The sequence below is a fragment of the Poecilia reticulata genome, unplaced genomic scaffold (genome assembly GCF_904066995.2).
Source record: "Poecilia reticulata unplaced genomic scaffold, P_reticulata-male-v2 Scaffold_43, whole genome shotgun sequence".
NCBI lineage: Eukaryota > Metazoa > Chordata > Actinopteri > Cyprinodontiformes > Poeciliidae > Poecilia > Poecilia reticulata.
In genome coordinates this window covers 52,900-124,723 of record NW_027675141.1, presented here as the reverse complement: position 1 = coordinate 124,723, position 71,824 = coordinate 52,900, and the positions used below count along the sequence as shown (strand labels likewise).

Genomic DNA, 71,824 nt, shown 5'->3' with positions numbered 1-71,824 from the left:
TTTCCCGCACTTATTAACATTAAGGAGGGCTAAATAGAGTACAGTCAAGTTTTCTATTTCTATCAAAGCACAGCAATGCTAGCATGTCATAAGCAGTTTTTCCGAGCAGCCTACTCGAGCGCTAAGAAGGTCCTGAGTTTTATGCAGGAATCCAATTATTTCAAAGTGGGAAGTGTTAAACTATGAATAAATTTAAAACAACCACAGCTGATACAAAGTGCTCTTCATTAAAATACAACATAACAATAATAATAAAAAATAAAGAAAACTCTTACAGTCGAAAAACAAACATAAAATTTAAGACTAGATCGTGCTGGAGTTAAAAGCCAAGTAAAATAGATGGGTTTTAAGACAAATTTTAAAATATTTATATTATAGCCTATTATAAATATTTAGATCTACAAATATTTGTGGAACACATAAATCAAGGGAATGTTTCAAATTGGCAGCACAATATATATTTCTAAACATTCTTTTATTGTCATCATTTATTCATATTGTGTCCAAATATCAACTGCAATCCTCCCTCTCCAATGTCCACCGGACTCTCGGTTGCTGTCAGCTGTTCTTTGTTTGGGATTCCTTTCCGTGTTAATGACTCCGTGATTCCTGATTGGCTGCCTGCAACAGACAGGAGTAGGCAACAGTGATATATTGCACGCGCGCGCCCACACACACACACACACACACACACACACACACACACACACACACACACACACACACACACACACACACACACACACACACACACACACACACACACACACACATATATATATATATATATATATATATATATATATATATATATATATATATATATATATAACCACCTCACCTGGGATTGAGCAAACTCTCGCGTACTATACCGGTTTCTATTTTTTTAGAGCAGGCGCCTCCTGTCTGTACGTCGCCAATAGAATGGTTATAAACATTACATGTATAAACAGATTTTCCATAATTTAGCTTATGTGTTTAATATACTGTGTTTCTATTGTCACTAACTGTGTGTGTAACTTGTTTCGTGTGCTGAGGATCGATCAAAAACCGCAGAGAACAGATTCGAAATGAGGCAGGCAGTTCTCGTGTGTCATCGCGAGGGGCGCTCATGATCCCAGACAATGTAACTCCGCAAAATCAGAGTAAGAGACGGTAAACAGAGAACTAGCCACACATTAGCTACGCTGATACATAGAGCGAGACGGACGTGGTTTTCAGTTGTACTTTAACGGTTTCTCCCATTGCTGTTAAGCACAGCACAGTCATATCTACATGTCTAAGTTTCATTGACATAACAGAATTATTCTGCGGCGACGGCGGGCTATAGATGGCATGTAAAAGAATAGCCTTAATGCCCTCCTGGATTGCACGCATGCGCGAAATGTTAATGGTTTTCTCGTTTTCAATGAAACCTTTCGCTTGTTTGGGTTGTCATGTTCCATTTGAGCAATAATCACAGGTTTGGTGATTTGAATTAGGGTAGGGGTTACAGTAGTAAAACCAGTGGAAGTAGAAAGGATACAGAAAAGTAGACAAGTTAAAGATAGTAAAACCAGTGGAAGTGGAAGAAATACAGAAAAGTAGACAAGCAGAATGATAGTAAAACCAGTAGAAGTGGAAGGCATACAGAAAAGCAGACAAGCTAAAAGATAAACAACAAGCTAGCCACACAGCTGCCTTAATATGTTATCAGTCTGCATCTCATTTTCCCCTTTGCTGTTAAGCACAGCACAAAAGCCTCACTGGCTATGAACCTCACCGCACGTCACCGACAAATTGCACACACACACTATATATATAATGTATTAGTGAAACTTAGTGAAGGTATACCAGAATTCAGCTTGTGTGTACAACCTGAATTATTTGAAAAAGTCAGAAAGTGAAACAGAGTTTAAGAAAGAGCATAAGTGAAACAAAAGGAAATTAGTGCAATCCCAGAATAGTTGAAACAATTGAATAGTGAAACAGTAATAAGTATAAAAAATTAGTGGAACCAGTAAACCAGAAATATTTGAAGGAGTAAAACAAAGCAAAACCTAAAGCAAACAGGGTCAGAAGAAGTAGAAATGTTTGATATATGAATTTATAAAATTGATTAAAGATTGTAGAAGATCTTCAAATATAGTAAAACCAGTCGAACCAGAAGGAAAACAGAAAAGTAGACAAGCAGAATGCATAGACACAGATAAACACAGAGCACAAGAAGAAAATACATTGAAAGAATAGGAGAAAGTGTGACAAGGTTGTACTCCAGAGGAGTTAAACAGAAAACAGTAAATCCTGTAACAATCATAGTAATAATTCCATAAAGTAGACACTAGTGGCTACATTTTAATGCATAAAATATTTCTATACAGTGAAATATGTATGAACAGCATAATTTTGTTCATAAAAGAGCAGAAAAAGTTCAAAAACGGCAGTTACTAGAGTGGCCAATCAAGTAACTGAAATCAGTTACAGAGTTCCACCATAGGAAATAATGGGGCAATAAATTTGCACAAAAGGGCAATTATTTCAAAAAGTGCAATAGTGAAGTATACCAAAAGTCATAGCTCCATTCTCCTGAAGGAGCTGAACGTTTTGATATATAAATTAGTACAATTAGTGAAAGATAGTGAGAGTAGTTAAACCACGAAAAACGTACGGAAGACAGAATAATAATAAAGATAAAGAAAAACAGAAACACTATAAGTGAGAATGCATTGAATGCATTCTCACTGATAACTAGAAAAATAGCTGTTCCTAGCGAAACAGCCGTGAGAATGCATATTTGCAGAATGTCTGCTGCAAAAATGCAAGAAAATATGGAGAAAAGCTTAAGAAGTAGAAGAAAGGAGAAGAAATTGAAATAGTTGAAACAGTTGAACAGTGAAACGTAGAAAACTGCAGAAATTAGCTGAAGCTGAAATTAGTACACAATCAGAAATATTTGAAGAACTGAAACTTAACATAAAGGGCCAAATAAGCATATTTGCAGAATGATTGAAGGAGAAATATAAGAAACTTGAGAACAAAGAGTAAGAAATTGGAAAAAAGCATAAGAAAGCTAGTCATACATTGTAGAAATCCTTTGCCAAGTAGTGAAACTTTGCAAAAGTGTTGTAGAATAAAGCTGAAGAAGCAGAAGTTTGTGTGCAACCTGAATTATTTGAAAAAGTCAAAAAGTGAAACAGAGCGTAAGAAAGAGCACAATTAGCACACGAGGAAATTAGTGCAAACCCAGAAATAGTTGAAACAATTGAACAGTGAAACATTAAAAAGCTTAAATTAGAGGAATCAGAAAAACCAGAAATATTTGAAGGAGTAAAACAGAGCAAAACCAAAAGCAATAAGGGTCAGAAGAAGCAGAAAAGTTTGATATATGAATTGATAAAATTGATAAAAGTTTGAGAAGACCTTTGCAGACAGTAAAACCAGTAGAACCAAAGGAATATCCAGAAAAGAAGACAAGCAAAATGCATAGAAACATAGAAATAGTTGAAACAATTGAAACAATTGAATAGTGAATATACTATATTAATAATATAATAGTGAATTAATAGTGAATTATACTGTATAAATTATATAATATATAAATTATAGAGGAATTCAGTAGAAGAAGCAGGAGTTTGTGTGCAACCTGAATTATTTGAAAAAGTCAAAAAGTGAAACAGAGTTTAAGAAAGAGCATAATTGAAACAACAGGAAATTAGTGCAATCCCAGAAATAGTTGAAACAATTGAATAGTGAAACAGTAATAAGTATAAAAAATTAGTGGAAACAGTAAACCAGAAATATTTGAAGGAGTAAAACAGAGCAAAACTTAAAGCAAACAGGGTCAGAAGAAGTAGAAATGTTTGATATATGAATTTATAAAATTGATTAAAGATTGTAGAAGATCTTCAAATATAGTAAAACCCGTAGAACCAGAAGGCAAACAGAAAAGTAGACAAGCAGAATGCATAGAAAAAGATAAAAACAGAGCACAAGAAAATACATTGAAAGAATAGGAGAAAGTGTGACAAGGTTGTACTCCAGAGGAGTTTAACAGAAAACAGTAAAATCTGTAGCAAAGATAGTAATAATTCCATAAAGTAGACACGTGTGGCTACATTTTAATGCATAAAATATTTCTCTACAGTGAAATATGTATGAACAGCATAATTTTGTTCATAAAAGAGCAGAAAAAGTTCAAAAACGGCAGTTACTAGAGTGTACACTCAAGTAACTGAAATCAGTTACAGAGTTCCACCATAGGAAATAATGGGGCAATAAATTTGCACAAAAGGGCAATTATTTCAAAAAGTGCAATAGTGAAGTTTACCAAAAGTCATAGCACCATTCTCCTGAAGGAGCTGAACGTTTTGATATATAAATTAGTACAATTAGTGAAAGATAGTGAGAGTAGTTAAACCAGGAAAAACGTACGGAAGCCAGAATAATAATAATAATAACTAGAAAAATAGCTGTTCCTAGCGAAACAGCCGTGAGAATGCATATTTGCAGAATGACTGCTGCAGAAATGCCAGAAAAAGTACAGAAAAGCTTAAGAAGTAGAAGAAAGCAGAAGAAATTGAAATAGTTGAAACAGTTGAACAGTGAAATGTAGCAAACTGCAGAAATTAGCTGAAGCTGAAATTAGTACACCACCAGAAATATTTGAAGAAGTGAAACTTAACATAAGGGGCCAAATAAGCATATTTGCAGAATGATTGATGGAGAAATATAAGAAACTTGAGAACAAAGAGTAAGAAAAGCATAAGAAAGCTAGTCATACTTTGTAGAAATCCTTTGCCAACTGGTGAAACTTAGCAAAAGTGTTGAAGAATTCAGCTGAAGAAGCAGAAGTTTGTGTGCAACATGAATTATTTGAAAAAGTCAAAAAGTGAAACAGAGCGTAAGAAAGAGCACAATTAGCACACGAGGAAATTAGTGCAAACCCAGAAATAGTTGAAACAATTGAACAGTGAAACATCAAAAAGCTTAAATTAGCGGAATCAGAAAAACCAGAAATATTTGAAGAAGTAAAACAGAGCAAAACCAAAAGCAATAAGGGTCAGAAGAAGCAGAAAAGTTTGATATATGAATTGATAAAATTGATAAAAGTTTGAGAAGACCTTTGCAGACAGTAAAACCAGTAGAACCAAAGGAATATCCAGAAAAGTAGACAAGCAAAATGCATAGAAACATAGAAATAGTTGAAACAATTGAATAGTGAATATACTATATTAATAAGATAATAGTGAATTAATAGTAAATTATACTGTATAAATTATATAAATTATATAATATTTAAATTATAGCAGAATTCAGCAGAAGAAGCAGGAGTTTGTGTGCAACCTGAATTATTTGAAAAAGTCAAAAAGTGAAACAGAGTTTAAGAAAGAGCATAATTGAAACAACAGGAAATAAGTGCAATCCCAGGAATAGTTGAAACAATTGAATAGTGAAACAGTAATAAGTATAAAAAATTAGTGGAAACAGTAAACCAGAAATATTTGAAGGAGTAAAACAGAGGAAAACCAAAAGCAAAAAGGATAAGAAGAAGCAGAAATGTTTGATATATGAATTTATAAAATTGATTAAAGATAGTAGAAGATCTTAAAAGATAGTAAAACGAGTAGAACCAGAAGGCAAACAGAAAAGTAGACATGCAGAATAAATAGACACAAAGAAAAACAGAGCACAAGAAGAAAATACATTGAAAGAATAGGAGAAAGTGTGACAAGGTTGTACTCCAGAGGAGTTTAACAGAAAACAGTAAATCCTGTAACAATGACAGTAATAATTCCATAAAGTAGACACTAGTGGCTACATTTTAAAGCATAAAATATTTCTCTACAGTGAAATATGTATGAACAGCATAATTTTGTTTATAAAAGAGCAGAAAAAGTTCAAAAACGGCAGTTACTAGAGTGGCCACTCAAGTAACTGAAATCAGTTACAGAGTTCCACCATAGGAAATAATGGGGCAAAAAATTTGCACAAAAGGGCAATTATTTCAAAAAGTGCAATAGTGAAGTTTACCAAAAGTCATAGCACCATTCTCCTGAAGGAGCTGAACGTTTTGATATATAAATTAGTACAATTAGTGAAAGATAGTGAGAGTAGTTAAACCACGAAAAACGTACGGAAGCCAGAATAATAATAACTAGAAAAATAGCTGTTCCTAGCGAAACAGCCGTGAGAATGCATATTTGCAGAATGACTGCTGCAGAAATGCCAGAAAAAGTACAGAAAAGCTTAAGAAGTAGAAGAAAGCAGAAGAAATTGAAATAGTTGAAACAGTTGAACAGTGAAATGTAGCAAACTGCAGAAATTAGCTGAAGCTGAAATTAGTACACCACCAGAAATATTTGAAGAAGTGAAACTTAACATAAGGGGCCAAATAAGCATATTTGCAGAATGATTGATGGAGAAATATAAGAAACTTGAGAACAAAGAGTAAGAAATTGGAAAAAAGCATAAGAAAGCTAGTCATACATTGTAGAAATCCTTTGCCAAGTAGTGAAACTTAGCAAAAGTGTTGCAGAATTCAGCTGAAGAAGCAGAAGTTTGTGTGCAACATGAATTATTTGAAAAAGTCAAAAAGTGAAACAGAGCGTAAGAAAGAGCACAATTAGCACACGAGGAAATTAGTGCAAACCCAGAAATAGTTGAAACAATTGAACAGTGAAACATCAAAAAGCTTAAATTAGCGGAAGCAGAAAAACCAGAAATATTTGAAGGAGTAAAACAGAGGAAAACCAAAAGCAAAAAGGGACAGAAAAAGCAGAAAAGTTTGATATATGAATTGATAAAATTGATCAAAGTTTGCAGAAGACCTTAGCCGACAGTAAAACCAGTAGAACCAAAGGAATATACAGAAAAGTAGACAAGGAAAATGCATAGAAACATAGAAATAGTTGAAACAATTGAATAGTGAATATACTATATTAATAATGTAATAGTCAATTAATAGTTAATTATACTGTATAAATTATATAATATATAAATAATAGCAGGATTCAGCAAAAGAAGCAGGAGTTTGAGTACAACCTGAATTATTTGAAAAAGTAAAAAAGTGAAACAGAGTTTAAGAAAAAGCATAATTGAAACAACAGGAAATTAGTGCAATCCCAGAAATAGTTGAAACAATTGAATAGTGAAACAGAAAAGTAGACAAGCAGAATGCATAGACACAGTAAAAACAGAGCACAAGAAAATACATTGAAAGAATAGGAGAAAGTGTGACAAGGTTGTACTCCAGAGGAGTTTAACAGAAAACAGTAAAACCTGTAGCAAAGATAGTAATAATCCATAAAGTAGACACGTGGCTACATTTTAATGCATAAAATATTTCTCTACAGTGAAATATGTATGAACAGCATAATTTTGTTTATAAAAGAGCAGAAAAAGTTCAAAAACGGCAGTTACTAGAGTGACTCAGTAACTGAAATCAGTTACAGAGTTCCACCATAGGAAATAATGGGGCAAAAATTTGCACAAAAGGGTATTTCAAAAAGTGCAATAGTGAAGGTTACCAAAAGTCATAGCACCATTCTCCTGAAGAAGCTGAACGTTTTGATATATAAATTAGTACAATTAGTGAAAGATAGTGAGAGTAGTTAAACCACAAAAAACGTACGGAAGTCAGAACAATAACTAGAAAAATAGCTGTTCCTAGCGAAACAGCCGTGAGAATGCATATTTGCAGAATGACTGCTGCAGAAATGCCAGAAAAAGTGCAGAAAAGCTTAAGAAGTATAAGATATCAGAAGAAATAGAAATAGTTGAAACAGTTGAACAGTGAAATGTAGCAAACTGCAGATAATTGCTGAAGCTGAAATTAGTACACCACCAGAAATATTGAAGAAGTGAAACTTAACATAAAGGGCCAAATAAGCATATTTGAAGAATGATTGATGGAGAAATATAAGAAACTTGAGAACAAAGAGTAAGAAAAGCATAAAAAGCTAGTCATACATTGTAGAAATCCTTTGCCAAGTAGTGAAACTTAGCAAAAGTGTTGCAGAATTCAGCTGAAGAAGCAGAAGTTTGTGTGCAACATGAATTATTTGAAAAAGTCAAAAAGTGAAACAGAGCGTAAGAAAGAGCACAATTAGCACACGAGGAAATTAGTGCAAACCCAGAAATAGTTGAAACAATTGAACAGTGAAACATCAAAAAGATTAAATTAGCGGAATCAGAAAAACCAGAAATATTTGAAGGAGTAAAACAGAGCAAAACCAAAAGCAATAAGGGTCAGAAGAAGCAGAAAAGTTTGATATATGAATTGATAAAATTGATAAAAGTTTGAGAAGACCTTTGCAGACAGTAAAACCAGTAGAACCAAAGGAATATCCAGAAAAGTAGACAAGCAAAATGCATAGAAACATAGAAATAGTTTAAACAATTGAATAGTGAATATACTATATTAATAATATAATAGTGAATTAATAGTGAATTATACTGTATAAATTATATAATATATAAATTATAGCAGAATTCAGCAGAAAAGCAGGAGTTTGTGTGCAACCTGAATTATCTGAAAAAGTCAAAAAGTGAAACAGAGTTTAAGAAAGAGCATAATTAAACAACAGGAAATTAGTGCAATCCCAGAAATAGTTGAAACAATTGAACAGTGAAACAGTAATAAGTATAAAAAATTAGTGGAAACAGTAAACCAGAAATATTTGAAGGAGTAAACGGAGCAAACCTAAAGCAAATAGGTCAGAAGAAGCAGAAATGTTTGATATATGAATTTATAAATTGATTAAAGATAGTAGAAGATCTTCAAAGATAGTAAAACCAGTGAACCAGAAGGAAACAGAAAAGTAGACAAGCAGAATGCATAGACACAGATAAAACAGAGCACAAGAAGAAAATACATTGAAAGAATAGGAGAAAGTGTCACAAGGTTGTACTCCAGAGGAGTTTAACAGAAAACAGTAAATCCTGTAACAATGATAGTAATAATTCCATAAAGTAGACACTAGTGGCTACATTTTAATGCATAAAATATTTCTCTACAGTGAAATATGTATGAACAGTAAATTTTGTTTGTAAAAGAGCAGAAAAATTTCAAAAACGGCAGTTACTAGAGTGTACACTCAAGTAACTGAAATCAGTTACAGAGTTCCACCATAGGAAATAATGGGGCAAAGATTTGCACAAAAGGGCAATTATTTCAAAAAGTGCAATAGTGAAGGTTACCAAAAGTCATAGCACCATTCTCCTGAAGGAGCTGAACGTTTTATATATAAATTAGTACAATTAGTGAAAGACAGTGAGAGTAGTTAAACCATGAAAAACGTACGGAAGCCAGAATAATAATAATAACTAGAAAAATAGCTGTTCCTAGCGAAACAGCCGTGAGAATGCATATTTGCAGAATGACTGCTGCAGAAATGTCAGAAAAAGTACAGAAAAGCTTAAGAAGTAGAAGAAAGCAGAAGAAATTGAAATAGTTGAAACAGTTGAACAGTGAAATGTAGCAAACTGCAGAAATTAGCTGAAGCTGAAATTAGTACACAACCAGATTATTTGAAGAAGTGAAACTTAACATAAAGGGCCATTTAAGCATATTTGCAGAATTATTGATGGAGAAATATAAGAAACTTGAGAACAAAGAGTAAGAAAAGCATAAGAAAGCTAGTTATACTTTGTAGAAATACTTTGCCAAGTAGTGAAACTTTGCAAAAGTGTTGCAGAATTCAGCTGAAGAAGCAGAAGTCTGTGTGCAACATGAATTATTTGAAAAAGTCAAAAAGTGAAAGAGCGTAAGAAAGAGCACAATTATCACACGAGGAAATTAGTGCAAACCCAGAAATAGTTGAAACAATTGACAGTGAAACAGCAAAAAGCTTAAATTAGCAGAATCAGAAAAATCAGAAATATTTGAAGGAATAAAACAGAGCAAAACCAAAGAAATAAGGGTCAGAAGAAGCAGAAAAGTTTGATATATGAATTGATAAAATTGATAAAAGTTTGAGAAGACCTTTGCAGACAGTAAAACCAGTAGAAAAAGGAATATCCAGAAAAGTAGACAAGCAAAATGCATAGAAACATAGAAATAGTTGAAACAATTGAATAGTGAATATACTGTATTAATAAGATAATAGTGAATTAATAGTGAATTATACTGTATAAATTATATAATTATTATATATAAATTATAGAGGAATTCAGCAGAAGAAGCAGGAGTTTGTGTGCAACCTGAATTATTTGAAAAGTCAAAAAGTGAAACAGAGTTTAAGAAAGAGCATAATTGAAACAACAGGAAATAGTGCAATCCCAGAAATAGTTGAAACAATTGAATAGTGAAACAGTAATAAGTATAAAAATTAGTGGAAACAGTAAACCAGAATATTGAAGAGTAAAAAGAGCAAAACTAAAGCAAAAAGTCAGAAAAGTAGAAATGTTTGATGTATGAATTTATAAAATTGATTAAAATTGTAGAAATCTTCAAAATATAAAACCAGTAGAACCAGAAGGAAACAGAAAAGTAGACAAGCAGAATGCATAGACACAGATAAAAACAGAGCACAAGAAGAAAATACATTGAAAGAATAGGAGAAAGTGTGACAAGGTTGTACTCCAGAGGAGTTTAACAGAAAACAGTAAACCTGTAGCAAAGATAGTAATAATCCATAAAGTAGACACGTGTGGCTACATTTTAATGCATAAATATTTCTCTACAGTGAAATATGTATGAACAGCATAATTTTGTTTATAAAAGAGCAGAAAAAGTTCAAAAACGGCAGTTACTAGAGTGGACACTCTAGTAACTGAAATCAGTTACAGAGTTCCACCATAGGAAATAATGGGGCAATAAATTTGCACAAAAGGGCAATTATTTCAAAAAGTGCAATAGTGAAGTTTACCAAAAGTCATAGCACCATTCTCCTGAAGGAGCTGAACGTTTTGATATATAAATTAGTACAATTAGTGAAAGATAGTGAGAGTAGTTAAACCATGAAAAACGTACGGAAGACAGAATAATAATAATAATAATAATAATAAAGATAAAGAAAAACAGAATCACTATAAGTGAGAATGCATTGAATGCATTCTCACTGACTAGAAAAATAGCTGTTCCTAGCGAAACAGCCGTGAGAATGCATATTTGCAGAATGACTGCTGCAGAAATGCCAGAAAAAGTACAGAAAGCTTAAGAAGTAGAAGAAAGCAGAAGAAATTGAAATAGTTGAAACAGTTGAACAGTGAAATGTAGCAAACTGCAGAAATTAGCTGAAGCTGAAATTAGTACACAACCAGATTATTTGAAGAAGTGAAACTTAACATAAAGGGCCATTTAAGCATATTTGCAGAATGATTGATGGAGAAATATAAGAAACTTGAGAACAAAGAGTAAGAAAAGCATAAGAAAGCTAGTTATACTTTGTAGAAATCCTTTGCCAAGTAGTGAAACTTTGCAAAAGTGTTGCAGAATTCAGCTGAAGAAGCAGAAGTTTGTGTGCAACATGAATTATTTGAAAAAGTCAAAAAGTGAAACAGAGCGTAAGAAAGAGCACAATTATCACACGAGGAAATTAGTGCAAACCCAGAAATAGTTGAAACAATTGGACAGTGAAACAGCAAAAAGCTTAAATTAGCGGAATCAGAAAAATCAGAAATATTTGAAGGAATAAAACAGAGCAAAACCAAAAGAAATAAGGGTCAGAAGAAGCAGAAAAGTTTGATATATGAATTGATAAAATTGATAAAAGTTTGAGAAGACCTTTGCAGACAGTAAAACCAGTAGAAAAAACGAATATCCAGAAAGTAGACAAGCAAAATGCATAGAACATAGAAATAGTTGAAACAATTGAATAGTGAATGTACTATATTAATAAGATAATAGTGAATTAATAGTGAATTATACTGTATAAATTATATAAATTATATAATATATAAATTATAGAGGAATTCAGCAGAAGAAGCAGGAGTTTGTGTGCAACCTGAATTATTTGAAAAAGTCAAAAAGTGAAACAGAGTTTAAGAAAGAGCATAATTGAAACAAAAGGAAATAAGTGCAATCCCAGAAATAGTTGAAACAATTGAATAGTGAAACAGTAATAAGTATAAAAATTAATGGAAACAGTAAACCAGAAATATCTGAAGAGTAAAACAGAGCAAAACTAAAGCAAAAAGTCAGAAAAGTAGAAATGTTTGATATATGAATTTATAAATTGATTAAAATTGTAGAAATCTTCAAATATAGTAAAACCAGTAAACCAGAAGGAAAACAGAAAAGTAGACAAGCAGAATGCATAGACACAGATAAAAACAGAGCACAAGAAGAAAATACATTGAAAGAATAGGAGAAAGTGTGACAAGGTTGTACTCCAGAGGAGTTTAACAGAAAACAGTAAAACCTGTAGCAAAGATAGTAATAAATCCATAAAGTAGACACGTGTGGCTACATTTTAATGCATAAAATATTTCTCTACAGTGAAATATGTATGAACAGCATAATTTTGTTTATAAAAGAGCAGAAAAAGTTCAAAATGGCAGTTACTAGAGTGGACACTCTAGTAACTGAAATCAGTTACAGAGTTCCACCATAGGAAATAATGGGGCAATAAATTTGCACAAAAGGGCAATTATTTCAAAAAGTGCAATAGTGAAGTATACCAAAAGTCATAGCACCATTCTCCTGAAGGAGCTGAACGTTTTGATATATAAATTAGTACAATTAGTGAAAGATAGTGAGAGTAGTTAAACCATGAAAAACGTACGGAAGACAGAATAATAATAATAATATAATAATAATAAAGATAAAAAAAAGATCACTATAAGTGAGAATGCATGGAATGCATTCTCACTGATAACTAGAAAAAATAGCTGTTCCTAGCGAAACAGCCGTGAGAATGCATATTTGCAGAATGACTGCTGCAGAAATGCAAGAAAATGTGGAGAAAAGCTTAAGAAGTTTAAGAAAGCAGAAGAAATTAAAATAGTTGAAACAGTTGAACAGTGAAACGTAGCAAACTGCAGATATTAGCTGAAGCTGAAATGAGTACACAACCAGAAATATTTGAAGAAGTGAAACTTAACATAAAGGGTCAATTAAGCATATTTGCAGAATGATTGATGGAGAAATATAAGAAACTTGAGAACAAAGAGTAAGAATTGGAAAAAGCATAAGAAAGCTAGTCATACATAGTAGAAATCCTTTGCCAAGTAGTGAAACTTAGCAAAAGTGTTAGAGAATTTAGCTGAAGAAGCAGAAGTTTGTGTGCAACATGAATTATTTGAAAAAGTCAAAAGTGAAACAGAGCGTAAGAAAGAGCACAATTAGCACACAAGGAAATTCGTGCAAAACCAGAAATAGTTGAAACAATTGAACAGTGAAACATCAAAAAGCTTAAATTAGCGGAAGCAGAAAAACCAGAAATATTTGAAGGAGTAAAACAGAGTAAAACCAACAGCAAAAAGGGACAGAAAAAGCAGAAAGGTTTGATATATGAATTGATAAAATTGATCAAAGTTTGCAGAAGACCTTAGCCGATAGTAAAACCAGAAGAACCAAAGGAATATACAGAAAAGTAGACAAGCAAAATGCATAGAAACATAGAAATAGGTGAAACAATTGAATAGTGAATATACTATTTTAATAATGTAATAGTCAATTAATAGTTAATTATACTGTATAAATTATATAATATATAAATTATAGCAGGATTCAGCAAAAGAAGCAGGAGTTTGAGTGCAACCTGAATTATTTGAAAAAGTAAAAAAGTGAAACAGAGTTTAAGAAAGAGCATAATTGAAACAAAAGGAAATTAGTGCAATCCCAGAAAGAGTTGAAACAATTGAATAGTGAAACAGAAAAGTAGACAAGCAGAATGGATAGACACAGATAAAACAGAGCACAAGAAGAAAATACATTGAAAGAATAGGAGAAAGTGTGACAAGGTTGTACTCCAGAGGAGTTTAACAGAAAACAGTAAAACCTGTAGCAAAGATAGTAATAATTCCATAAAGTAGACACGTGTGGCTACATTTTAATGCATAAAATATTTCTCTACAGTGAAATATGTATGAACAGCATAATTTTGTTCATAAAAGAGCAAAAAAAGTTCAAAAACGGCAGTTACTAGAGTGTACACTCTAGTAACTGAAATCAGTTAGAGAGTTCCACCATAGGAAATAATGGGGCAAAAAATTTGCACAAAAGGGCAATTATTTCAAAAAGTGCAATAGTGAAGTTTACCAAAAGTCATAGCTCCATTCTCCTGAAGGAGCTGAACGTTTTGATATATAAATTAGTACAATTAGTGAAAGATAGTGAGAGTAGTTAAACCACAAAAAACGTACGGAAGACAGAATAATAATAATAACTAGAAAAATAGCTGTTCCTAGCGAAACAGCCGTGAGAATGCATATTTGCAGAATGTCTGCTGCAAAAATGCAAGAAAAAGTAGAGAAAAGCACAAGAAGTGAAGGAAAGCAGAAGAAATGGAAATAATTGGAAAGTGGAACAAATCAAAAAGTATAAATATAGCAGTAGTGGAAAATACTTTAAAACCAGAAAAAGTTGAAACAGTTGGAACAGTGAAACATAGAAAGACAGGAAAAAGAATAAAATATCAGAACCAGTAATTATTACAAAGCCAGAAATATTTGAAGAAGTGAGACAGCAAACAAAAAAGCATAAACGAACAGCAGAAGCAGAACAGTTTGATACATGATTTACTGAACTGATTAAATCTTGCAGAAGACTTTAAAAATAGTTACGAAATTGAAGTAAAGTATATATATTATATATATAATATTATATTATATATATATATATATTATATATATATATATATATATATATATATCACAGGAAGCAGGTAACAGACATTTTCATTGAAAGTTAAGAATGAAACCATTTATAAAGATATGTTCACCCTGTGATTTGTATTATAAAGTATCTCTTTATCATTTAATTTGAACAAGCAAAGCCAGTGATGCAGCACCTGGGATTGCACAACTTCTCGCTAACTGCACTGGTTGTTATTCTATGAGAGCGATGCTCCGTCTGTCTGTACGTCGCAAATAACATGGTTAAAACATTTAATGTATGAACTGATTTTCCATAATTCATTCTATGTATTTAATGTACTGTGTTTTTATTGTCCCAACTGTGTGTGTAACGTGTTTGTTTGCTGAGGAGCGATCTTTAACGGCAAATTATTGAAGATAGCAAACAGCATGCAGATTCTTAATTGAGGAGGCAGTTCTCGTGCCTTATCGCTGGGGGCACTCATGAGCCCAGATATTGTAGCTCAACTGCAGAGTAAGAGACAGTACCAGGGAGCTAGCCACACATTAGCTGTGCTGATACAGAGAGCGAGAAAGACGTGGTTTTGAGTTGTACTTTAACGGTTTCTCCCTTTGCACGAATTTAATAATATCTACATGTCTAAGTTTGTTTGACGGAATTATAACAGAATTATTCTGCGGAGGCGGCGCTGCTATGGATGTCATAGCAGCGTAAAGCTCTCCAATTAATGCCCTCCAGCATTGTACGCATGCACATAATTTTCTTATGTAAACAATAACATGCAGCGGTATAGATTTGTAAATCCGATTATAATTAAGTTGGAGCCTCACCAGCTATAAATATCACAGCGCAAAATGTTTTTTGCAGATTTGCATGCAACAAACATTTTTTGTTGCATGCAACATGCAACATGATGTAATTTATTAATGTACATCATTAATATATGATGTACATTTATTAATGTTTGTGATGGAAAACCTTACATGGATTTAATTTTTGTAAAATAGCCAAATGAGTTTTGTAAACCAAAAGATTTTTAATTTGTAAATGGATTGGAAAATTTGGGACTTGAGGTCAAAAAACCACACTCACTTTAAATGCAAAATAAATAAATTGAATATAAACCTGGAAAACTGCACTAAGTGTAATAATGCTGCGCGTATCAAAAGGCAAACTAAGAATGTACTCAGTTCTATTTATTTTCTTTACATACTGTCAATACACAATGTCACACATTTTGTAAAATGTCATAGAACTTTTTCATTTCAGTCAAGTCATACAAACATTTCATTTGATTCAGACTATCAAGCAGTACAATATTCTGAATTATTCAAAGTAAACAGTTTCTAAAGAAACCCAGAAGATTGCATTGCCTTAATGATATTTACCATTTATTCCTCCTCAATGGGACATAAAAGTGAAACACATTTGCTGTGTATCATTGACTTTTTTGCAATCCCTTGTACCGAGCAACAGTGGAGAGGAAAAACTCCCTTCAACAGGAAGAAACCTCTGACAGATCCAGGCTCAATACAAGCAGCCATCTGCCACGACTGACTGGGCTTTTTAGAGGACATGATATGAGAAGTAGGTCTTCTCAAATCATGCACAATAAACAGCTTTCTGTGCAAAAAAAAGAACGGAATTATTTTTGATTATGAAAATGATCAAAAATGATTCATGCTTTATACTTCAGTAAAGAAAAAACTCACTAAAGCATAACACAGTAGTAGCAATACATTGTGAAACTGGAGGTGTACAAGTTACACAGATACAGAAAAAACCTATGAGGACATGGTCAATTATATTAGAAATGTATTGTATTTTCATTCTTAAGCTTAAAGAATGGAATGTCAAGATTACAAAGCCTCTACTGAAAAGAATGTGACAAACCCCCCCCAAGAAACAAATTCAGTTTAAAATTTTGTATCTGAGTGTAGTTTAATACTACTGCTAAATTATACTAGTTCAACACCCTCATTCTAATTTTGCTAATGATTAAAATTAATTGACAATGCTTTTCTCTTTTCTTTTCCCTGATGTCTATATTAGCTGCTCAAATAGCATAAGTGTGGCAATAATTTGCCATAACATTTTACCAGCTGATACCCCTCCCCCCCACATAAATACAGGATTCACAGTTGTGTAATATGTGACTTTAAAAATATTACAATAGCATAATTTACTTTTTTTTGGTTTCTCGTAAAGATTTAGTTTATTCTTTCCTTTTTATTGTCACCATCTTCATTAATATCAACAGGTGACAAAGCATTACTCATTGCATAAAGTCACAAGTTTACACACTAGGAGTCCCGTCTTATTCCCACTTTTAGTATGATGAAAATAATCCTGCTAAACTAAAACACTTGAGATTTGATATCTTACATATTTGAACTTTCACTAGTTGACACTTTAACCCAACATGTGGAAACCTGATAAAAAAAACACATTTGTACGTAAACATCTGAAATCTACAGAGATTTTAGCAGAATGAAATGAGCTTAATTACAAATTTGTCAAAACTGTGTATAGTTCACATTTACATGGTTGTTGTGAAGATGATTCTGGTGATGCAAGTTAAAATAATAATAAAAATCAGTCACTGTGAAGATATAAATGTTCACACTCGATGGGGCCTTTCTGATTGCCGCTGCAGCTTCCTTTAACCTGCTCAGTGTTTGCAACATCATTGGACAGATGGGTGCAGATCTTCAGGAAAAAAGTGAGACACTTTAACCCTCTGAGCAAACAGTTCAAGTTTCTTACTTCTTCCTACTTCTTTTCAAACATGTTAAGATAACTGTGGTCCAAAAATATCTGTCTTTTGGATTTCTTGTTCCTGTGCATGATTTTATACTGTAATATTCAAAATAAATCAATAAATGGAAACCTCAGTCCTCGTCACAGGTGTCCTGAAATGCTGACTGTTGTATCATGTCATCTGTCACAACGCGTTTTGCTGTCGTAACACGCTAACATTACGGCCACTAAAGATGAAAAAATAAATACGACAGTCAGCTGGACAAAGATTGTAGTTATTTCTCAGTTAGTTGAACAGAAGCAATATTGAGTTCTCACCAGAGTCGGCTGCACCTCATCTCTGCTGGTGAAAGGGATGCCTTGGGGATACCAGACATGCATGGGAAAGTCCTCCTGAGAAACCAAGAGAAAACATGTGTTGTAATGACCTATAAACGGTAAACGTCCTATGACACATGATAGGTAGTTACCTTCAACCTTGCTGCAGGAGACACAATGTCTTGTAAGTGAAGTTTCATGAACAGATGTTAACTTCATGTTTAGCTGTGAGAGTCTCAGCTTGATTGGAGTGGATGGCCGAGCTACAACTTAAGACACTTTAATCTGTAATGCAAAGAGATTTATCATGAGTAACAATAGCATTCTCAGAGAAAAGAAGTGAACATTTACACTTACAAATCAAATAGCTCCACTTCAGCCGCAGCAGAGGATATCCCTTGACTGATGCAGCAAGAGGACATGTCTCTGAGTGCTCAAGCTGGAGAACATGTTTCTGTGTAAGGAAGTTCTTTTTTTCCCTCAGTGGTCACCAGTGCTCAGTTGTGAGCTGAAAGGATGCATTTCACCCTGTGCCTTCAATAACGACTGTCGTTAGGATGCAGTAGGATCTTCTGTTTTGGTCGAGTGTGAACTGGAGGAGATGTTGAAGCTTGCAGTCGTTTTTCAGGTGGTGTTAACTGATGTTGAGACTAAAATGTTCCTAGTCAAAGCCCCCCACCCACCTACCCACCCACTATGCCTGAACCCTTCCTAAACTCCCATTTTTCATCCCAAGGGGGCATCAGCTGGCATATGTTATTGGTTCATGAGGAAGCCTGTGTTACACACAGACCTCCTGGTGAATTTTTTTGTGATCTACTGTAGCAGCTTGTTTAGAACTGCTGAAAGAGTTGTGGTTTGTGCACTTATCAATATAAATGCACAAGCCACAACTTTAAAGTTTTTATGAATTTGAATTTTACATTAATCATATCCTATACTACATACTAATATATATATATATATATATATAAAATTGATCTTTAATTTAAAGTCTCAAATCTAAATGAGCAGACTTATTTAGGTTTAATCAAATGGTTAGATTTTGTGACAAAAGCCTCATATATATAACTTTAATAGTTTCTACCACAAAGTTTATCACTGGAAAAATTGCAATATTCTTAAAACATAAACTGTTTGGATTCCTAATATTTAAAAAAATGGCATAACTCTTATTGGCTGAATAATGTAATGATTTGAAGAAATATAATTAGGAACGCTGTTGTGTAAGACATTTTAAGAGGAAATACAGTCATTTTAAAAAAAGTTTACCTTTGGCATGCTTTTACTCACAGACCTCTGATGATTCGGTTGTGGACAGGACACAGAACACAGGATCATGGTAACTGTAGTATGTTCTCATCACACCTGAATGTAAAGATTTCTGTGGCTGAGAAATGAAAATTAGATCAAGCAATGTGTTTTTCTCTGTGGTAGCAGAAGTGATCAACTGAACATATCCCCGAGACTGAAACAGCTCCAGAATTTGCCCTGGTGAACTGCGTACCTGATTCTCGTTGAAATCTCCACATACAATGACAGGGTGACAGTCCAACATCTCCAGTGCATCCAGAAGGCTTACCAGATTTTCCAGGAACGGTCTCAGGCTGTAGTCGGGAGGTCGGTACACAGCTGCAATCACTGCCCTGAATGGAGACTCAACCTTCAAAGCCACAAATTCAAGATCAGTCACATTTTGCAAATATTTTCTTTCATTAACCTTAATATGGTTTCTCACATAAACCGCCACACCACCTCCACTTTTGGAAGCCATTTGGGGAAAATTTGAGTATGACACATGTCTGTTTCGTTTGAACATATTGTAGCCATCCAGATGCAGATTGTCGTAAACAAAAGATCCTTTTAGGTGAGTTTCAGTCAGACACAGCACATCTGCCAGACACAGTTCGTGATGTTTTCTTATGTCACAGATGTGAGATGGGAGTCCCTCGGTGTTATGCGAAACAATTACCAGTGTTTCTGGCCTGTTTAAAGTTTCTTTCACCTGAAGAAGAGGCATCATGTCATCTACGCTGGCTTGTCTCATGGTCTGAAGAGCTGCAGTGACTTGAGGATTGGCAAATATTTTTTTTTCGTCGAAATCCAGTAGGTAGAGTCCACTGAGAGACGTTACCCTGCTGAGAGCTACGTATGCCATACCTGGTTCAAAGATTTTCTTCAAAGACACCACAGCTGCATTTGTTGTTAGGCCTTGGGTTTTGTGAATAGTACAAGCAAAAGCCAGTTTCACAGGAAACTGTCTACGTACCACTCCATTTAGCTTCAGATTCTCCTCCGCTCTCTCGATGTAAACAAGATTGGCAGTCTCTGAAGGTCCACTTTGGTTTCTGGTCCCACTTGTTTGATTATCCATTGTCAGGCCCAGCTTACTGATGCTGTGTTCATCAGTGTCAGAAGTTACAACAGCTGTTAGGACACCAAATGCACCATTAACTAGTCCATTTTGAACATCGATATTTCTGGTAAGCATGACATGAGCTCCAACGGCAACTTTCAAAGTGTCTGCTAAATCATTTCTACCTCCCTTGCATGGTCTTTCTTTGCGTGCCATTCTGCCTGTTCGTGGATCCTTTTGGAAGTCATCTGCGTCGATGGTGATGATGTTGGAATGTAACAAGTTCAGAGTTGCCAAATTGTGTTCATCCACCAACTTATTGGTTGCAAAAATGTGCAAAACGTCAGCAGGGCAAAGACTTGGTTCTGTGATGGCTTGTGATAACAAATCTCTGTCAGCCTGAGACAATTCATCAGTTTTTCCTTTCACCCGAATTCTGTTCAGCATCTCTGCAAACGCAATATCATCTTTTTGCCTCATAATCTCAGTTAGAGAGGTCATTTGAAAATGTTCCTGCCACAAGTCAATATCCGCTGGGTCGTGTACACAAAGAGGTGTAGATTGGCGAATTGGTTTCAGCTGAGCGTAATCGCCGAGCACCAATACAGATACATCTCCAAATGGTTTATGACTTCCTTTGATTTGTTTGAGCCGTGCATCCACATAAGCAAAGAGGGGCTTAGAAACCATTGAGATCTCATCAATGATCAAGATTTGAACGTTGAATAGTTCTGACCTGATTTCATCCAACTGATTGCCAAGACCTTGAATTGGAGGTTTTAACGACCTTGGAAGTTTAAACAAAGAGTGCAGTGTTGTTCCACCGATGTTGAAAGCTGCCGTTCCAGTGAAAGAAGTGAGCAGAACAGTTGGAGCAGAAATATCAGCATCCTCTGAGAAGCGTGGCAGCCTGCTGAGTATTTTGCGTGCCTCTGAGTAAATGCATCGAATCAGATGCGACTTTCCAGTACCTGCCCCACCATTTACATACAGAAAAAATGGCTCTGGTTTCAGACCGCACACAAGTTTAAGGCAGAAGTCTCTGATGGCATAGAAAATACAGGCCTGCTTCTGGTTCAGGTTCTGATACATTTGTCTCAGCAAATTCGGATCCATAGCGGGAGGTTCTCTGATGGCTCGCATTTCATTGACGGCAGAAGACTGAGGACAAAAGTCTGGTACATTTTCCTGTTCGTTTTCAGGCTCTGCCGGCTGAAGGTCGTCGTCACACTGCAACCTCACAACTTCAGATTCAGGAGCAAGATTACACCACTCATCAATCACATGGTCTCTGCTTTCCTCAAACTCTTCAAGGGCACTCTCAATCTCCTCACTGTTTTTCTCATATTTGTCTCTGTTTCTCTTGACAACACTTTTGACGGTTTCAAGGAGGTCTGAACCTGGTAGGCGGACACAGCCAGAGGAGTAAAAGGACTCGTAGGTAGGAAGACTGACGCTTCGAATTTCAAACTCTGACCGATGAGGAAGGTACAGTCTCAGTAATCTGGCATAAAACTGCTCCGGTTCCTTCTCTTTAGAACAATGATAGTAGCGGATGACGGAGGGCTTGTCATTTTTTCGCCTTGTTACAAATCCCAGCTGATTTAAAAGTGGTAAAACACCATTAGTGCTTGCCTTCTCTGAACTTACAAACCTGCAGGTAGCAGCGAAATCAGCCAAACACATTTCCTCATATTCGGGTATTTCAGGCCTTGCTTTGTACTTATCCGTCAAACTGGTCATCCATATATTGCAGGAATCCGATGGGATATCCTCCAAGAAAGACATTGGTCGACTCATCTTTACAGGATTATCGTCTGTGGGTATGAACACAACACTGCGGGAACAGTTTTTCATCTTTAATCCACAGGCTCGAGCAACACACTCCTGAGCACTAATTTCTCGCTTTTTAGAGTACGCTTGCATGATCGCTTTCATTTCATCACACTCATTGACTCGGTCCATGTTTGAATTGTCAATCACTGTTTTCAGGTACTCTGACAGTCCACTTTCTTTCTTTGTGATGTATTTTGTTAGATACTGTATACATGAGTAGGCATTTAGTATGAAAGACACATCAATGTTACTGTCCCAAGCTTTAAGCAGATGTGGATTGTAAGCATTTATCCAGCAATCTTTGGGATCACGCTTCAAGTAGATGGCAGTCTTTTTGTTCATGGTCTGAAGACAAGATTCATACTCTTCTAGCGTCAAGTGACACCGAGAAAGGATCTGCTCTAAACTCATGGAAGCGACTTCAGGTTCGTTCAGGAGTTGCATCAAAGGTCTGAGTTTGGCTTTGGCAGTTTCAGTGTCATTGTTCTCACCTGGTCTGGAGATCACTGTGTTTCTGCAGGGGGGCTTTGGAAAACCAAATCGACAACCAGAGTTCACACTCTTGAAACAAGATCTGGTGTGATTCTTACTGTGTCTCTGAACTTCAGAAACTTTCCGATACAGTTCTGGTTCTCTGTCTGGATCAGGAAGCTGTGCCGAGATGTATTTATCAACAAAATTACACACAGTTTGATCGTCTGACTCATCCAGCTGTGGAGCTCCTTCAACCCATAGCATCGCATGGATGTGTGGACTTCCTCTGTGCTGAAACTCAACTCTGTAAAAATAGTCAATCACTCTTCCCAAAGGCTGAGCATCTGACAGCAACAAATCTCTGAAAAGTGCCTCAACTCGCTTATCAAATAAACGCATGCAGGTGACAGGATTGGATCGCAGAATCTCAGACTTGGCGGTCCAGTCAAGAGCGTCGACATCAATTTCCTCACCTTGTTGCCTCTTTATGGCTTGAATGATTTCAGGCCATCTGAACTCTGCAGCTGAAAACGTGACAAAAAAACAGGGGGTGCCAATTTGACGAATTATACTGAACAAGTCTTTTGTTGCTCTGTTCCAGTATGCTGGAGTACCTCTTAGAGGTTGCATGAATCTCATGGCGTCTTTATTTCTCACCAGTTTCTCAACCTCTCGTTTGTCCTGCAACATACCTGAGGTTATTCTGCGACCATCTCTGGTTCTGGTCTTTCCTTTTCGTAGCTGAATCGTCATGCTGTTGTTAGCCAAGTGTATCTCTGTCACAAACTGTGCAAAAAACAAGTATGTTGGGTCTCTGGCAAAGCGATTATCAACATGAAATAGCCGTGACTTGAAATATCCACTTGGTGTCACTTTAATGAGTCTCCTTGTGTCCAAAGTGTTCTCTGATGTTGGAAATTGTACCGGGAAGCTCATGGATTCCAAATTTGGGGTCTTAAAAAAGCTGACGGGTGAATTTGATTGTGCCGGCGCCAAGCAGTATGTACTTTCAGAGAAACAAAGTATCTCTTCTGATATGTCAGGAGGCTGAAGGCATGATTCTATAGCAAATCCTCCATTTGGCAAATCACCTTCTTCTCCGTCATTCATCTGTGGCTGGAGTTGTTCACAATCATTGTCCTGATCATTTTCAGCCTCACATAAAGCATTTTTCTCATACTCGTCAATTTCCATCAGATCTGCTTCATCATAGTCATCCTCATCCATACTTACTTCGCTATCATCATCATCATCATTCATCATCATCAGGAAGTGTAGGGTCACAAAGCTCAGCTTCATGTCTAATATTTATGTCCCGATACTCTGGATGAATCTGCTTCAGTTTTAGTAATGCAGAGATTAGTTTAGACCAGGTTACTGTCTGAAAAAGTTGATGACCTCTATAGGACAAACGTCGCTTCAATTTTACTCTCATCACTTGGGACTCACTCCGAAGCCGGGGCAAGGCATTGACTGTCTCTTGGAGCTCTGATGGTACACACACAAAATTGCCCCTTATTAATCTTTGTCTGCCTTTTGGAAGAGGAATGATCTTTGCGAAAGGTATGCACTTAGCAATCAGGTGTCTTTCCAGAATATTCAAATCTGACAGTTCACTGGGAATTTCTGCCAAGTCAAGTTTGTTTGCTGCTGCTAGTGGTGGCATGTATCCTTTCTTTAGATGTCTGTGGCAGGTGTGACAAATCCACTCTTGACTTCTCTCATGAGGTACTGTACACTGTCTATCCGTGCAGCTTTCATCGCAAACATGGACATACTTGCCTGTTAGACACTGTTCAACCACATCTGGTTTCTTTACATAATTTGACCTTTTACAGAGTTCTACTTGGTTGGGAAACGAGGACTTGTGACACACAGTGCACACATAAGTAGGGCCAGCCTTTATATTTAATCTGAAAACTGAAATGGCTTCATTAATCAGTCTGTTCTCTGGCGTATTAGTTTGTGCAACACATGTTTCAAGATTCTCCGTTTCTCTCTGAGGAAATCTTTTCATCTGTCTGTATTTTCTTTTTACATTCAGTGCACATCTGTTCTTTTGCAGCATCCTGAATGAACTGTCTTTATTGTATTTGTCTCTCATTAGGGATTTCATCAGTTCTTTGTGTCTGAGCCTGAATTCTCTGTTTTTTGCATAAAGCTCAGTCATATAAGACCTCTGTCTCTGTCTAAATGTTGGATTATTTCTGTATAAATTTCTGATGTAGCTTTTCTGTCGTTCCTGAAATCTAGGATTATTTCTGTATAAATTTCTGATGTAGCTTTTCTGTCGTTCCTGAAATCTAGGATTATTTCTGTATAATTACTCACATAGTATTTTTGTCTCTGTTTAGATTTTTTCATTCTCTTTGTATGCTGTTCTGATGCGTGATCTCTGTTTCTCTTTAAACTCATAAGATTATTTCTGTATAAATTTCTGATGTAGCTTTTCTGTCGTTCCTGAAATCTAGGATTATTTCTGTATAAATTTCTGATGTAGCTTTTCTGTCGTTCCTGAAATCTAGGATTATTTCTGTATAAATTTCTGATGTAGCTTTTCTGTCGTTCCTGAAATCTAGGATTATTTCTGTATAAATTTCTGATGTAGCTTTTCTGTCGTTCCTGAAATCTAGGATTATTTCTGTATAAATTACTCACATAGTATTTTTGTCTCTGTTTAAATTTTTCATTCTCTTTGTATGCTGTTCTGATGCGTGATCTCTGTTTCTCTTTAAACTCATAACTCTGTCTATACAGATTTTTCATGTACAGGTTTTTCTTCTGCTTCCTTTCAGGGTTGTTTTGAAAATTCCTGTGAGAATAAGATATTTTCTTTGCTCTGAAGGACTCGCTTAATGCATAGTTTTCTCTTTCCTTCCTTTTTTGATTCTCTTTTCTTTGTTTCGGTATCTCTGCCTTAAGTAGTCTCATCTTCATCTTTTGTCTTTTCGCTTTAGGGTACTTTGACAGTTTCAAAGACATTTCCAAAAGTGCACTTGTTGCATTTTTTGTTTCACTGGAAATGGGGAGTACTATATTTTCTTGTGTGACAGACGACATAAAACTAACTGCATTAGATACACCTTCAATTACATCATCAGAAGGACCACTTGCAACAGGACACATGACTTCAACATTGATGTTTGACTCAAGAGCAGGAATGTTTTGTGTCAGGGAAGCAGACTCAACCTCTTGCTGAACAGCAGTTGGTGTCTCGGATTCATTTAACAGTGGAGAGGTGCCAACTGTGTCTGAAGCGTCTCTCTGGTAAATGAGAGGGGCTGGAGTTCAAATGCACAAGATGATGGAACATTAAGCATTGTGTACACTGATTTTAATCTGTGAATCATGTCACTAAGACGGGAAAATTTCAGCATCACTGCTGTGCCAAAGTTTAAAAGATTGCATGTCATTGGCATTCCATTTTTGTTCCTTGTGTGGGTCAAAGTATCCATACTCACCAAATCTGCTTCTAAAACCCAATGGCCAAGCCTGACATGATCAGCAGCCCATATTGTACATCTGATGACAATTGTCTCAATGCTTTTCCAGGCTTGGAAAACTCTGTCCACCTCCAAATGTTCCACATACGGGTACTGGAGTCATGGCGATCTGATATGTTGACCTGCGTGCCAGTACCTCATTTGGTAGTTCATCAGTTGCCAAATGGATGCTACGAGGAAATCTTTCTCTAGCCTGTCTGTACACGGCATCACCTTTATCCAGAATGAGGTCAAGATCTGGTCTGGTAATTGTTCATTCTCATGGAAAAAAGCCAGAAAAACCAAACTGTTTGCCATACACTGACGTTCCTGTATTTTCCATATTTTAACGAATCTTGACTCCGTGAGGCACACACATTTATCACTGATGGCTGAAGTTCTACATTAACTCGAGACTGCTGAGCTGAACCACGTCCCCTTTTCACCATGTCAGCATAAGACATTTGTGATGCACTTTTTGTATCTCTTGCATTATGCTGAAATACTGGTTTGGCAGTGTTTCCATTAGATAGTGTCACAGAGGATAAACTGTTTTCACTTATATTGTTTACCTGCTGTCGTTCAAAAGACTCTCCAACTGACTTGTTCTCCGAGTCAGTACCTGTCACTTTATCGCTCTGAGGCTGTTTCTCCTTCTGCCATCTGAGCTTCTGAGCCTGGGAACGCTGATTCTTTCTGGGCATTGTTGTTTAGACTTCTGGACAGGTCAGGCAGGAAACAGCAACTCCAATGGTCGTTGTTGATCTTTTTATCTCAAGATAAGCAGATACAACACAAAACTACACCAATGCACTTACAATCAATGTATTAGTGTTGAATAGCTAGTCAATACAAACCTGTGAACAAACCTGAAGTTCAGTCCAACGTCAGTAGCAGCAAGCAGGAACGCGAATTAGGCAGCTCAGATAAAAAATGAGCTTTACTTCAGTCCAATTGGAATTTTGTTCAATAAAGATTTAGCTCAGAAGATTAATTTTCAGTTTTTAAATGTATACAGATCAAGTATTTAGTTGATCTGTTTCAGAAATTATTTAAAATAGAAAATTATAATCCAATTTTGAAATAGAAGTGTTTTTAAACTTCAGGTCCAAATCAGATTACTCAAAAAGACGTCTTAGAAATATCAAAGTTTTACGTTTTTTCTTTTTACTGTTTTTGACTTTATGCCAATAGTGCTCTATAAATATATTTTGTCAGACAAGACCAGAGCTTTACTTAAGTCCAATTAGAATTGGAGCAATGTAGTTCAGCAGAAAGCAAACTTTGCTTTCAATTTCAAAATTTATACAGATCAAGTTTTTAGTTGACCTGTTTTGAGTAATTATTTTTGGCCAATTTTTAAATGGAAGCTTTTCAAACTTAAGAGATTACTCAAAAATGACGTCTTAGATGTGTGAAGCTTCCCAGTTATTTACTCTTACGGTGGAGAGAGGTAGACAGGAAAGACAGAGCAGTGAGAGGGGAGATTCTCTCAGATTCTCAATGATAGTCAGATGAGTTACTGATGAACTCGATAGAAGTAGGATTTCTCAAATATATAGCCACAAAATCAATGCCACAAAATTCATGTCACAAAATCAATAGAAGAACTGTTCAGAGGTCACAGGACGTAAGATGTGAGTGGAAAACAGATCTAGTTACTGGTAAACTAGATTAAGAGAGACAGGCAAACATCAATTTGGCAGTAAACTGATGGTTGAAGAAATAAAGGGAACTCTGGTTACTGGTAAACCAGGCTCCTGAATTCGGAAAAACCAGGCCACCTATTGGGATGCTGGTTTTTGAAGGAAATTCGTAGGAGAGTTTAGGGATGGGATAGTAAAATGCACAGTAAATGGTATTCCAGATATGTTGGAAGTAAGAGGAAAGGAAAAAACACAGTTGGAAAATTAAAATGCTTCCGACAGTGGTTAGAAAAGAGGGTCCGTGGAACACCTGCGAGACAAAGAACAGCCAATAGACATCAAAATGAAACATTCTCAACAGAGCAGCTTCTGGGTCAGATTTCATCTGAAAAGGTTCAAACTGTGAAGAGATTCATACCTACTACTATTGTGAACTAAGCTTTGTGGTGTGAATTGGGTTGTTGCTGTGTTTTCATGACCTTTATTGAAATAGTTCAATGAATGAGATTATGATATTCTTACTGAAATAAGATGCATCCCAGCATACCAACAGATAAAAGAGCCAGTTGCTTTAGCAGAATTTAATGTTGACTTGACCTTCTTCATCACAGAGATTAAAGTGAGTGACAGAAACCTCATCATGAGTCCAGAAAACAACTCAGAGGGTTGTTGCAGTACTGAGTCATGTTTCTTACAGGGTTTTGGACAACAGGGTCGTCATGTGAGCATAACCAACATATCCTGTTTGAATCTAATTTAAAGCAAATGTTTGTGGACATGATTTTATTCAAATTGTGTGTGAGTCAAGTTGGATCAGCTGTGACAGCTCGGCTGATCCACGTTGAAACATCCGCTCACCAGGGAGAAAGGTGTTTGGGTCCACTTCTCTCTGTGAGGGAGAGTAGAAACAGTTTGTTATTAGCTGACCAGAAAACCTTCAGGAGTCCAGAACACACATATCCGCTAAGGTTCTTTGTCCTCTGTACACAAGCTGCTTTGATCTAGACATTTCTGGACGTTTCAGCTAACTTTTTTAAATCAAATAAAGCCACATGCTGCTAGTACTCACCTCACTGAGCAGAATTTGGTGGAAATATCTAGGTTGTCTGAAAGGAGGGAAATAACAGTTAAATTTATTGAATTTATTTAACAAAGGCACATAGACAAAACAGACTAACGTAAAAAGCAGCAGTCCTATGTTTGCATCACTCTGCTTCTGCTGTGAGCATCTGTCCCTAATAGGGCCATTTTAATAGTGCATTTGAAATTCTATTGCAATGAAGAGTTGGGAGTGACACTATTACCTTATTTATGTTTCCAGACAAGGTTCTGTCTAAGAGGATTTTTTAAAAAGACATCGAGTCTGTTTTTTAGATACTAAGATTGTAATGTATATGGATTTTAGACAGCTCATAAGATCACCACCTTGTTACACATTTGTTTAGTGCACAAAGATGGTAGCACAGTCCAGAAAAAAATATTTCAACAAAATGAGGAAGTTTGCTAAAAAGCTTTAAATATTTTCAGTCCAATTTGTGAGATTTCTGTGTCATAAAATGTTGGTTCAGAATGAAACTGTCAAAAACATTCAGGTTTTCCACATTGTCACTGTCTAATCGTATATTTCCAAATTTATTGTTAAAAACATTTGCGCTCGACAGGCTGCTGAACTTTGCAATGTACTTACCAGGCAAAGAACGCTGGTGAGCAGTTTCTTCATCTGTGAAAAGACACTGTTGTGTTATCTCACAATTATTGACTTGATCAGAAAAATACACAACACGTTGTGTATATTTAGGTGAATTCCAACAGTTAACACGTTAGAATGGTTTTCAGTTAAGACATATAGTAGGCGTCAATGATAGCATATCATGCTAACGGTCGGCACCCATCATAAATAGGAGGGTTAGCGGTNTATAACTTCATTATGGTATGGCGATTCGTTAAGAAGCGATTATTAATATCTTTAAGAATGAAACCGTCTTTCATCTCTTACATTTTCTGATTATTGCAAGCCAGCTCTGCACGTCACAACCCAAGAACAAAGCAACGTTTATCGAACAGCCTCTTAACGGCTGACAGTCCGTTTCAGTTGAACTGAAAAGTCTAATCAACTCCGAGGTTACCGTAGCAATTTTATACATATTTAGCTGAATAGAAGCTGATCATGAAGACAAATACTAACATACATGGTTATAAATTAAGTCAATTGGAAATACCCGGAAAGCAACGTTTTTAACCGCAAAGTCCAATTAATTGCCGCGGTTGCATTTCTTTTTAACTACTTTGATGTCCATAAAGAAAAATGCTAAAAATAAATGTTTATAAATTAGATTATGGAAACTATACTGCATAAGGATAATTAAATTATTATACATTCTTCATTCTGAATAGAATGGTTTCAGTTAAGATATATAGTAGGCGTCAATGATAGCATATCATGCTAACGGTCGGCACCCATCAGAAATAGGAGGGTTAGCGGTTTATAACTTCATTATGGTATGGCGATTCGTTAAGAAGCGATTATTAATATCTTTAAGAATGAAACCGTCTTTCATCTCTTACATTTTCTGATTATTGCAAGCCAGCTCTGCACGTCACAACCCAAGAACAAAGCAACGTTTATCGAACAGCCTCTTAACGGCTGACAGTCCGTTTCAGTTGAACTGAAAAGTCTAATCAACTCCGAGGTTACGGTAGCAATTTTATACATATTTAGCTGAATAGAAGCTGATCATGAAGACAAATACTAACATACATGGTTATAAATTAAGTCAATTGGAAATACCCTCTGCAATCTGAATGGACAGGTTTTCATACGAGTGATACCGTCAATTTTAGCATATGCTAATGATTGTTTGCTATCAGAAAAAAACTCCGTATAGCGGCTTTCAGCTTTATTAAGTTACAGCCACACTTAAGAAGCAATTATGTAATAACTATTTGACAAGGAAACCGTTCTCATTGTTTATAATTTTATTATCACGACAGACCCAAATAACACACCGCTTACCTGTTGGGGACAAACGAAGAAGTGAGAAGTAACGGCAAAGAACGTCACGTCATGCGTCAGAGGCATTCAGGAGGACTCAGACATTTCCACTTCGATTACGACTGTGGCTTTTACATGCTTGTTAAATCAATTCAAGAAAGATTTGGCACCAATTTTAAGTCTCATGTACAATTCGGGTTTTGAAACAAACATTTTGAACTGCATTTATTTTTTATCGAATTAGAATTAATTATAACATTCAAAATTATATAGACTAATTATTAATTCCCTTCGTTACTTATGCCTTACTGTGACTTTTGTTGAAAGTTCAAAATGTATTGGCATAAATTGTTATTAAATAACACTGCTTCTTCATCACTGTCATAAAAAAATATTAAATAGAAAATATAAATGTAATTTACTGTGGGAGAGGCGCTCATCAAATGCTGGTGACGTTCATTGAACGCCACTTAAAGCCACTCAACTGCGCATGTCCATAAAGCCGTGGCAGGTTAACGTGTTCTTGTTTGTGCTCTTGTTCTCGCCACAGACATAACAACTAACACACTAAAGCAGGACTGTCGGCAAAAGCGGGCATTGGGAGAAATTATCCACCTCAGAGTCATGGTCACATCCATACTTATAGGTCTTTTTTTCTTCATCCCGCAGTTAATAAAATTAACGGCGGGCTAGGATTACACAAAACCACAGGTGCAAACCGGAGGTGCAAACCATTTAAGCAAAATTTAAATAATTAGATTCAAAATCAGATATACTCCTTATTTCCCTTCGTTACTCATGTTTTACTGTGGCTTTTATTCAAAGTTCAAAATGTATTAGATTTAAGTCTTATTAAATAGCATTGCTTTTTTATCACTTTCATGAACAGCGCTCTGTTGATGAGTGTTGATGAGTCTCAGCGTTATGTGTTTAACAGTCACGATGACGTATCAGCGCATTTAATCAATCATAACACGCGTTTTTGTTACTGGAAACCATATTCAAACATCTGTCAAAGCTTTATAAGCAATTGTATTTTTTAAGTATGTTTTTATTACATAGTTCAGCATATTTAAATATGATTAGTGGCTATAACAATAGAATAGGAATAGAATATTCTGATATTGATGTATGAAGAGCAAATTACAAAGCACAGCCGTTCATAAATTAATAAATTATTTAGTAATAATGTAACCTGGTTGTAATTCTCTTTTATTATAATTACATAAAATGTCTTCTTTTGGTTATTTGTCTTGGTCCTTATCTTACTGAAACACCTCTGTCATTGTTTTAACCGTGTTATTTTAAGATCTGAAGCCCCTCCGTTTTATTTCTTCTTCTGTGGTATTGTCTTTAAATTGTTTGCGCCCCTTAGCCCCTCCCCTTTTGACATGTCATGTTGTCCTGCGGGAAAGGTGTGTGCTTTTCATTTTTCCATCTAAATACATTCAGTTTATTTATAGATCTATTAAGTTAATTTTTGTTTTATACTTTTGTTTGGTGTAGGACTTGGAGCGGGCAGCCTATAACACGGTTGTTTTGTCTGTATTTTCGTCAGAAATAAACCGAGAATCATCCGCTTGAAAGAAACTGTGTCACGGTCCATTCACTCAAAAACCAGCACAACGCAGAAAAGGATCCGGTTACAATAGCAATACATATTTATGTAACTATACAAAGACAAGTAAATAATTATTAATAATGTCACAAATAAATAATGATTAATATATATATATATATATATATATATATATATATATATATATATATATATATATATATATATATATATATATATATATATATATATATATATATATATATATATATGCTTCAAGAGATAGTCTTGAAGAATGGCTATGAGAATTATAAGAATTGCAAATATGCACTCTTGAGAATACATATTTTCTGAATGACTGCTGCTGAAATGCAAAAAAAGTAGAAAGACTCTTAGGTAGGAAGATTGACGCTTCGATTCATATATTAACAATAATTATATTGTTTTGCCCTTGTATCTGCGTCTCTTCTCATCAACAGAAATGTTAATGGTTTTGTCATTTTCAATATGAACCTCTCGCTTGTTTGGGTTGTCATTATCCATTTGAGCAATACTCTCAGGTTTGGATTTCTCCGTAAAAAAAACCGCTACACGTGTTTTTTATTTTTATTTTTATGGTCCGCTAAAGGCTTTCATCCTTCAAAAACTATCCGGCATACAATTTTTGCCCAAAATGTTATGGTTTTCCGGCTAATTAAAATCAGCTGACGGATTTAAAGGGGCGTGTCCATTTACATGCCCTGTCATCAAATACGGTGTAGAAAGTAAATTTTCGGTCGGCTGACCGACAATGTTCGGTATGACTTGACACAGAGAAGACTCTTAACTTTGGATACTTTAAAAATATTGGCTTTGTAACCTCACGTCAGGGTCGAAATTCACCTGAAACCCCCTCCCATGCTCTCTGAATGAATTTTTAGCAGCTCTGAATGAGGTGCTAACAACGGCGCTCCTGCTTCAAAGATCACTCGAGCCAAGCTGATTACCCTCCCCGTTATCTTCCTGCTTCGTGCGTGGAAACTAAAAGCTAAATGGTGCGGAGGGGGATTTCTCCAACCTGACTGTGCAGAAAACCCACGTTTTGGGAACTGATAAAAGTGGTATTTTTTATTGTGATCTCTTACTTTATAGTAGAATTTATATAATTTTAATGCTTTGAGGGGGGAATCTTAAGTTTTGAGATGGTAGGAAAAATTTTGCTGCAATTTAGTCTCTGATTTGTGCGTGATTTCATCACAATGTGAGGAGTCATAGAAAGAGCTGTCAGTTCATTGTTATGTATATTACACAGTGCACAATGGTACATTTTGCATGTATATGGTGTAAATGAAGGTTTGAAACTTTGTATAATATATGGGCACAACTTCTGCCGCAAATAGGAACTGCAATTTGTTTACATGTTAGCAACTTGCTAACCGACTTTTTTCAGATCTTTTACAGTAGCTGCGCTGTTACAGACTTAAAGGAATACGTGGTTTTCAGTTGTACTTTAACGTTTTCTCTCTTTACTTTTAAGCACAACACAGCAGGTTCACAGCCTCACCATCAGAGTCTAATTACACAAACACCAAACACGCACGCACACGCACACACACACACACACACACACACACACACACACACACACACACACACACACACACACACACACACATACCTGAATAACCTGAAAAAAAGTCAAAAAGTGAAGTTTAATTCATTTTACCCCCTCTAGCGCCGGAAGAGTTGAGAATATTTAAAACAGGCAGAAAACGTTGTGAATTAATGCATGGAAAAGGGATATGATTGTATAAGTTAAATTTCATCATACTACTTTTCAGACTCACAATCACTGAATATGTGAAGGATTTCCACTTGTATATATATATGGTGTAAATGTCATGACCAAAGTTTATGTTATATGAAGAAAGTGTCATTCAATAGTAATCACCAATTTAATTTGAACAGATTAACTGATTATTTTATGAACTATAACAAAGCAAGCAAAAAAATTCTAAAAGACCTGAAATTTCAAGAGTGAAACACAACAAATACCTTTAAAAAGCATAAACAGAGATTAGTCAACAATTTTAATAGTGAAAAAAAGTTGAAAAACTGAACTGAAAACATTTATTTAAATTGCAATTATTTTTTGATTATTTTTTTATCTCATTTCCGTGAACCTCAATATCCACAACAAGGCTCCCGTCTTCCAGCATTTCATCAAATGGACTCCACAAATCTGCAGCAATCCGATAGACTTCATCACTGTCCAGGAGGACATGTTTTTCGTTTTGGTCTTCAGTGTCCATGACACCAATGACGACAGCCGCTTTTTTGTCTTCCATTTTTTCCTGTTAATACAGTACAAAAATATAGTATTTTATATTAGAAATATAATCAGGTATGTCAATTTTCATGTTATCATCTAAAAATGAGAACAAAAAAGGAAAACCAACACCAAGGTTAAATGTCAAATAACAGTAGCAACTTGTTTGATCTTTTGCTACATATGCTATTTCCTTCAGGTTTATGTTTTTTTAAGTCCAAGATCATTTGTTTTGTGCATTTCAGCAATCAGCAAGTTCAAAGTTATTCATATAATAAAATATCATACAGTCAGCAACTGTAAATGAAGCAACAACAACAAGCATGACATTTGGTCACACACCATCATCAAAAACATTAACATTGTGGATGTTGGTTCCAGATTTGTGGTGCATTTATGTTAATTGTTGTTTCTCCTTTATTTAAGTCTTCTTTTGGCAAAGCATAATAGACTTGAGTCAGAAAATATTGAATGGTTTCCAGGATATCAAAATATGTAATAAGCCATTCCATAATTGTGAAGTTGACAAAAAATTACAAGGTTAGCTCTGAGCAGTGGCACTTTTCACACTTTGTGTATATCTCCAAAGTTTAGCAAATAATTTTAATTAGAATGCCTCAATTTTAAAATATATGCACATTTTGCTTTAAATGTCTAAATCTACTTAAAATTAATTTACTTCTTCAGGAATTGACAACATACCTGAATTGTTGTAAAGGTTGTGCTTTGCAGCTGTAATCCATAGCCAGAATCCTGGCACCGAACATGTGTAATTTTGACCTGTTGGCCAATTGCCAGTTCCACCAGGGTTGCTTCCCTCCAAAGGGAGACGGGCATTGTGCAGCTGCCCTGTAATTAAAAGAATTATTGACAAAAAAATTAGAGATTTATCCAAGAGTTCTCAAAAAGTCAACAAACAAACAAAACCCACCAATCTACCTTTTCTGACCAGACGCTGCAAAATTAACATGCAAGCTGGTTCATGACACAAAAGCTGGTTTTATGTCATGAACTTGACACACACACGCACACACACACACACACACACGCACACACACACACACACACACACACACACACACACACACACACACACACACACACACACACACACACACACACACACACACACACACACACACCCCATTTCCTTAGGCACTTACCTTTTTTATCCAAATATTATTTGTTTTAAAAATAAATGACAACTGCAGCTTTGAACAAGTCTTAAAACAAGTTATTATACCTCTTTCAGCCGCACTGTCCGGATTGGCACCATCATTTTTCCCGACATCACAAGCCTGACCGCAGCAAACTGAGAAGTACAAAGAAAAGTACTTTTAGAGTTCGCATATTGTTCTGTAATGGGGCCTTTCATGTTATCTTCTACCCAGTTGAGATTTACAGTTAGCAAATTAAGTCCTCTCTTATGGAAAAAATTAAGAAATATAAGAAAAATCCTACCTCCACAATTTCCCCTTGCACCGTCATCAGTCCTTTTGACTCTGCTGCCTTCTCCAGATGGGCCATTGGTGCTGCTGGGTTTAAAATGGCCTCTGCTTTCTGTAAAAGCTCTGGAGTGATGTTCACCTTCGGCCCTTTATAAAATTGCGTGGCGGGAGTGACGTTAATGATAAGGGGCGGCTCCGAGCCCCTGAGAGCGTAGCTCCTCATCACATAAGATTGGCCCTCACAAAGGTTTTTTGAATTTTTTTCAAATATAATTATTTTTCCAATCGTTTGCCCATCTGTGACAGTTAGAATTTGATTTTTCTTTTTCTGTAATACCTTTGCTTTACCCTCCTTTACTGCCCAGCTAATTACTTTTTCTTCCTCTCTTATCTTTATAACTGCGATGTTTACTGGTGGTGGCCTGTAGATCGGCGATTGTGCGCGGTTTATTATGGTAGATAGAGCCATCCTAGGGGGAAGTGAAGGACAGAAACAAAATGTCAGTATTACAAACCCCATCAAGAGTCAACAGTGTCACCTCCTCAGCCCCACGCTTTAATGGGGCAAAGGACACATATTAAAGCGAAGAAGCTGTTTACCACCCAATAAACAGCAGTTTCAACTGAACAGGCAAATGGTTAAAGAGCTGTTCAACACTTTACAGCAGATAAACACCTGATAAACGGTTTAGCCGTTGAACCAAAATCCTGTATTCAGTATTCAACGGCTGAACCGTTTGTTCCAAAGAAGTCACAGTTAGGCTTCACCTAATAAACGGACATTCAGTTTTAACTGTTAGGTAGTTTAACCTCCGCCCAACGGCAGTTTTAACGGCAAGTTAAAACTGGTGGTGGCGCACCGGTTTTAACTATAGAAGTTAGTTATTAGATTTATTATTATTATTTATTATTTAATGCTTTTATCTAGGACCACCGACTTAAGAACGCTTTTAATCTCACCTAGGGGCCGATAGAACTAAACATTAAGGCTGGTTGCTACAACTCAACGGGCTGGCCCGCTTAACTATCCACCGTTGGACCGAGGTGGGCGGCTCCCGATTACACGTCATGAAACAATTGTCAATAAATAAAGTTGTAACATTTTACTTCCGATTCAATGTTATTACATTTACCTGTAGCTCGAAACATGAACATAGCAAATAACCCAGAAATTAAGAATTTAGACAAAACTTACTTTTGTCGTCTTCTGGAAATGCTGAAAATGACCAACGGCGATTTGGATGGAACGTATTTATAGCCTACATGCAGCGCTCACGAGCGTCTTCACATCCAATCAAATAAGGAATGCAGCCTTTACAGTCAGTAGCCAGATTCGACTTACAGTCGTGATTAATTATTTTTTTTACTTTCACAAGGAGGAAGTATAAATCGTTAATCGCTCCAGAAAATATTTGTGTGTGTGTGTGTGTATATATATATATATATATATATATATATATATATATATATATATATATATATATATATAGATATATATATATATATATATATATATATATATATTCTTTTATTGTCATCATTTATTCACCTTGTTTCCGTATATCAACTGCAACTGCAGTCATCCCTCTATAATGTCCACCGGACTCTCGGTTGCTGTCAGCTGTTCGTTGTTTGGGATTCCCTTAATTTTTTTATGACTCAGTGATTTCTGATTGGCTGCCTGCAACAGTCACACCCCGCACATCGAACCGGGCCCGTCAGCAATTGCGGGCATTTTATTAGAAATTCTGCGCCCAGAGTCATTCCACATCTCTGCTGAAAGGTCCTTTTTTCTTCTTCTTTTCTTCCCCGCACTTCCAATATCTATGCCTTAGGTACACTTCCTTTCAGTAGTCACAACTGTTTAATCCAATTTTTAGCAGGTCATAATCAGTTTTTCCGAGCCCCATTTAAACGCAACACGAACGCTAAAACGATCCTGTAATTCCAAGCAGGAAATTACAGGATCGTATTCATGCTTTACTGTGGCTTTTGTTCAAAGTTCAAAATGTATTAGATGTAAGTCTTACTAAATAGCACTGCTTCTTCAACACTGTCATGAACAGCGCTCTGTGACTGTGATGAGTGACTGCTCTCACTATTGTCGCTGACGAGATTTAGGGCGGCCATCTTGGAGCGGTCCACCCACTCAGCGTTATGTGTTTAGCAGTCACGATGACGTATCAACCTATTTATTCGATCATAACACGCTTTTTTTGTTACTGGAGACCATATTCAAGCATCTATCAAAGCTATATAAACAATTGTATTTTTTAAGTATGTTTTTAATACATGGTTCAGCATATTTAAACTGTCAGTTCATTATTATGAATCTAATTATGTCAAAGTGGGAAGTGTTAAACTATAAATACACTTTAAGTGGTGTTTTAGAAAAATAGTCATTCCACTAATTTTATACTAATTAACAGAAGCCAAAATTTGTACAAAACCTGAACTCTTTAAAAATGTTGAATAGTGAAATGTAACAAGAAGCATAAATTAGCAGGAGCTGAAATTATCACAGAAACTCAAATTAAAAATGTAGCCCTAGGCGGAAATTCAACCTGTAAGACTCTTCCGGCATCACTTATCACCACGGCTTCATCCCAACCAATCAGGACGCACCACCTCTCTACCTCCATCCAATCACCTGGCAAGAGATCCTTCAAAAGGCGAAGCAACCACAGATCCACCCGCTTCAGCCCTGCTTCAACCCACCTCATCCCGTTTCCACCACCAGCCACCCAGATGCCTCCAGGTCCCCTCAAGACTCCTCTCTCCAAGCTCCGCTCCACCACCAGTGACTGGGTCCGGGGAAGACCTCTGAGCTTCGTTCGAGCCGATCATTCAAGCTCGCTGCAATTCTCGGCTCGCAGGTCTTCCGCCGGTGTCCGAGCGCCAAATTCTCGGTCCAATAAAATTGTCTAACTGCTGTTTCTCTCTCTGTGTGAGTCTCTACAGATTGCATTCTACTTTCACAATGAGAAAGTAATTGATATTATCTGTAAATATTTTTGGAACACATAAATCAAGGGAATGTTTGAAATTGTTCAAATTGACGGCAATAAACAAATCGACATCAATAAGCTTATGACAAAAGTTTATATTCTTTTATTGTCATCATTTATTCACGTTGTTTCCACACATCAACTGCAGTCTTCCCTCTATATTGTCCACCGGACTCCTGCCAGATGTTCTTTGTTTGGGATTCTTTTCCGTGCTTATGACTCCCGTTTTCTTATTGGCTGCCTGCAACAGACAGGAATAGGCAACAATCATTTATTGAGAGGGATTTATTTGTGGTAAAATTATTGTTTGATACTTTCCATGATTTCTTTTACATTCATTCTTATATCTGCTCTGATGCTTCTCTTCTCCACATCAACATCCAGAGGCTGCCAGAGAGCAGGAGAAATGTTAATGGTTTTGATACATTCAAGAAGAATCTCTCGCTTGTTTGGTTTGTCAGTCTCCATTTCGACAGTAATCACATATTTTTTATCATATATATCCAAATAAATATAAATATATATAAATATATTATTAAATATATATATATATATATATATATATATATATATATATATATATATATATATATATATATATATATATATATATATATATATATATATATTAGTCACACTCAGAGAAGGTATACCATAATTCAGCTGAAGAAGCAAAAGTTTGTGTGCAACGATAATTATTTGAAAAAGTAAAAAAAGTGAAACAGAACTTGAGACAGAGCGTAATTGGCACAAAAGGAAATTAGTGCAAACCCAGAAATAGTTGAAACAATTGAGTAGTAAAACAGCAAATAGATTAAATTAGGGGAAGCACAAAACCCAGAAATATTTGCAGGAGTAAAACAGAGCAAAACAAAAAGATAAAGGGTCTAAAGAAGCAGAACATGTTGATATATGAATTGCTGAAATTGATTAAACATTGCAGAAGAGCTTAGAAGATAGTAATACATGTAGAGTAGAAGACATACAGAAAAGTAGACAAGCAAAATGCATAGAAACATAGAAATAGTTGAAACGATTGAATAGTGAATATACTATATTAATAATATAATAGTGAATTAATAGTGAATTATACTGTATAAATTATATAATATATAAATTATAGCAGAATTCAGCAGAAGAAGCAGGAGTTTGTGTGCAACCTGAATTATTTGGAAAAAGTCAAAAAGGGAAACAGAGTTTAAGAAAGAGCACAATTGAAACAACAGGAAATAAGTGCAAATCCCAGGAATAGTTGAAACAATTGAATAGTGAAACAGTAATAAGTATAAAAAATTAGTGGAAACAGTAAACCAGAAATATTTGAAGGAGTAAAACAGATTAAAAGCAAAACGGATAAGAAGAAGCAGAAATGTTTGATATATGAATTTATAAAATTGATTAAAGATAGTAGAAGATCTTAAAAGATAGTAAAACCAGTAAAACCAGAAGGCAAACAGAAAAGTAGACAAGCAGAATGCATAGACACAGATAAAAACAGAGCACAAGAAGAAAATACATTGAAAGAATAGGAGAAAGTGTGACAAGGTTGTACTCCAGAGGAGTTTAACAGAAAACAGTAAAACCTGTTGCAATGATGGTAATAATTCCATAAAGTAGACACTAGTGGCTACATTTTAATGCATAAAATATTTCTCTACAGTGAAAAATGTATGAACAGCATAATTTTGTTTATAAAAGAGCAGAAAAAGTTCAAAAACGGCAGTTACTAGAGTGGCCACTCAAGTAACTGAAATCAGTTACAGAGTTCCACCATAGGAAATAATGGGGCAAAAGATTTGCACAAAAGGGCAATTATTTCAAAAAGTGCAATAGTGAAGGTTACCAAAAGTCATAGCACCATTCTCCTGAAGGAGCTGAACGTTTTGATATATAAATTAGTACAATTAGTGAAAGATAGTGAGAGTAGTTAAACCATGAAAAACGTACGGAAGACAGAATAATAATAATAATAATAATAATAATAAAGATAAAGAAAAACAGAATCACTATAAGTGAGAATGCATTGAATGCATTCTCACTGATAATAACTAGAAAAATAGCTGTTCCTAGCGAAACAGCCGTGAGAATGCATATTTGCAGAATGACTGCTGCAGAAATGCAAGAAAAAGTAGAGAAAAGCACAAGAAGTGAAGGAAAGCAGAAGAAAGCAGAAGAAATAGAAATAGTTGAAACGATGAATAGTGAATACTATATTAATAATAATAGTGAATTAATAGTGAATTATACTGTATAAATTATATAATATATAAATTATAGCAGAAATCAGCAGAAGCAGGAGTTTGTGTGCAACTGAATTATTTGAAAAAGTCAAAAAGTGAAACAGAGTTAAGAAAGAGCATAATGCAACAACAGAAAATTAGTGCAATCCAGAAATAGTTGAAACAATTGAATAGTGAAACAGTAAAAGTATAAAAAAGGTAGTATTTGCAGAATTTCTGCTGCAAAAATGCAAGAAAAAGTAGAGAGAAGCACAAGAAGTGAAGGAAAGCAGAAGAAATGGAAATAATTGGAAAGTGGAACAAATCAAAAAGTATAAATATAGCAGTAGCGGAAAATACTTTAAAACCAGAAAAAGTTAAACAGTTGAACAGTGAAACATAGAAAGACAGGAAAAAAATAAAATAGAGAACCAGTAATTATTACAAAGTCAGAAATATTTGAAGAAGTGAGACAGCAAAACAAAAAAGCATAAACGAACAGCAGAAGCAGAACAGTTTGATACATGATTTACTGAACTTGATTAAATCTTGCAGAAGACTTTAAAAAATAGTTACAAAATTGAAGTAGAAGTCTATCTATCTATATATAATATATATTATATATATAGATATATAATGTATATATATATCACAGGAACAGGTAACAGACATTTTCATTGAAAGATAAGAATGAAACCATTTATAAAGATATGTTCACCCTGTGATTTGTATTATAAAGTATCTTTTATCATTTAATTTGAACAAGCAAAGCCAGTGATGCAGCACCTGGGATTGCACAACTTCTCGCTAACTGCACTGGTTGTTATTCTATGAGAGCATGCTCCGTCTGTCTGTACGTCGCAAATAACATGGTTAAAAACATTTAATGTATGAACTGATTTTCCATAATTCATTCTATGTATTTAATGTACTGTGTTTTTATTGTCATCAACTGTGTGTGTAACGTGCTTCGTTTGCTGAGGAGCGATCTTTAACGGCAAATTATTGAAGATAGCAAACAGCATGCATATTCTTAATTGAGGCAGGCAGTTCTCGTGCCTTATCGCTGGGGGCACTCATGAGCTCAGATATTGTAGCTGAACTGCAGAGTAAGAGACAGTACCAGGGAGCTAGCCACACATTAGCTGTGCTGATACAGAGAGCGAGAAATACGTGGTTTTGAGTTGTACTTTAACGGTTTCTCCCTTTGCACGAATTTAATAATATCTACATGTCTAAGTTTGTTTGACGGAATTATAACAGAATTATTCTGCGGAGGCGGCGCTGCTATGGATGTCATAGCAGCTTAATGCCCTCCAGCATTGTACGCATGCGCATAATTTCCTTATGTAAACAATAACATGCAGGGTCTAGATTTGTAAATCTGATTAAAGTAAGTTGGAGCCTCACCAGCTATAAATATCACTGCACAAAATGTTTTAGCAGATTTGCATGCAACAAAGATTTTTGTTGTATGCAACGATGCAATGATGTACATTTATTAATGTACATCATTAATATATGATGTACATTTATTAATGTTCGTGATGGAAAACCTTACATGGATTAATTTTTGTAAAATAGCCAAATGAGTTTTGTAAACCAAAAGATTTTTAATTTGTAAATGGATTGGAAAATTTGGGACTTGAGGTCAAAAAATGACCATAACCACACTCACTTTAAATGCAAAATAAATAAATTGAATATAAACCTGGAAAACTGCACTAAGTGTAATAATGCTGCGCGTATCAAAAGGCAAACTAAGAATGTACTCAGTTCTATTTATTTTCTTTACATACTGTCAATACACAATGTCACACATTTTGTAAAATGTCATAGAACTTTTTTTTCAGTCAAGTCATACAAACATTTCATTTGATTCAGACTATCAAGCAGTACAATATTCTGAATTATTCAAAGTAAACAGTTTCTAAAGAAACCCAGAAGATTGCATTGCCTTAATGATATTTACCATTTATTCCTCCTCAATGGGACATAAAAGTGAAACACATTTGCTGTGTATCATTGACTTTTTTGCAATCCCTTGTACCGAGCAACAGTGGAGAGGAAAAACTCCCTTCAACAGGAAGAAACCTCTGACAGATCCAGGCTCGATACAAGCAGCCATCTGCCACGACTGACTGGGCTTTTTAGAAGACATGATATGAGAAGTAGGTCTTCTCAAATCATGCACAATAAACAGCTTTCTGTGCAAAAAAAAGAACGGAATTATTTTTGATTATGAAAATGATCAAAAATGATTCATGCTTTATACTTCAGTAAAGAAAAAACTCACTAAAGCATAACACAGTAGTAGCAATACATTGTGAAACTGGAGGTGTACAAGTTACACAGATACAGAAAAAACCTATGAGGACATGGTCAATTATATTTAGAAATGTATTGTATTTTCATTCTTAAGCTTAAAGAATGGAATGTCAAGATTACAAAGCCTCTACTGAAAAGAATGTGACCAAACCCCCACCCCAAGAAACAAATTCAGTTTAAAATGTAGTATCTGAGTGTAGTTTATCCTATTGCTAAACTATACTAGTTCAACACCCTCATTCTAATTTTGCTAATGATTAAAATTAATTGACAATGCTTTTCTCTTTTCTTTTCCCTGATGTCTATATTAGCTGCTCAAATAGCATAAGTGTGGCAATCCTTTGCCATAACATTTTACCAGCTGATATCCCCCCCACATGAATACAGGATTCACAGTTGTGTAATATGTGACTTTAAAAATATTACAATAGCACAATTTACTATTTTTTGTTTCTCGTAAAGATTTAGTTTTTTCTTTCCTTTTTATTGTCACCATGTTCATTAATATCAACAGGTGACAAAGCATTACTCATTGCATAAAGTCACAAGTTTACACACTAGGAGTCCCGTCTTATTCCCACTTTTAGTATGATGAAAATAATCCTGCTAAACTAAAACACTTGAGATTTGATATCTTACATATTTAAACTTTCACTAGTTGACACTTTAACCCAACATGTGGAAACCTGATTAAAAAAACACATTTGTACGTAAACATGATGTAAATCTGCAAATCTACAGAGATTTTAGCAGAATGAAATGAGCTTAATTACAAATTTGTCAAAACTGTGTATAGTTCACATTTACATGGTTGTTGTGAAGATGATTCTGGTGATGCAAGTTAAAATAATAATAAAAATCAGTCACTGTGAAGATATAAATGTTCACACTCGATGGGGTCTTTCTGATTGCCGCTGCAGCTTCCTTTAACCTGCTCAGTGTTTGCAACATCATTGGACAGATGGGTGCAGATCTTCAGGAAAAAAGTGAGACACTTTAACCCTCTGAGCAAACAGTTCAAGTTTCTTACTTCTTCCTACTTCTTTTCAAACATGCTAAGATAACTGTGGTCCAAAAATATCTGTCTTTTGGATTTCTTGTTCCTGTGCATGATTTTATACTGTAATATTCAAAATAAATCAATAAATGGAAACCTCAGTCCTCGTCACAGGTGTCCTGGAATGCTGACTGTTGTATCATGTCATCTGTCACAACGCGTTTTGCTGTCGTATCACGCTAACATTACGGCCACTAAAGATGAAAAAATAAATACGACAGTCAGCTGGACAAAGATTGTAGTTATTTCTCAGTTAGTTGAACAGAAGCAATATTGAGTTCTCACCAGAGTCGGCTGCACCTCATCTCTGCTGGTGAAAGGGATGCCTTGGGGATACCAGACATGCATGGGAAAGTCCTCCTGAGAAACCAAGAGAAAACATGTGTTGTAATGACCTATAAACGGTAAACGTCCTATGACACATGATAGGTAGTTACCTTCAACCTTGCTGCAGGAGACACAATGTCTTGTAAGTGAAGTTTCATGAACAGATGTTAACTTCATGTTTAGCTGTGAGAGTCTCAGCTTGATTGGAGTGGATGGCCGAGCTACAACTTAAGACACTTTAATCTGTAATGCAAAGAGATTTATCATGAGTAACAATAGCATTCTCAGAGAAAAGAAGTGAACATTTACACTTACAAATCAAATAGCTCCACTTCAGCCGCAGCAGTAGGATATCCCTTGACTGATGCAGCAAGAGGACATGTCTCTGAGTGCTCAAGCTGGAGAACATGTTTCTGTGTAAGGAAGTTCTTTTTTTCCCTCAGTGGTCATCAGTGCTCAGTTGTGAGCTGAAAGGATGCATTTCACCCTGTGCCTTCAATAACGACTGTCGTGTTAGGATGCAGTAGGATCTTCTGTTTTGGTCGAGTGTGAACTGGAGGAGATGTTGAAGCTTGCAGTCGTTTTTCAGGTGGTGTTAACTGATGTTGAGACTAAAATGTTCCTAGTCAAAGCCCCCCACCCACCTACCCACCCACTATGCCTGAACCCTTCCTAAACTCCCATTTTTCATCCCAAGGGGGCATCAGCTGGCATATGTTATTGGTTCATGAGGAAGCCTGTGTTACACACAGACCTCCTGGTGAATTTTTTTTGTGATCTACTGTAGCAGCTTGTTTAGAACTGCTGAAAGAGTTGTGGTTTGTGCACTTATCAATATAAATGCACAAGCCACGACTTCTTTAAAGTTTTTATGAATTTGAATTTTACATTAATCATATCCTATATTACATACTATATATATATATTTATATTATATTAAATTAATCTTTAATTTAAAGTCTCAAATCTAAATGAGCAGACTTATTTAGGTTTAATCAAATGGTTAGATTTTGTGACAAAAGCCTCATATATATAACTTTAATAGTTTCTACCACAAAGTTTATCACTGGAAAAATTGCAATATTCTTAAAACATAAACTGTTTGGATTCCTAATATTTAAAAAAATGGCATAACTCTTATTGGCTGAATAATGTAATGATTTGAAGAAATATAATTAGGAACGCTGTTGTGTAAGACATTTTAAGAGGAAATACAGTCATTTTAAAAAAAGTTTACCTTTGGCATGCTTTTACTCACAGACCTCTGATGATTCGGTTGTGGACAGGACACAGAACACAGGATCATGGTAACTGTAGTATGTTCTCATCACACCTGAATGTAAAGATTTCTGTGGCTGAGAAATGAAAATTAGATCAAGCAATGTGTTTTTCTCTGTGGTAGCAGAAGTGATCAACTGAACATATCCCCGAGACTGAAACAGCTCCAGAATTTGCCCTGGTGAACTGCGTACCTGATTCTCGTTGAAATCTCCACATACAATGACAGGGTGACAGTCCAACATCTCCAGTGCATCCAGAAGGCTTACCAGATTTTCCAGGAACGGTCTCAGGCTGTAGTCGGGAGGTCGGTACACAGCTGCAATCACTGCCCTGAATGGAGACTCAACCTTCAAAGCCACAAATTCAAGATCAGTCACATTTTGCAAATATTTTCTTTCATTAACCTTAATATGGTTTCTCACATAAACCGCCACACCACCTCCACTTTTGGAAGCCATTTGGGGAAAATTTGAGTATGACACATGTCTGTTTCGTTTGAACATATTGTAGCCATCCAGATGCAGATTGTCGTAAACAAAAGATCCTTTTAGGTGAGTTTCAGTCAGACACAGCACATCTGCCAGACACAGTTCGTGATGTTTTCTTATGTCACAGATGTGAGATGGGAGTCCCTCGGTGTTATGCGAAACAATTACCAGTGTTTCTGGCCTGTTTAAAGTTTCTTTCACCTGAAGAAGAGGCATCATGTCATCTACGCTGGCTTGTCTCATGGTCTGAAGAGCTGCAGTGACTTGAGGATTGGCAAATATTTTTTTTCGTCGAAATCCAGTAGGTAGAGTCCACTGAGAGACGTTACCCTGCTGAGAGCTACGTATGCCATACCTGGTTCAAAGATTTTCTTCAAAGACACCACAGCTGCATTTGTTGTTAGGCCTTGGGTTTTGTGAATAGTACAAGCAAAAGCCAGTTTCACAGGAAACTGTCTACGTACCACTCCATTTAGCTTCAGATTCTCCTCCGCTCTCTCGATGTAAACAAGATTGGCAGTCTCTGAAGGTCCACTTTGGTTTCTGGTCCCACTTGTTTGATTATCCATTGTCAGGCCCAGCTTACTGATGCTGTGTTCATCAGTGTCAGAAGTTACAACAGCTGTTAGGACACCAAATGCACCATTAACTAGTCCATTTTGAACATCGATATTTCTGGTAAGCATGACCTGAGCTCCAACGGCAACTTTCAAAGTGTCTGCTAAATCATTTCTACCTCCCTTGCATGGTCTTTCTTTGCGTGCCATTCTGCCTGTTCGTGGATCCTTTTGGAAGTCATCTGCGTCGATGGTGATGATGTTGGAATGTAACAAGTTCAGAGTTGCCAAATTGTGTTCATCCACCAACTTATTGGTTGCAAAAATGTGCAAAACGTCAGCAGGGCAAAGACTTGGTTCTGTGATGGCTTGTGATAACAAATCTCTGTCAGCCTGAGACAATTCATCAGTTTTTCCTTTCACCCGAATTCTGTTCAGCATCTCTGCAAACGCAATATCATCTTTTTGCCTCATAATCTCAGTTAGAGAGGTCATTTGAAAATGTTCCTGCCACAAGTCAATATCCGCTGGGTCGTGTACACAAAGAGGTGTAGATTGGCGAATTGGTTTCAGCTGAGCGTAATCGCCGAGCACCAATACAGATACATCTCCAAATGGTTTATGACTTCCTTTGATTTGTTTGAGCCGTGCATCCACATAAGCAAAGAGGGGCTTAGAAACCATTGAGATCTCATCAATGATCAAGATTTGAACGTTGAATAGTTCTGACCTGATTTCATCCAACTGATTGCCAAGACCTTGAATTGGAGGTTTTAACGACCTTGGAAGTTTAAACAAAGAGTGCAGTGTTGTTCCACCGATGTTGAAAGCTGCCGTTCCAGTGAAAGAAGTGAGCAGAACAGTTGGAGCAGAAATATCAGCATCCTCTGAGAAGCGTGGCAGCCTGCTGAGTATTTTGCGTGCCTCTGAGTAAATGCATCGAATCAGATGCGACTTTCCAGTACCTGCCCCACCATTTACATACAGAAAAAATGGCTCTGGTTTCAGACCGCACACAAGTTTAAGGCAGAAGTCTCTGATGGCATAGAAAATACAGGCCTGCTTCTGGTTCAGGTTCTGATACATTTGTCTCAGCAAATTCGGATCCATAGCGGGAGGTTCTCTGATGGCTCGCATTTCATTGACGGCAGAAGACTGAGGACAAAAGTCTGGTACATTTTCCTGTTCGTTTTCAGGCTCTGCCGGCTGAAGGTCGTCGTCACACTGCAACCTCACAACTTCAGATTCAGGAGCAAGATTACACCACTCATCAATCACATGGTCTCTGCTTTCCTCAAACTCTTCAAGGGCACTCTCAATCTCCTCACTGTTTTTCTCATATTTGTCTCTGTTTCTCTTGACAACACTTTTGACGGTTTCAAGGAGGTCTGAACCTGGTAGGCGGACACAGCCAGAGGAGTAAAAGGACTCGTAGGTAGGAAGACTGACGCTTCGAATTTCAAACTCTGACCGATGAGGAAGGTACAGTCTCAGTAATCTGGCATAAAACTGCTCCGGTTCCTTCTCTTTAGAACAATGATAGTAGCGGATGACGGAGGGCTTGTCATTTTTTCGCCTTGTTACAAATCACAGCTGATTTAAAAGTGGTAAAACACCATTAGTGCTTGCCTTCTCTGAACTTACAAACCTGCAGGTAGCAGCGAAATCAGCCAAACACATTTCCTCATATTCGGGTATTTCAGGCCTTGCTTTGTACTTATCCGTCAAACTGGTCATCCATATATTGCAGGAATCCGATGGGATATCCTCCAAGAAAGACATTGGTCGACTCATCTTTACAGGATTATCGTCTGTGGGTATGAACACAACACTGCGGGAACAGTTTTTCATCTTTAATCCACAGGCTCGAGCAACACACTCCTGAGCACTAATTTCTCGCTTTTAGAGTACGCTTGCATGATCGCTTTCATTTCATCACACTCATTGACTCGGTCCATGTTTGAATTGTCAATCACTGTTTTCAGGTACTCTGACAGTCCACTTTCTTTCTTTGTGATGTATTTTGTTAGATACTGTATACATGAGTAGGCATTTAGTATGAAAGACACATCAATGTTACTGTCCCAAGCTTTAAGCAGATGTGGATTGTAAGCATTTATCCAGCAATCTTTGGGATCACGCTTCAAGTAGATGGCAGTCTTTTTGTTCATGGTCTGAAGACAAGATTCATACTCTTCTAGCGTCAAGTGACACCGAGAAAGGATCTGCTCTAAACTCATGGAAGCGACTTCAGGTTCGTTCAGGAGTTGCATCAAAGGTCTGAGTTTGGCTTTGGCAGTTTCAGTGTCATTGTTCTCACCTGGTCTGGAGATCACTGTGTTTCTGCAGGGGGGCTTTGGAAAACCAAATCGACAACCAGAGTTCACACTCTTGAAACAAGATCTGGTGTGATTCTTACTGTGTCTCTGAACTTCAGAAACTTTCCGATACAGTTCTGGTTCCTGTCTGGATCAGGAAGCTGTGCCGAGATGTATTTATCAACAAAATTACACACAGTTTGATCGTCTGACTCATCCAGCTGTGGAGCTCCTTCAACCCATAGCATCGCATGGATGTGTGGACTTCCTCTGTGCTGAAACTCAACTCTGTAAAAATAGTCAATCACTCTTCCCAAAGGCTGAGCATCTGACAGCAACAAATCTCTGAAAAGTGCCTCAACTCGCTTATCAAATAAACGCATGCAGGTGACAGGATTGGATCGCAGAATCTCAGACTTGGCGGTCCAGTCAAGAGCGTCGACATCAATTTCCTCACCTTGTTGCCTCTTTATGGCTTGAATGATTTCAGGCCATCTGAACTCTGCAGCTGAAAACGTGACAAAAAAACAGGGGGTGCCAATTTGACGAATTATACTGAACAAGTCTTTTGTTGCTCTGTTCCAGTATGCTGGAGTACCTCTTAGAGGTTGCATGAATCTCATGGCGTCTTTATTTCTCACCAGTTTCTCAACCTCTCGTTTGTCCTGCAACATACCTGAGGTTATTCTGCGACCATCTCTGGTTCTGGTCTTTCCTTTTCGTAGCTGAATCGTCATGCTGTTGTTAGCCAAGTGTATCTCTGTCACAAACTGTGCAAAAAACAAGTATGTTGGGTCTCTGGCAAAGCGATTATCAACATTAAATAGCCGTGACTTGAAATATCCACTTGGTGTCACTTTAATGAGTCTCCTTGTGTCCAAAGTGTTCTCTGATGTTGGAAATTGTACCGGGAAGCTCATGGATTCCAAATTTGGGGTCTTAAAAAAGCTGACGGGTGAATTTGATTGTGCCGGCGCCAAGCAGTATGTACTTTCAGAGAAACAAAGTATCTCTTCTGATATGTCAGGAGGCTGAAGGCATGATTCTATAGCAAATCCTCCATTTGGCAAATCACCTTCTTCTCCGTCATTTATCTGTTGCTGGAGTTGTTCACAATCATTGTCCTGATCATTTTCAGCCTCACATAAAGCATTTTTCTCATACTCGTCAATTTCCATCAGATCTGCTTCATCATAGTCATCCTCATCCATACTTACTTCGCTATCATCATCATCATCATCATCATCATCAGGAAGTGTAGGGTCACAAAGCTCAGCTTCATGTCTAATATTTATGTCCCGATACTCTGGATGAATCTGCTTCAGTTTTAGTAATGCAGAGATTAGTTTAGACCAGGTTACTGTCTGAAAAAGTTGATGACCTCTATAGGACAAACGTCGCTTCAATTTTACTCTCATCACTTGGGACTCACTCCGAAGCCGGGGCAAGGCATTGACTGTCTCTTGGAGCTCTGATGGTACACACACAAAATTGCCCCTTATTAATCTTTGTCTGCCTTTTGGAAGAGGAATGATCTTTGCGAAAGGTATGCACTTAGCAATCAGGTGTCTTTCCAGAATATTCAAATCTGACAGTTCACTGGGAATTTCTGCCAAGTCAAGTTTGTTTGCTGCTGCTAGTGGTGGCATGTATCCTTTCTTTAGATGTCTGTGGCAGGTGTGACAAATCCACTCTTGACTTCTCTCATGAGGTACTGTACACTGTCTATCCGTGCAGCTTTCATCGCAAACATGGACATACTTGCCTGTTAGACACTGTTCAACCACATCTGGTTTCTTTACATAATTTGACCTTTTACAGAGTTCTACTTGGTTGGGAAACGAGGACTTGTGACACACAGTGCACACATAAGTAGGGCCAGCCTTTATATTTAATCTGAAAACTGAAATGGCTTCATTAATCAGTCTGTTCTCTGGCGTATTAGTTTGTGCAACACATGTTTCAAGATTCTCCGTTTCTCTCTGAGGAAATCTTTCATCTGTCTGTATTTCTTTTTACATTCAGTGCACATCTGTTCTTTTGCAGCATCCTGAATGAACTGTCTTTATTGTATTTGTCTCTCATTAGGGATTTCATCAGTTCTTTGTGTCTGAGCCTGAATTCTCTGTTTTTTGCATAAAGCTCAGTCTTATAAGACCTCTGTCTCTGTCTAAATGTTGGATTATTTCTGTATAAATTTCTCATGTAGCTTTTCTGTCGTTCCTGAAATCTAGGATTATTTCTGTATAAATTTCTGATGTAGCTTTTCTGTCGTTCCTGAAATCTAGGATTATTTCTGTATAAATTACTCACATAGTATTTTTGTCTCTGTTTAAATTTTCATTCTCTTTGTATGCTGTTCTGATGCGTGATCTCTGTTTCTCTTTAAACTCATAACTCTGTCTATACAGATTTTTCATGTACAGGTTTTTCTTCTGCTTCCTTTCAGGGTTGTTTTGAAAATTCCTGTGAGAATAAGATATTTTCTTTGCTCTGAAGGACTCGCTTAATGCATAGTTTTCTCTTTCCTTCCTTTTTGATTCTCTTTTCTTTGTTTCGGTATCTCTGCCTTAAGTAGTCTCATCTTCATCTTTTGTCTTTTCGCTTTAGGGCACTTTGACAGTTTCAAAGACATTTCCAAAAGAACACTTGTTGCATTTTTTGTTTCACTGGAAATGGGGAGTACTATATTTTCTTGTGTGACAGACGACATAAAACTAACTGCATTAGATACACCTTCAATTACATCATCAGAAGGACCACTTGCAACAGGACACATGACTTCAACATTGATGTTTGACTCAAGAGCAGGAATGTTTTGTGTCAGGGAAGCAGACTCAACCTCTTGCTGAACAGCAGTTGGTGTCTCGGATTCATTTAACAGTGGAGAGGTGCCAACTGTGTCTGAAGCGTCTCTCTGGTAAAATGAGAGGGGCTGGAGTTCAAATGCACAAGATGATGGAACATTAAGCATTGTGTACACTGATTTTAATCTGTGAATCATGTCACTAAGACGGGAAAATTTCAGCATCACTGCTGTGCCAAAGTTTAAAAGATTGCATGTCATTGGCATTCCATTTTTGTTCCTTGTGTGTGGGTCAAAGTATCCATACTCACCAAATCTGCTTCTAAAAACCCCAAAGGCCAAGTCTGACATGATCAGCAGCCCATATTGTACATCTGATGACAATTGTCTCAATGCTTTTTCCAGGCTTGGAAAACTCTGTCCACCTCCAAATGTTCCACATACGGGTACTGGAGTCATGGCGATCTGATATGTTGACCTGCGTGCCAGTACCTCATTTGGTAGTTCATCAGTTGCCAAATGGATGCTACGAGGAAATCTTTCTCTAGCCTGTCTGTACACGGCATCACCTTTATCCAGAATGAGGTCAAGATCTGGTCTGGTAATTGTTTCATTCTCATGGAAAAAAGCCAGAAAAACCAAACTGTTTGCCATACACTGACTGTTCCTGTATTTTCCATATTTTAACGAATCTTGACTCCGTGAGGCACACACATTTATCACTGATGGCTGAAGTTCTACATTAACTCGAGACTGCTGAGCTGAACCACGTCCCCTTTTCACCATGTCAGCATAAGACATTTGTGATGCACTTTTGTATCTCTTGCATTATGCTGAAATACTGGTTTGGCAGTGTTTCCATTAGATAGTGTCACAGAAGATAAACTGTTTTCACTTATATTGTTTACCTGCTGTCGTTCAAAAGACTCTCCAACTGACTTGTTCTCCGAGTCAGTACCTGTCACTTTATCGCTCTGAGGCTGTTTCTCCTTCTGCCATCTGAGCTTCTGAGCCTGGGAACGCTGATTCTTTCTGGGCATTGTTGTTTAGACTTCTGGACAGGTCAGGCAGGAAACAGCAACTCCAATGGTCGTTGTTGATCTTTTTATCTCAAGATAAGCAGATACAACACAAAACTACACCAATGCACTTACAATCAATGTATTAGTGTTGAATAGCTAGTCAGTACAAACCTGTGAACAAACCTGAAGTTCAGTCCAACGTCAGTAGCAGCAAGCAGGAACACGAATTAGGCAGCTCAGATAAAAACTGAGCTTTACTTCAGTCCAATTGGAATTTTGTTCAATAAAGATTTAGCTCAGAAGATTAATTTTCAGTTTTTAAATGTATACAGATCAAGTATTTAGTTGATCTGTTTCAGAAATTATTTAAAATAGAAAATTATAATCCAATTTTGAAATAGAAGTGTTTTTAAACTTCAGGTCCAAATCAGATTACTCAAAAAGACATCTTAGAAATATCAAACTTTAAAGCTTTAAAAAAAATTTTTTTTTTACTGTTTTTGACTTTATGGCAATAGTGGTATATAAATATATTTTGTCAGATGAGAGCTTTACTTAAGTCCAATTAAAATTGGAGCAATGCTCTTCAGCAGAAAGTAAACTTTGTTTTCAATTTAAAAATTTATACAGATCAAGTTTTTAGTTGACCTGTTTGAGTAATTAGTTATTTTCAGCCAATTTTGAAATAGAAGCTTTTCAAACTTATTAGATTACTCAACAATGACGTCTTACAAGTGTCAAGCTTCCCAGTTATTTACTCTTACGGTGGAGAGAGGTAGACAGGAAAGACAGAGCAGTGAGAGGGGAGATTCTCTCAGATTCTCAATGATAGTCAGATGAGTTACTGATGAACTCGATAGAAGTAGGATTTCTCAAATATATAGCCACAAAATCAATGCCACAAAATTCATGTCACAAAATCAATAGAAGAACTGTTCAGAGGTCACAGGACGTAAGATGTGAGTGGAAAACAGATCTAGTTACTGGTAAACTAGATTAAGAGAGACAGGCAAACATCAATTTGGCAGTAAACTGATGGTTGAAGAAATAAAGGGAACTCTGGTTACTGGTAAACCAGGCTCCTGAATTCGGAAAAACCAGGCCACCTATTGGGATGCTGGTTTTTGAAGAAATTCGTAGGAGAGTTTAGGGATGGGATAGTAAAATGCACAGTAAATGGTTTTCCAGATATGTTGGAAGGAAGAGGAAAGGAAAAAACACAGTTGGAAAATTAAAATGCTTACGACAGTGGGTAGAAAAGAGGGTCCGTGGAACACCTGCGAGACAAAGAACAGCCAATAGACATCAAAATAAAACATTCTCAACAGAGCAGCTTCTGGGTCAGATTTCATCTGAAAAGGTTCAAACTGTGAAGAGATTCATACCTACTACTATTGTGAACTAAGCTTTGTGGTGTGAATTGGGTTGTTGCTGTGTTTTCATGACCTTTATTGAAATAGTTCAATGAATGTAGATTATGATATTCTTACTGAAATAAGATGCATCCCAGCATACCAACAGATAAAAGAGCCAGTTGCTTTAGCAGAATTTAATGTTGACTTGACCTTCTTCATCACAGAGATTAAAGTGAGTGACAGAAAACCTCATCACGAGTCCAGAAAACAACTCAGAGGGTTGTTGCAGTACTGAGTCATGTTTCTTACAGGGTTTTGGACAACAGGGTCGTCATGTGAGCATAACCAACATATCCTGTTTGGATCTAATTTAAAGCAAATGTTTGTGGATATGATTTTATTCAAATTGTGTGTGAGTCAGGTTGGATCAGCTGTGACAGCTCGGCTGATCCACGTTGAAACATCCGCTCACCAGGGAGGAAGGTGTTTGGGTCCACTTCTCTCTGTGAGGGAGAGTAGAAACAGTTTGTTAGTAGCTGACCAGAAAACCTTCAGGAGTCCAGAACACACATATCCGCTAAGGTTCTTTGTCCTCTGTACACAAGCTGCTTTGATCTAGACATTTCTGGACGTTTCAGCTAACTTTTTAAATCAGATAAAGCCACATGCTGCTAGTACTCACCTCACTGAGCAGAATTTGGTGGAAATATCTAGGTTGTCTGAAAGGAGGAAAATAACAGTTAAATTTATTGAATTTATTTAACAAAGGCACATAGACAAAACAGACTAACGTAAAAAGCAGCAGTCCTATGTTTGCATCACTCTGCTTCTGCTGTGAGCATCTGTCCCTAATAGGGCCATTTTAATAGTGCATTTGAAATTCTATTGCAATGAAGAGTGGGGAGTGACACTATTACCTTATTTATGTTTTCAGACAAGGTTCTGTCTAAGAGGATTTTTTAAAAAGACATCGAGTCTGTTTTTTAGATACTAAGATTGTAATGTATATGGATTTTAGACAGCTCATAAGATCACCACCTTGTTACACATTTGTTTAGTGCACAAAGATGGTAGCACAGTCCAGAAAAAAATATTTCAACAAAATGAGGAAGTTTGCTAAAAAGCTTTAAATATTTTCAGTCCAATTTGTGAGATTTCTGTGTTCATAAAATGTTGGTTCAGAATGAAACTGTCAAAAACATTCAGGTTTTCCACATTGTCACTGTCTAATCGTATATTTCCAAATTTATTGTTAAAAACATTTGCGCTCGACAGGCTGCTGAACTTTGCAATGTACTTACCAGGCAAAGAACGCTGGTGAGCAGTTTTCTTTCATCTGTGAAAAGACACTGTGTGTTATCTCACAATTATTGACTTGATCAGAAAAATACACAACACGTTGTGTATATTTAGGTGAATTCCAACAGTTAACACGTTAGAATGGTTTTCAGTTAAGACATATAGTAGGCGTCAATGATAGCATATCATGCTAACGGTCGGCACCCATCAGAAATAGGAGGGTTAGCGGTTTATAACTTCATTATGGTATGGCGATTCGTTAAGAAGCGATTATTAATATCTTTAAGAATGAAACCGTCTTTCATCTCTTACATTTTCTGATTATTGCAAGCCAGCTCTGCACGTCACAACCCAAGAACAAAGCAACGTTTATCGAACAGCCTCTTAACGGCTGACAGTCCGTTTCAGTTGAACTGAAAAGTCTAATCAACTCCGAGGTTACCGTAGCAATTTTATACATATTTAGCTGAATAGAAGCTGATCATGAAGACAAATACTAACATACATGGTTATAAATTAAGTCAATTGGAAATACCCTCTGCAATCTGAATGGACAGGTTTTCATACGAGATACCGTCAATTTTAGCATATGCTAATGATTGTTTGCTATCAGAAAAAAACTCCGTATAGCGGCTTTCAGCTTTATTAAGTTACAGCCACACTTAAGAAGCAATTATGTAATAACTATTTGACAAGGAAACCGTCTCTCATTGTTTATAATTTTATTATCACGACAGACCCAAATAACACACCGCTTACCTGTTGGGGACAAACGAAGAAGTGAGAACGTAACGGCAAAGAACGTCACGTCATGTGTCAGAGGCATTCAGGAGGACTCGGATATTTCCACTTCGATTACGACTGTGGCTTTTACATGCTTGTTAAATCAATTCAAGAAAGATTTGGCACCAATTTTAAGTCTCATGTACAATTCGGGTTTTGAAACAAACATTTTGAACTGCATTTATTTTTTATCGAATTAGAATTAATTATAACATTCAAAATTATATAGACTAATTATTAATTCCCTTCGTTACTTATGCCTTACTGTGACTTTTGTTGAAAGTTCAAAATGTATTGGCATAAATTGTTATTAAATAACACTGCTTCTTCATCACTGTCATAAAAAAATATTAAATAGAAAATATAAATGTAATTTACTGTGGGAGAGGCGCTCATCAAATGCTGGTGACGTTCATTGAACGCCACTTAAAGCCACTCAACTGCGCATGTCCATAAAGCCGTGGCAGGTTAACGTGTTCTTGTTTGTGCTCTTGTTCTCGCCACAGACATAACAACTAACACACTAAAGCAGGACTGTCGGCAAAAGCGGGCATTGGGAGAAATTATCCACCTCAGAGTCATGGTCACATCCATACTTATAGGTCTTTTTTTCTTCATCCCGCAGTTAATAAAATTAACGGCGGGCCAGATTAGGATTACACAAAACCACAGGTGCAAACCGGAGGTGCAAACCATTTAAGCAAAATTTAAATAATTAGATTCAAAATCAGATAGACTCCTTATTTCCCTTTGTTACTCATGTTTTACTGTGGCTTTTATTCAAAGTTCAAAATGTATTAGATTTAAGTCTTATTAAATAGCATTGCTTTTTCATCACTATCATGAACAGCGTTCTGTTGATGAATGACCGCTCTCACTACTTGTAGCTGACCAGATTTAGGGCGGCCATCTTGGAGCGGTCCACCCACTCAGCGTTATGTGTTTAACAGTCACGATGACGTATCAGCCCATTTAATCAATCATAACACGCGTTTTTGTTACTGGAAACCATGTTCAAACATCTGTATGGAGGACCAAAACTGACATAATAATAAATAAAAGAATAAATATATATACTATATATTTTCTTTTTTATTTCTCCATACACATGACTTTCCATCAAGAAAAATAGACATTTTTATTTATTATTTCCTAACCGTATTTATTTCTTGATGTATTTATTTATTATTTCCTCGCTGTATTATTATTCACTCCTTCGTATTATTATTCACTCCTTCGTATTATTATTCACTCCTTCGTATTATTATTCACTCCTTCGTATTATTATTCACTCCTTCGTATTATTATTCACTCCTTCGTATTATTATTCACTCCTTCGTATTATTATTCACTCCTCCGTATTATTATTCACTCCTCCGTATTATTATTCCCTCGTCCGTTTTATTATTCCCTCGTCCGTTTTATTATTCACGAGGGAATGTAAATATGTAAATGAGGAGGCCTGCTTTCTATGTCCTGCTCTTCTATTGGGTCAATCAACCGGAAACAGAACGATCAGTCTGCAGATCCATTGTTCATGCCTTTCTACTTTGCGCTTTCGGCCTCAGTTGAGCAGTACCTAAGGTATGGCGGAGTCACATGGCGGACGCTCAGTTTCTGACTTGTTAAGGGAGGCTGCGAATAGGTTGGAGGAGTTGGAACGCGGTAAGTGTTTGGCTAACTATACTTTTGGAAATTTGTGGAAGATGTTAATCATACTCTCGTTTCATTAGCAACCACCGGTTCTACTCCTCCGACACAAAGTCCCAGGGCCAGGCCAACGCGCAATTTTAGTAAGTGTTCTCTTGTTCCCGTCCTTGTGTTTTTTTTTATTTTTTTTTACTATTTTTAATGTAATTCGTCAGCTTATGTTATGTTACTTCGTTATTGTACTTAAGTACATTTATTGAGTACTTTCTCCACCACTGATGGGCGGGGCGGAGCAGCAGGAAGACGCAGGTGGAACCGTATCAGATGGGGAATCGTGGATTGACATACTCCCGTTTCCTCCCACAGTCCATAAACACGACTGTCAGGTTTATTGGTCTGTCTAAATCAGGGATGTCCAAAATGTTTTTAGTGAGCGCCAAAATGCAGAAAAATAAATGAAGGTATTTAGAGTCTAAATTATCCGTAGTTGTGAGTGTGTGTTCATGTTGCTTACAATGCCAGACTTTCTCACATATTTTGACACATTTCTCATCATTTTCACAGCATCAACAACACCTGGAAATGTTGATTTTGCAGGACGGCATCCGGTTGATGGTGAGCTATTTCATAGTTTTTAAAAAAGGTTTTAAAAAGGTTTTTAAAAAATTGTCTTTCTTAAGTATGTAACTTTGGTGCTTTGAACACTTGATTATTTTCACCCTCAGCTGAGGTTTCTAGACTGTTTTCCAGCCGGACAAATCTAAGGCATCAGAGACGGACAAATCCCGTCTGTCAGACGACGTATACACACAGTTTCTGTTGTCTTGCACGGAAAGACTCCTCGGTTGTCCCAAGACGACAGGACAAAGAGCGTCTCCAAAGAGCTGGGCTGGGAGAAAAACGCATATGTTTCCGAGGTGGGTTAGTTATGTTACTGTTGCTTTACTATTTTGCTTGTCTAACAATGTATGTAAAATGTTTTAGTTCCATAAATTAAAGTGTGTTTGTAAGGACAAACCAATTATGTGTCTTTAAAAGGCCACACTGGTTTGCAATACATCAAACAATTTTATTTTGACAAGTTTGATACATTTCTTCAAAATTTCTTGCTTAATTTTTAAAATGTAATGATTTATGTTTCTTATTTGTTTGTAGAGTGCAGCAATGTACTACTAATGGAATGTCTTTCTTTTGTTAAACTACTTATTTTTATTGAAAACAGACAGACATTACATTTGTTATTACATTTAGTGGACGTCAAAGACTCCAATGATAAGGTTTCGATAGACAAGTTCCTTCATTTTTATCTTTTGTTTATGTTATTTTTCAGGTAACTTCAAAAGTTCTGAAGATTTTTCTCACTGGCTGTATGACAATTATCCAAAGTTGAGGAATAGTGGCGGATACGAGCTCCTTAGATCATCTGGTAACACGAGATCTCGCCAGCTTACACTTATACACTGTCCTAACGAAGGATACAGTGTAGAATACCTGAAGGCACCGAGCACCATGATTTTTCACTCCACTATATACATCCGGCCTGTTCAATCCAATATCAGCATGGAGCAGGTAACTACATATTTTTACTCTGAAATATGATCACTGAACTTGCACTTTAAATCTTGGCTCACAACTGTACAACTGTAATAATCGCTACATTGTTTTATTGATATTTTTGTACTAATAAAATGCACAGGCATTGTGAATTTAGAAATTATCAGTGATAGATGTTTATATCTATCTATCTATATAGACCAGTGGCTATATAGGATCATATTGAATTATTATTGGATCATATTGAATTATGATCATATGATCATAATGATTCAATCCGACTAGGTCATAGTCGGACATGGGGTTCGGGGCCATCGACCGGTGTTCTATCAGATAGCCATACGCTGTCAGGATAGCATACATGCAGTTAGTACGCATGCCCGCGCATGCGCATTAAGAAGTCCAACCGTCAGTGGAGTTGTCAGTTCAGCATACACAACACGTTATGACGAAAATAAGTCATTAAATTGTCTATAATATCACATGATAACTAGATAAATATACATGCGTTGTCGTGGTTTCAACGTGTATTTAAAGCAGGTCTTGTTGCTGCTACAGTAAATTACAACACACGCCGTGTAAAACTCATTAACCTACTTAACCGCTAAGTCAGGATGCCATACAGTTGTTCATAACAAAGTGTATGATGATCTACGTCATGATTATATGTTGCTGATTAAATAAAATCATATGGTAATGACTGCGTATACATGTCTGAGCTAAGCGTATGACTATCTGACAATGTATGCTGATCTGACAGAACACCGGCCCCTATCATGTTTCAAGCTCCACCACTGAGAGATACTTATTTTAATCTTTATATGTATTTGCTTTCTATGTAGGAAGAAATCGATTGTCATTCCGGCCAATTTTCTGGACCACTGACACCATGTCTTTTTTGTGGAGAGGACTTTCCTTTTTCACAGATGAGGACACACAATCAGTCATGTTCAAGGTACTGACCTAAATCTAAAGTACTCAGCTATACACAATGTTGGACTTAAAAATGTAAAATGCTTTCCCAGACATTTATATTACCTGGATTTACAAATGAGTCACATATACCTATGTAAGAATTGCCTTCATATACCATTTTACAGATTCTTAGGTTTATTCTTTGCTATGAAGTGGTAATGGCTTAATCGAAATTTACTCTTAGTTTATTGTCAGTTTAATTTACATAATTTTAAAAATTAACTTTTAATAAAATTTAATATTTAAATTAACATAACATGGATATTTTTCATTTAGAATACATATATATTTTTTGGGTAATAATAAATAACATGAATGATGTACATCCTTATTTGTAATTGTTTCAGAATATCACAGGTTGACAGGGAAAGACAGACAGAAAATGACACTGGAGAGGAATCTATCCCTTCCACCAGGGGAACAAGTCGCACCTCTTCACTGCAACATGCTATAGATATAGGGGAAAATACAGGTTCAGATCAGGGTTTGTACAGTGATATCTGCAACCAACTGCAGCAATATTTTGTGTATTTTTAATGTCAGTCCATTGAGTTTGCAAATTAATAGAAGCCGACTTGTATTAAATGTGTCTTATAACTTGTGCTATGACTGTTTTTTATCTTTAGCTGGTCCTTCTACTTCTACAAGTGTACAACTGGCTAATCCTCCAGAAATTGAAAATGATCAGGGACATGGTAATTGGCATTATTGTATCATACTTCAGACTTCAATCTATTACTCAGTAGATGTTAAGATTTTCCGTTTATGTCAATGGTCACTTGGGCACCTATTGAAAACAGTGGCTTTCCATTTTTTTTTTCAAATTGATCGTGCTTGTTTGTCATTGTGACGCAAACCTGCTGCTCATGTCATGACATTTGTTATAAAATGTTTTTTTCAATATTCAATGACACACACTCATGTAATAATTATAAAAGGAGACCAGCGCATCACATTAACAAAGTTTGTTTCATTTTGAAAACTGTGCCTTCTTTTATTAATGAGGCCCCAGTTGTTCAGTTGCTACATGGAGTATGGAATGTACATGATTAGAAAAAATGTAAGGATAGAATAGATGTTTTGGTAAAAGTCTGGTTTTGTAGTCATGTCTTTACTTAAAAATTAATACAGCACTGATTTTTGTCCTGTTCATGTCTCTGTTAAGCTTGGATTACAGAACCTCTCCCAGCAAAAGCTTCTGAACTGTACATTGACTCAGTACGTAAAGCGAACAAGGATAAAGACAGTCTGACATTTACTCTGAGTTTAAAGGAAAGCCTGAAGGAAAGGAACCGTGCCATTATTGGATTCTACAAAAGACCACGAGTGCAGTGGACCAACCCACTGCACTGCCAACTCATAGGTAAAAATGACATGAAATAATTTTTATCATTATAATCACGTTGGGAACACGTTTGGCTTATGCTCAACAATAAATTATTTCATAACAGTCAAATATGAACTTGCTTATATGCACAAATTTGGTATGACTGACTGTTGGATCGTAATTGTTTGATTTGTCATATGGCATATGTTCTTTAACTAAGGTAAAATGCCTTTTAAATGTAATTGGTCCTCCATAGCTTGTTGATATTGCAATAACACATTATTTAAGATGGTTACAATTTATATTTAAACTTGAAAGCACTTTTAAATGCCTTGCTGGTGAAATAGGATATATAAATGCAATATGATTCAATAAATGATTTATGTAATGGATATGCTAAAAATGTATTAAATATTGTTAGATTAGATATTACGTCTTTGGATGGAGATTAACAAAATTAAAATTAAATTAATTTTTTCTAAACAAAATATAAATTTATTTATTCATTTAATTAGCCAGTAACTGCATGGACACAAACTCTTGCAAGAGTTGCTTTGATCTTTTTCACACAACTTATCTTCTTTCTACCTCTTTCTTAGGTGATACCGCAATTGGGGATGGTGTCAATCGACATATACTTTCCATAGTAATGTATCATCTCCAAAATGGATTCCTGCTAGCTGAAGAAAATGGTACGGTTGTTTTGTTCATTGTCTTGTCCTGGCAGCTATGCTATGGAGGTAGTTCAGTAAAAATATGTTTATTTAAATATCTACATAATATCTTAACAGATGTGACAACATTGTTGTTCGAGGGTGAGCAGGACCATTTAACTCCCTCCACATCAAGGTTGCTTACAGAAAGCGACTTTTTTGTGGTGGCAGGTAGAATGATTGGCCACAGCTTCCTGAATGGTGGACCTCGTCTGGTTGGTCTCAGCCCTGCCATTATGCACGTGCTGATTGGAGGGGACCCAGAAACCGCCACTTTAACAGAGTCAGATTGTGCTGACCAAGACGTACGGGAAGTTGTATCAATGGTTAGATTAATGTATTTATTTTCTTTTTGCGCAATTTTGGATGCCCTTCATATATACTTAGAGATTTATATGTTGCTGTGCATATCTATCAATTGATGTCAAACTGTTTCATTTCTTCAAAATTACATATGTAGTTACAAGGAACAAAGGAATTGAGTGAAGAGGAGAAGTCTAAGGTCCTCGCTTTGACGCTGCCATGGGATCTTCCCGGCGTTACATCCAAAAATAGATTTTGGCTCAAGGAGAAAATCCTTCTACATGCTGTAAGTTAAAATGCATGCAGAAAAAATGTCTTATGAAAGGCCATACATTGAGGTAAAAGTGTCCCAATGTTGTTGTACAGTCACTGCAGTCATTATAGTCTTACCTTGCACAATGTATAAGTGTTGAAAGTAAAGACAATTTCTATAAAGACAGAAGGTATGTAATATTAAAGACAAATATGTCTCTTTGTATTACAGATTGTGATAAACATTTTCTTTTAATTTTTTTAATTTTGAATACTCTAATCATAAATTTAAAAAATAACCTAAAAAAGTGTCATGATGATAAATCCTTTAAAAGCAATAAAGAGCATGTCATTAATTCCATACAAAATTTTTAAATTATATTTCTAAGCTTCCAGGACAACCTCTTAAGTACAACACAGAGCATAACAATGTACCTTCTTCTCTTTAACATTGCAATGACCATTGAACTAACTGTCGTCTGTTTTTTTTGTTTTGTTTTTTTATTTTCAAATGTCTTACAGTGTATCACAATGTTTTTCTTATGTTTTGTAGGTTTTGGAAAGAACAGAAAAACAAGTCAAACAAATTCGAAGAGGACTCAAAGACACAGGCGTTTTAGAATTTTTCAGTTCAAGGCCTGATGCTTTGCCTTTACTTTTTCCAAGGGCCAGAGAGGCTGAAATAACTCCACAGGTAAGTTCACATTGCACAGCTTACAATTACACAATGCATGCAAAGTTGTTGTTTTTTTCATATTAAACTAAAAACCATTAAGAATATATTTTGGGGATGGGGCCTACATACAGTGCTTGTACACGTGAAGTTATATGCACTTGAGACATGTTACTGCACAGTACATACAAATGCATGACACTGTTTACACTTGTATTTCATATGTCTCTTCTGCACATTAAAACACTAAACAAAAGACTTTACACATTCTTAGGCCTACCTTTATACGCATCTTTTTCAAATCTTCAATAACCTATATGTAGATGAATGTTTTTGCATTTCATTTCTTTGTGCAGATGTTACTTGATAACATCAACTGGCCTAATGACGAAGAGATCGATGAGGACATAGTCTCTTTGGAAGATCACTGTCTGATTATGAGTTTCCTTCGCAGATTCATCGAAAGTGGTAAGAAATTATTTAAAAATACATTGGGTTTTTTCAAAACTTAATTGGGAAGAGTTTTTTCACAGATGTATTAATTAAATTTTAATCTTAACATAATTTTTGTATTTGTGTGCCGTAAAGGGACGTCGGACATCCTAAGGAATCTACTAACCTTTTGGACTGGCTGGGGTCTGGTCAGCTCCAATCTGGAGATTCAAGTTGTTGACTGCAGTCTCCCGCAGTCATCTACTTGCTTTCTGATGTTGAAATTGTCAAAAAATGACAAAACCTATGCAGACTTCCACCAAAACCTTATGGCCAGCATTTCATCAAGCTATTCAGGTTTCGGACTAATTTGAACCAGGCTATTGCAACGCGTTACAAGTTTACGCACTTAGACATGCCCCATGACATTTCTTGTCAAAGTTACAACTTTCTAATTTTCTGTAATGGTTCTGAAGTAATGTGTAGTGCACTTGTTAATTACTCGAGTTTGACAGAACTTTGCATTATTGTTTAAAATATAACTGCTTCAAGTTATTGTACAACTTATTGAAGAGCTTGTTCTTGATGCTATCAATTGTTTACTAAGTTTACCTAGTCATTTGTAGTATCACACAAAAACTTTCAAAATATAAAACCATAGTAATACTTTATTTCTTAGCTTGAAATTAATTAAACCTACAAGCTAAAATCTGATATATATTGATTTATAATGAAAAGTCATATTAAAGGTGTTTTTATTACAGAAACATGTAAGTAGCACATTTAAACACTGAATATTGTTAATTTCCAAATAGTTCACATCAAGTTTATTGTCTTTTCAATTACAAAATGTAACTGGACCACTGTGTAAGATTATGTGATGGTTATAAATAAATAGCAAGTTGTTTCTGTTATAATGGAGTTAATTTTATTAACTTTTCGTCTGAAAAGGAGCAACATACATTATGATAATAAATTACACACTCAAAGAAAATATTTTTATCTAATAAGGAAACAAAGTTGCATCAAATTTTCAAGGACGTTTCTTTTGTAGCCTCTATTTACATATTTCCAAATATTTCAGTGAGAATATCAACTGTCTGTTGATAAACATTTATCACATTAGAAAACAAGGTCGTTGGATCTGGTAGTCTTTCAATTTCCACCTGAGTCAAAGGCCTTGGAAGCTCTACCTCTGGCACAGTCACGCCATCGTGATGGTGACCATATTGCCTCTCCCCATCAATACCATACTGGTTGTCAACCTGTCAAAGATTTAAGAAATCGTGATATAAATAAATCCAAATTAGACACACTGTAGTTTTTTTTTAAAACACACAAGTTAATTTATAATTAAACTTTGTGAAATGGAACACATTACACAAACCTGTGTGGGGTCGCCATCTTCACGTTGGTTTTGAGACCACAACAGTAGTGGTGACTGGTTCCGTTCTGTACGTAGTCTGTGGTTGTTCCAGCCGTCCATGAAAAATCTCAGATGTCTGTTGATTTGAGGTAGAAAGGTCCAGTGTAATGCGTATAAGTGCACCTCGTTGTCTGTTTGCAACAGGCCCTCGGTCTCCAGGTAGCAGAAAGTTGTATAAAACAGATCCAACACTGCCCCAAATACATCTCTCCACAACCTCTCAATCCTGGATTGAAAGACATTTTAATGAGAAAAACAAGGATCTCATAATACACTTATTTAAAGACCAACAACTTTAAATTCTATTTACATTATGTCACTCAATGTTATTCATGTCCTGTAAATGTATTTAGTCTTTAGAAAACAAATTGAATGGTTATTTAAAAATCTTTAATAACAGTCTGAGCGTCAATAATTTTCAGCAAATTCAGTCATGTGTACTACAAAAATGTGAAGACACAGACAACTGTACAAAGCCTTGGACTGCTACACAAGTTAGATGAGTTAGAGCAGTTTAGTCTTCCAGCAGCCCATGACCATGGAGACAAAGGAGAAGACGTGAGAGAAAACAAAAGCTAGGGTGTCATGGACTTGCACATCAGCTAAAAGCTACCCTTTCCAAATGATAGCTTGAAAGCAATGTATCATTGCTTTCATGTAGTCCATTAAGCTTCATGGATTACATGAATCTTAATGTAACCACCAAAAGGGAAACAAGAAACTGCTGCTTTCTCTTTTTCTGCAAGACATGGATAAACTATTTTTTTCCTGATAATGCCATAAGGCTTGGAGGGGCTAACAACTTTTATTGCATGACAGGAGTCATGCTCTTACAGGTAAATCCAGTATAGGTTGTGTTTGGATTTACATTAACAGCTGGCTTCACAACGCCACCCTGGTATCCAGTTATTGCTCTGTAGACATTGAGTTCATGATTTTGAGTTCCATATCTTTATACTAACCTCGGTAATTTGGTTATTTTTAATGCTATTTTTAAAAAGGTAGCAATTTCCATGTAAGTAGTCAATATGAAAAAAAAGGATAATGGATAATAAATATAGAATTTAATTTTAATACCTCTGGTTATGTGTGCTTCTTCCTGTTATGTGAGAATTTCTGTTATGTCCTCTGGTTGAAACCATGAAGTGTGCCACTAGTACGTTCTCTCCTCCTTTGTCTGAACGAACACGAGATGGCACTCCATATGTGTTCACAGCTTCAAGAAAGCTGTCAAGAACTGTTGTGGCACGGTTGTTTGTAGCAGCAGTCAGGTAAACAATGAGGCGGCTAAAGCCGTCAATGCCCCGTGAACAACGACTCGCCATCTATATAGAGAAAAAACATTTTTTGATTAGCACTGGTAGAAGAAACTTTATTTTTATTGTTGGATGCATGATTAAAACTCACATAGAAATAAAATCATAACTGCAGTGCAATTATTAAGCTAAGTCCATGTTTACGTTAAATAAAATAGTAGTTCCATTAAGGGTTAATTTCTCAATTAGGAAAAGCTGAGAAAAAAGTTATCCTTTTTTGTCTCACTTTGAAAAATGGCATTAATAAAAGTAATCTGTATAATCATCAGCACTTGAAGTCCTTATTCCCTATTTGTAAAAAGTACATGTATTTTTAATGTCAACTTAATTGCTCTTTTTAAAAAATTACATTAATAAGTAATCATGAGCAGGCAAAAAAATTTATAGGAATCAATTTTTACTTTAATGCTTTTCATTATGTAAATGTAATGAAGCAGCTATAGAAGTTTTACAAACATCAATCAAATGGTTTTTTTTTTCTTAATAGGCCTATTCTTTTCATAATAGGTGTGACCCTTAATAAAATTATCAAAACCATTTCAAAATAGATGGTCATTAAAAAAGGAAAATTTGTATGCTTAATTTAGGAAGATTTAACATGTTTGATCAGTAGCTGCAGGTCACTAACTATATAGTTAAGCATTTATCTGGTCTTGTCATTTCTCTGTGTCCATAAAGTATCAGGAATTGTTGATATTATTCTATCAAATAAATAATTCTGACCGTATAAGTTTATGGTTTCCATCTATGTGCCACAAGCTGTTTGGAGCTGGCACAGAGTATCTTCTACGACGAACAGTGCGAAGCTGGAAAGTGTGCGTCAATATTCCTTGCTGGTCAACTCGGTGCATTGCTTCTTGCACTCTTCTTCCTTGAAAATTTAAGTAAACCATAATTAAAGCATATTTTATTTGGAGGTGAAGAACATTTATCATCAATTGAATGATATATAAAACCGCAATTATTGTTTGTATAAGCAGCCACAGGCTCATCTGTTGACTTACTTTGGATATGAATACCTCGGGCATTCAAGTAGCCCAATAACATCTTGTATCCTGTGTTAGGGTGATAACTTAGAATGTCTCGCACAACTCCATCGAGCTCATCATCTTCTATGTTGCTGTATAATTGAGATATTCTAAAAGAGAAATAAAAAGCAACACAAAGTGAAGTTACACACACAGAATGAATTGCAGGAATAATTACCATAATAGTTATGTGGAAGAATATTAATGGTGGACAGCAAAAAATTCGTAAATACTTTTCTGATGCCATCTAAAACTAAATATATTACTATTAATCAATCAATCCATCAACACTTATCATTATCCTAGTTGGGTGATGATGGGTGAGGTAAACTATCTCCAGAGGTTAAGAGGTCAGAAGCAGGGTTAGAACAGAGAACGAGCAAATCATTAATGAATATGAATATCTCACAATTCTGAACTTCTTCAGTGAATTAAAGGCTCAAGATGACATGTTTTATTAGTAAATTTGATATTTGGACATTTGAACACAACAGATCAGAAACATGCGGTCAGGGGAGGCAGAGCGTCAGCTGTCATCAAGAAAAAATAATATAATGATAACATTATTTATAATGATTTTTGCACCCTGTTTTTCCATAGCTAAACACTAACATGAATGGGATCTTATGATTTAGATTAAGTCAGTACCTCAACAGCCATGAAACATAACCACACGCAACTGAAACAGATGTTCTGTAACAACTGGAATTATAATACTAATATTAAATACAAATAAGTTCCAAAAAGCAAAAGAAATATCACACATGCTTACCTTATACCGTACTCTGCCATTCGCCTGTGAACTGTTCTTTCACTGACCCCAAAAAGTCTGCCAATATCCATGACGGATACACCAGCAAGAAGAAATGATTCCAATACCTCAGCAGGCAGCAAATATCCAGGTCTTCCAACTGTTCTTGTGTGGTACACAGATTGGTGCAAACGGCAAGCCACTTCCTCCAACATCTGGACAACTAATGAGTCAGCATCATTATCCGTGTCTGCAGCTAGCTGGACCAGCAACTCCATAAAAACATTGACACGAAAAAGCAAATAGTCATCACTGACTGTGCTACTTTCAGCTAAATTGGCAAGGTGCCTTAAATCCTCAGCAATCCTACGATACATGTCTTAGATTTTTTAAAATTCCTCTAAAAAAGGTTGCTCTGCTAAGAGAAGCACAGCGCAGGCATGAACAATGGATCTGCAGACTGATCGTTCTGTTTCCGGTTGATTGACCCAATAGAAGAGCAGGACATAGAAAGCAGGCCTCCTCATTTACATATTTACATTCCCTCGTATACGGACGAGGGAATAATAAAACGGACGAGGGAATAATAAAACGGACGAGGGAATAATAAAACGGAGGAGTGAATAATAATACGGAGGAGTGAATAATAATACGAAGGAGTGAATAATAATACAGAGGAGTGAATAATAATATGGAGGAGTGAATAATAATACGAAGGAGTGAATAATAATACAGAGGAGTGAATAATAATGCAGCGAGGAAATAATAAATAAATACATCAAGAAATAAATACGGTTAGGAAATAATAAATAAAAAATGTCTATTTTTCTTGATGGAAAGTCATGTGTATGGAGAAATAAAAAGAAATATATAGTATATATATTTATTCTTTTATTTATTATTATGTCAGTTTTGGTCCTCCATACATCTGTCAAAGCTTTATAAGCAATTGTATTTTTTAAGTATGTTTTTATTACATAGTTCAGCATATTTAAATATGATTAGTGGCTATAACAATAGAATAGGAATAGAATATTCTGATATTGATGTATGAAGAGCAAATTACAAAGCACAGCCGTTCATAAATTAATAAATTATTTAGTAATAATGTAACCTGGTTGTAATTCTCTTTTATTATAATTACATAAAATGTCTTCTTTTGGTTATTTGTCTTGGTCCTTATCTTACTGAAACACCTCTGTCATTGTTTTAACCGTGTTATTTTAAGATCTGAAGCCCATCCCTTTAATTTCTTCTTCTGTGGTATTGTCTTTAAATTGTTTGCGCCCCTTAGCCCCTCCCCTTTTGACATGTTGTCCTGCGGGAAAGGTGTGTGCTTTTCATTTTTCCATCTAAATACATTCAGTTTATTTATACATCTATTAAGTTAATTTTAGTTTTATACTTTTGTTTGGTGTAGGACTTGGAGCGGGCAGCCTATAACACTGTTGTTTTGTCTGTATTTTCGTCAGAAATAAACCGAGAATCATCCGCTTGAAAGAAACTGTGTCACGGTCCATTCACTCAAAAACCAGCACAACGCAGAAAAGGATCCGGTTACAATAGCAATACATATTTATGTAACTATACAAAGACAAGTAAATAATTATTAATAATGTCACAAATAAACAATGATCTATATATATATATATATATATATATATATATATATATATATATATATATATATATATATATATATATATATATATGAGCTTCAAGAGATAGTCTTGAAGAATGGCTATGAGAATTATAAGAATTGCAAATATGCACTCTTGAGAATACATATTTTCTGAATGACTGCTGCTGAAATGCAAAAAAAGTAGAAAGACACTTAGGTAGGAAGATTGACACTTCGATTCATATATTAACAATAATTATATTGTTTTGCCCTTGTATCTGCGTCTCTTCTCATCAACAGAAATGTTAATGGTTTTGTCATTTTCAATATGAACCTCTCGCTTGTTTGGGTTGTCATTATCTATTTGAGCAATACTCTCAGGTTTGGATTTCTCCGTAAAAAAAACCGCTACACGTGTTTTTTATTTTTATTTTTATGATCCGCTAAAGGCTTTCATCCTTCAAAACCTATCCGGCATACAATTTTTGCCCAAAATGTTATGGTTTTCCGGCTAATTAAAATCAGCTGACGGATTTAAAGGGGCGTGTCCATTTACATGCCCTGTCATCAAATACGGTGTAGAAAGTAAATTTTCGGTCGGCTGACCGACAATGTTCGGTATGACTTGACACAGAGAAGACTCTTAACTTTGGATACTTGAAAATATTGGCTTTGTAACCTCACGTCAGGGTCGAAATTCACCTGAAACCCCCTCCCATGCTCTCTGAATGAATTTTTAGCAGCTCTGAATGAGGTGCTAACAACGGCGCTCCTGCTTCAAAGATCACTCGAGCCAAGCTGATTACCCTCCCCGTTATCTTCCTGCTTCGTGCGTGGAAACTAAAAGCTAAATGGTGCGGAGGGGGATTTCTCCAACCTGACTGTGCAGAAAACCCACGTTTTGGGAACTGATAAAAGTGGTATTTTTTATTGTGATCTCTTACTTTATAGTAGAATTTATATAATTTTAATGCTTTGAGCGAGGAATCTTAAGTTTTGAGATGGTAGGAAAAATTTTGCTGCAATTTAGTCTCTGA

General features: G+C 36.0%; 3 protein-coding genes and 4 long non-coding RNA genes across 13 annotated transcripts; 1 reads left to right on the top strand and 6 right to left on the bottom strand.

Moving 5' to 3' along the window:
• Positions 1-17,213: 17,213 nt before the first annotated feature.
• Positions 17,214-18,643, bottom strand: LOC145550423 (uncharacterized). The gene is made up of 4 exons (XR_014086324.1): positions 17,971-18,643; positions 17,819-17,893; positions 17,631-17,727; positions 17,214-17,449 (listed from the first exon to the last, which is right to left on the bottom strand). It is a non-coding gene; the product is annotated as an uncharacterized LOC145550423 (long non-coding RNA).
• A 9,609-nt stretch (positions 18,644-28,252) lies between these two features.
• LOC145550416 (uncharacterized) lies at positions 28,253-29,326 on the bottom strand. Its single transcript, XR_014086317.1, has 3 exons — positions 29,300-29,326; positions 28,682-28,718; positions 28,253-28,501 (listed from the first exon to the last, which is right to left on the bottom strand). It is a non-coding gene; the product is annotated as an uncharacterized LOC145550416 (long non-coding RNA).
• A 4,971-nt stretch (positions 29,327-34,297) lies between these two features.
• LOC145550417 (uncharacterized) lies at positions 34,298-36,617 on the bottom strand. The gene is made up of 4 exons (XM_081604374.1): positions 35,932-36,617; positions 35,714-35,782; positions 35,173-35,319; positions 34,298-34,495 (listed from the first exon to the last, which is right to left on the bottom strand). Exons 1-4 carry the CDS (start codon positions 36,436-36,438, stop codon positions 34,298-34,300), a joined length of 921 nt encoding a protein of 306 aa, XP_081460500.1. The 5' UTR covers positions 36,439-36,617.
• Positions 36,618-39,001: 2,384 nt separating this feature from the next.
• Positions 39,002-49,639, bottom strand: LOC145550420 (uncharacterized). Of its 5 annotated transcripts, XR_014086322.1 has the most exons (5): positions 45,173-49,639; positions 44,968-45,100; positions 44,816-44,890; positions 44,628-44,724; positions 44,129-44,446 (listed from the first exon to the last, which is right to left on the bottom strand). XR_014086322.1 is itself a non-coding variant. In XM_081604376.1 (4 exons), the coding sequence occupies exons 1-4, from the start codon at positions 45,013-45,015 to the stop codon at positions 39,039-39,041; spliced, it is 306 nt and encodes a 101-aa protein (XP_081460502.1). In that variant the 5' UTR covers positions 45,016-49,639; the 3' UTR covers positions 39,002-39,038. The 5 variants fall into 4 exon arrangements, 1 of the variants encoding a protein (XP_081460502.1); XR_014086321.1 differs by lacking the exons at positions 44,129-44,446; positions 44,628-44,724 and adding exons at positions 39,002-39,167; positions 39,260-39,313 and having other exon boundaries at positions 44,968-49,639; XR_014086319.1 differs by having other exon boundaries at positions 44,968-49,639.
• Positions 49,640-54,074: 4,435 nt separating this feature from the next.
• Positions 54,075-56,547, bottom strand: LOC145550426 (uncharacterized). Its single transcript, XR_014086328.1, has 3 exons — positions 55,986-56,547; positions 55,367-55,403; positions 54,075-55,187 (listed from the first exon to the last, which is right to left on the bottom strand). It is a non-coding gene; the product is annotated as an uncharacterized LOC145550426 (long non-coding RNA).
• Positions 56,548-58,062: 1,515 nt separating this feature from the next.
• On the top strand, positions 58,063-65,468 carry LOC145550421 (uncharacterized). Of its 3 annotated transcripts, none has more exons than XM_081604378.1 (15): positions 58,063-58,431; positions 58,500-58,559; positions 58,981-59,031; positions 59,142-59,333; positions 59,747-59,985; positions 60,813-60,925; positions 61,293-61,429; positions 61,572-61,640; positions 62,111-62,308; positions 62,872-62,964; positions 63,064-63,290; positions 63,446-63,574; positions 64,094-64,234; positions 64,570-64,681; positions 64,802-65,468. In XM_081604378.1, the coding sequence occupies exons 1-15, from the start codon at positions 58,353-58,355 to the stop codon at positions 65,017-65,019; spliced, it is 2,058 nt and encodes a 685-aa protein (XP_081460504.1). In that variant the 5' UTR covers positions 58,063-58,352; the 3' UTR covers positions 65,020-65,468. The 3 variants fall into 3 exon arrangements, with proteins under 3 accessions (XP_081460504.1, XP_081460505.1, XP_081460503.1); XM_081604379.1 differs by having other exon boundaries at positions 58,185-58,431; positions 63,157-63,311; XM_081604377.1 differs by having other exon boundaries at positions 58,187-58,431; positions 63,064-63,311.
• Positions 65,469-65,547: 79 nt separating this feature from the next.
• On the bottom strand, positions 65,548-69,709 carry LOC145550422 (uncharacterized). Its single transcript, XR_014086323.1, has 6 exons — positions 69,188-69,709; positions 68,392-68,525; positions 68,111-68,258; positions 67,149-67,396; positions 66,033-66,297; positions 65,548-65,910 (listed from the first exon to the last, which is right to left on the bottom strand). It is a non-coding gene; the product is annotated as an uncharacterized LOC145550422 (long non-coding RNA).
• Between the last annotated feature and the right edge of the window lie 2,115 nt (positions 69,710-71,824).

Excerpts from the sequence above, each read along its gene's own strand:
- LOC145550421 (XM_081604377.1), top strand. The coding sequence starts at position 58,353 with ATGGCGGAGTCACATGGCGGACGCTCAGTTTCTGACTTGTTAAGGGAG. Across the intron at positions 63,312-63,445 it reads TACGGGAAGTTGTATCAATG|TTACAAGGAACAAAGGAATT; the intron begins GTTAGATTAATG and ends TTACATATGTAG. Across the intron at positions 64,682-64,801 it reads TCGCAGATTCATCGAAAGTG|GGACGTCGGACATCCTAAGG; the intron begins GTAAGAAATTAT and ends TGTGCCGTAAAG.
- LOC145550417 (XM_081604374.1), bottom strand. The coding sequence starts at position 36,438 with ATGGGGTTTGTAATACTGACATTTTGTTTCTGTCCTTCACTTCCCCCT. Across the intron at positions 35,783-35,931 it reads TGCAAGGGGAAATTGTGGAG|TTTGCTGCGGTCAGGCTTGT; the intron begins GTAGGATTTTTC and ends TGTACTTCTCAG. Across the intron at positions 34,496-35,172 it reads CAACCTTTACAACAATTCAG|GAAAAAATGGAAGACAAAAA; the intron begins GTATGTTGTCAA and ends CTGTATTAACAG.
- LOC145550420 (XM_081604376.1), bottom strand. The coding sequence starts at position 45,015 with ATGAAACTTCACTTACAAGACATTGTGTCTCCTGCAGCAAGGTTGAAG. Across the intron at positions 44,891-44,967 it reads CTCCTGCAGCAAGGTTGAAG|GAGGACTTTCCCATGCATGT; the intron begins GTAACTACCTAT and ends TTGGTTTCTCAG. Across the intron at positions 39,314-44,815 it reads ATGAGGTGCAGCCGACTCTG|CCTCTGGATGTTGATGTGGA; the intron begins GTGAGAACTCAA and ends GCTCTCTGGCAG.